Source organism: Lissotriton helveticus, chromosome 2_1, assembly GCF_964261635.1.
Source record: "Lissotriton helveticus chromosome 2_1, aLisHel1.1, whole genome shotgun sequence".
Lineage (NCBI taxonomy): Eukaryota > Metazoa > Chordata > Amphibia > Caudata > Salamandridae > Lissotriton > Lissotriton helveticus.
The window spans coordinates 1407886258-1407958346 of NC_136059.1; the positions used below are offsets into that span (position 1 = coordinate 1407886258).

At 49.6% G+C, this 72089-nt stretch overlaps 1 protein-coding gene across 1 annotated transcript; it reads right to left on the reverse strand.

Moving 5' to 3' along the window:
- Nucleotides 1-28169: 28169 nt before the first annotated feature.
- On the reverse strand, nt 28170-40468 carry LOC144820264 (uncharacterized). The gene is made up of 2 exons (XM_078677852.1): nt 39239-40468; nt 28170-28388 (listed from the first exon to the last, which is right to left on the reverse strand). The coding sequence occupies exons 1-2, from the start codon at nt 40466-40468 to the stop codon at nt 28170-28172; spliced, it is 1449 nt and encodes a 482-aa protein (XP_078533978.1).
- Between the last annotated feature and the right edge of the window lie 31621 nt (nt 40469-72089).

The window sequence follows — 72089 nt, forward strand, 5'->3', positions numbered from 1 at the left end:
TAAGAATCTTTTTTTTTTTTTAATTATTGCCCTGGAGGGCGGAGCGGGGCTGCAGCACACCAGGCTCTGGTTCTGGGGGACAGAAGCGGACTGTGAGGGGCCCATGCTTAAGGACTCAGGCCGCCCGTCACCACTGAGTCTGTATGTGGTCCCGCACAGGCAGCGCAGCGGGTTGTGTGCTGACTGCATGGTGTTCACCTCAACCTTGCTCCGAGGGGAGATGGGGTCTCGGCGTGCAGCTCGTGCGTGCCCCACTCCATTGTTCCTCTGGGTGGAGCAGTTATTCTGCCACTTGCTGTTACAAATACTGCCACTTGTCCTGCGTTACCAATGGCCCGACGAATGCCCTGCTCTGCTCGAGGTCACGGGTCTCCCCCTTTCCACCTGCCCCAGCGGGCCTGTCAGTTCACACGCTGTGAAGCTCATATTCACATTATAAGGATATGGCTCCATCAAGTGGCCAAATGGTGCACCAACAGTGCAACAGCTAACAACAACTATGAAAATCAGCGACACTCGGTTTAAACCGGGTCAGCTGATTTTCATCCAGTAGGGTAGTCTCGGGCAGACTCGGTTTAAACCGAAATCCGGACAGCCTATTTATACTCAAGCCTCTGGTGTTGCAAAACTGGCTGAATCGATCTAATACTTTTTGTAGGCCCATTGGGGTTTTGGAGATCAGAAGGGTATCGTCTGCGAAAAGCAGTGTGGGTGTTTTCTCTCCTGCCAGGGTTGGGTGTCCATGTGACATGATTTGCATTGGTCTAACCAGTGAAAGTCAGGATAAGTCAGCACAGAAGCTAGATTTGCCGTATGATTGAAACCGCCCCTTTAGTACAACATTATACAGAAAATTAGCACACAGCATCTTACCTGAGATGGCATTGATAGTAACACCGCTCCTGTCCCCAAGAGGTGGAGAAACATCACACACCTTCTAAAGACTTGAATGCAATTGGATTGATAAATGCAAATAAATAAAAAGGGGGCTTAACGCCAAGGGAGAATGGTGTAAATTCATTGCTCCTATGAATTGATCTTCTAACAATAAAGACAATCGCTGTGTCTCCAGCGCGTGTAGTTTCCTAATACATGTAATGTCACTGCCTATCTTGCTTTCCACTTGCCTTGCCTTTCTGCACCCCGTTAATGGCCCATCATTTTTGTCTCCACGGTGCCCGACACATGGATGTAGATGCTCCCTGCTGCCACGGCCCCAACATGCCCACCACTAAACCACACTCGAGGACGTTATGCAGCTGAGGCACCGTCATTATCTCTAGGAAGACACCACAGCGGTTCATGTATCTTCCCCATCAGATGCACGTTTCTCTGGGGAGCACTAACAACAGCATGGCTTTGGCTGTTTTATATGGGTGGTACAAAAGGGGTTGGTGATGGACGGAGCTGGGGTGGCAGAGTGGGCTAAAGAACGGTGATGGATTAAACCCAGATATTTTGACTGGGTGTGAGTCTTTGATTGATTCAGATGCTCCGTCCATCACCACCCCCTTTTGTACCGCTTTTGGCCGCCATAAGTGTGGCAGGGTATGCTCAGACGTGAGTCCCTTGCTCACTTTGCCACTGGATTCAAGCAGGCCGGGCTGAAGACGGCTGGAATGCCAGAAACCGGTCCTCGGAAGCTTGTTTCCGGTCCAGGGAAGACATGGCTTGGCAGTTCGGGCTGGACTGTTCCCATGCGGCACAGGGTCAGACTGATTTGCATATAGCCATGTCTGAACTGGGGTGGCAGAGTGGGCTAAAGAACGGCGATGGATTAAACCCAGATCTTTTGACTGGGTGTGAGTGTTTGATTGATTCAGATGCTCCATCCATCACCACCCCCTTTTTCACCACTCCCTTTTGTACCGTTTTATATGTGTGAGCATTGGTATTTCCCCCGCCCGATATGCTAGCCTCACTACTGAAGTGCTTAAACTTTCTAATTTTAGATGTTACATGCATTATATCTGGCACACTGGTGAAGCAGCCTCCCACACGCTTTACTGGAGCACTTTAGCTTTCTAATTTTAGAGTTTACAAGCATGATATATCAGGCACGCTGATGGAGCAGTCTCCCACACTCATCCTTGCACTATTCCCATGCAGCAGCACATCTTTCCTCATATAGGGTTTACTCCTACTCCAATTAATAGTGTGTCAATCACTTTTATCCACCTTAGCCTGGCCATCCGAGCAATTTTAACTCGCACACTAGCGTTTGACACACCTTCTAATGCAGCGGCCGTCTCACCACCCAGATAGCCTCAATAACGCTGACAATGTAAATACAGTTGTAGATAACTGGGTTAGACCCATATAGTCAAAGGGACCTGGGCGAGTAATCGTTATAAACATAGGGGTCACAGACTGTACGGAAAATTATTTGTAAATAATCTGCACTTATTTGAAATGTTGTTTTCTATCCGTTTGTCTAAATATTTGTAGATTTTATACAAATAATTTTCCATCCAGTCTGGGACCCCTATGTTTATAACGAATGTAAATACAGTAGCTAGAGCTCCGTTTTCAGTATTATGCCCCTTCTTATATACTTATTGAACAAGTTACTTACCTTCGGTAACGATATATCTGTAAGAAACAGTAGTTAGTATTAGATTCCTTACCTTAGAATATCCCCAGGCGTCAGTCTGGATCCGGAAACTTTTGCGTAGCAGTACCCCTGCGCGTCGGTAGGCGTCGTCTGCAGGCGTCCCCTGCGGCTCCGCGTCGTCGGCGTCGTGATGACGTCGCTGGAGTATATAGACGCCGCCTCCGCGCGCTGACGTCAGTTCTTTGCACACAGCTTTTCCGCGCCAGAACACGCAGAGCCATGTGAGAACTAACACTGGTGCCATTTGAAACTAGGGCCCTGAAAGGGATGTCCTTAACCCTAGGTATCAGTTCGCAGAACGGGGAGGATGGGTGGGGCGGTAAGGAATCTAATACTAACTACTGTTTCTTACAGATATATCGTTACCGAAGGTAAGTAACTTGTTCATCTGAAAGAAACAGGTTAGTATTGGATTCCTTACCTTAGAATAGATACCCCAGCAATACCAACCCCGGTGGTGGGTCTGCGAACCAATACAAACCTACACCAGAAAGTCCTGGAGGACCGAACGGCCAAAGAAGCCATCCCTCCGGACTTGACTGTCCAGGCAGTAGTGCCTCGCAAAGGTGTGCAGCGAGGCCCACGTGGCCGCCTGGCAAATGTCCTGCAAAGGGACTCCCCGGCCCAGGGCAGTAGTAGCCGCCGTGGCCCGAGTGGAATGGGCCCTCAGCCCAACAGGAGGCTCCCTCCGAGCCAAAGAGTAGCATGCTTTGATGCACAGGACGACCCACCGAGAGATGGTTCGTTTCTGCACCGCCCTTCCCTTCTTCTCACCCACGTAGCCAACAAACAGTTGGTCATCCACCCGGAACTGGCGTGTGCGATCCATGTAAAACGAAAGCGCACGTTTTGGGTCCAGACGATGGAGCCGCTCTTCATCCTTTGAAGGATGCAGAGGCGGGAAGAAGGAGGGCAAGGTGATGGACTGCCCAATGTGAAAAGCAGAGACTACCTTGGGCAGGAAAGAAGGTCTAGTCCGAAGGACCACCTTATCAGGATGAACAGACAAGAAAGGAGGTTTAACAGAAAGAGCCTGGAGCTCACTCACTCTCCTGGCAGAGGTGATGGCCACCAGGAAGGCCGTCTTTAAAGTGAGAAGACGGAGAGGACAGGAATGAAGGGGCTCAAAGGGAGCGCACATCAGGAAAGTCAAGACCAGGTTCAAGTCCCACTGAGGCATCACAAACGGAGTTGGAGGATACATGTGCGTGATGCCCTTCAAGAATCTTAACACAATAGGGGACTTGAATAAAGATGGCTGATCAGGTAGCCTCAAGAAGGCGGAAAGGGCAGAAAGATAGCCCTTGATAGTGCCCAGAGCAGAGCCCTGCTGGGCAAGGGAAAGGAGGAAGAGGAGAACCTCAGACAGAGGGGCAGAAAGGGGATCCACAGCCTTTGCTGTGCACCATGCCACAAATCTGTTCCACCGGCAGGCGTATACCGACTTCGTGGAGGGACGCCTGGCTGCCAGAATTACATCACAGACTTCAGGAGGCAAGTCAAATGGCCTCAACTGCCGCCGCTCAATCTCCAAGCATGGAGGTGGAGACTGGACAGGTTCGGGTGGAGGACCGTCCCCTGCTGCTGCGACAGAAGGTCCTCCTGAAGGGGCAGGCGGATCGAGGGACCGACTGTCATGCTGAGTAGCTCGGGATACCAGTATCTTCGAGCCCAGTCCGGAGCCACAAGGATAACTTGGGCCCGGTCGCGCCTGATCTTCTTCAGCACTCTGGGCAGAAGTGGTATAGGCGGAAAGGCGTACAACAGACCGCAACTCCACTCGCGCCGAAAGGCGTCGCCGAGCGAGTGCCGTCTTGGAAACTCCAACGCGCAGAACTGATGACATTGCGCGTTCTCTTCTGTGGCGAATAGATCTAACCAAGGCTCTCCCCATTGCTGAAAGAGGCCTCTCGCCACGTCCGAGTTTAGACGCCATTCGTGATCCACCGAGCACCGACGGCTGAGTTCGTCCGCCCTGGCGTTCAGAGAACCTGCCAGGTGTTGAACCGTCAGAGTCACGCCCTGACGTTCCAGCCATTGCCAGAGACGCAGAGCCTCCTGGCAAAGGGTCCACGACCCCACACCGCCCTGTTTGTTGCAGTACCACATGGCGGTGGTGTTGTCCGTGAACACCTGCACTACACTCCCGTTGACAAAGGGGAGGAATGCCTTCAGTGCTAGGCGAATCGCCCGCAGCTCCAACAGGTTGATATGGAGCCGGGACTCCGCCGGAGACCAGATGCCTCTGATCTCCGCCTCTCCCAAGTCGCCACCCCAGCCCTGGAGGGACGCGTCCGTCACAACCACGTGCTCCGGTTGGGGAAGGGAGAGGGATCTGCCTCTGACCCAATCGCGGTCCGTAAGCCACCACTGCAACTGTCTCGCAGTGCCCTCCGAGATCAGGACATGGTCGGATAGGTTGCCCTGATGCTGGGCCCACTGAAACTTCAGGTCCCACTGCAGAGCCCTCATCCGCCACCTGGCGTGATGCACCAGTAGGATGCAGGAGGCCATCAGCCCCAGAAGCCGCAGCGTCAACCTGACCGAAACCCGGGATAACGGCTGAAAGATGGGAATCAGAGCCTGAATATCCCGGACCCGCCGTTCCGGGGGATAAACCCGAAACTGCGCCGAGTCGAGAACCGCTCCGATGAAAAGGAGCTTTTGAGAGGGACACAGGTGTGATTTCGGCACATTGATGGAAAACCCCAGCTCGTGCAGGAGGTCTGCCGTCATCTGAAGGTGGTGGACGACTGTCTGGGGCGAGCCCGCCTTCAACAACCAGTCGTCGAGGTAGGGGAAGACTGAAACCCCTAACCGGCGCAGATGAGCTGCGACCACCGCCATCACTTTCGTGAACACCCGTGGGGCGCTGGTAAGGCCGAAGGGGAGCACGATAAACTGAAAGTGCTCGTGGCCTACCGTGAACCGCAGGTAACGCCGGTGGGCCGGCAGGACGGGGATGTGAAAATACGCATCCTGCAAGTCCAACGCTACCATCCAGTCTTGTGGGTCCAGAGCAGCCAAGACCTGAGCCAAAGTCAACATCTTGAACTTCTCCTTCCGGAGGAAGCCGTTGACGTTCCGTAGGTCCAAGATAGGACGCAGGCCTCCTTTGTCCTTCTTGGGCACCAGAAAGTAGTGGGAGTAGCAACCACACCCTACTTCTGGCCCAGGAACGCGCTCGATGGCCCCCTTGGCCAAGAGGGCCGTAACTTCCTCCTGCAGAAGTGTCAAGTGGTCCCCCGACACACGGTGGTTCTGCGGTGGCATGGCTGGAGGAGTGGACTCGAAGGGGAGGGCGTAGCCCCTTCGAACGAGCTGCAGCACCCACCTGTCCGATGTTATCGCGCGCCAGCGGGAGTGGTGATGGCGAACCCTGCCACCCACTGGCGTCACGTGAGCCCGAAAGCTCGGACTAGGAAGGCTTGGATGCAGCAGCGGGGGGAGGCGTGGACTGACCTCGCCGCTGGCCTCTACCGCCACCACGGCGGAAACCACGGCCGCCACCGCGCTGGGGAGCGTTCTGCGGCGCGTGGCTGGCAGCACGTGTGGGACCGCCCCTCCCTTGGCCACGAAAGGGGCGAAACGAACCAGTCTGCTGGCGCTGGGTCGAAAGACCCAAGGACTTGGCCGTGACCCTGGAGTCCTTGAAGCGCTCCAGCGCGTGGTCCGCTTTGTCACCAAACAGGCGACTGCCATCAAATGGCATGTCCATGAGTGTATTTTGGACGTCTGGCGAGAAGTTGGCAGATCTCAGCCAAGCATGGCGACGAATCGCCACCGTCGTGGACATAGCCCGTCCCAGCGAGTCGGTCGTGTCCAGACCACAACGGATCGAGTACCGCGCCGCATCCCGGCCTTCAACGAAGGCCCGGGTGAGCTTGTCCCGCACTTCCTGGGGGCATTGCGGCAAACACTCCTCGACCGTATCCCACAGGGAGTGGGTGTAGCGGCCCAAGAGGCACGCGGTATTACAAGACCGCAGTCCAGCGCTCAAAGAGGAAAAGACCTTTTTACCAAATTGGTCATACCGCTTTGATTCCCGATCGGGCGGAGCCGACGGGAACGCGGACTGCGAAGTGGAGGCCTGGATCACCAGACTCTCCGGGGAGGGATGGGTGGATAGGAAGGCAGGGTCGTCCGAGCACGGACGGTGACGCCTGGCAACGTTCCGGTCAACCGGTGCACCGGAAGCGGGCCTGGACCAGGTGCCCAAAAGGACATCCGTCAGGGCCTCATTAAACGGCAGCAGAGGCTCCTGGGGGCATGACTGCGGTTTAAACACTTCGGTCAGAATGTTCGGCTTGACCTTCGCGACAGGGAGCTCAAGGCTCAAGGCCTTGGCAGCCCTCATCAGGACCACCGAATAGGCAGCACCTGCCTCAGACGCCACAGGGGTCGGGGAGACAAACCCAGGGTTGGGCGACTCGTCCAGACCACTGGCATCACCCAGATCACCTACCCAGTCCACATCATACTGGCAGGCACGGGATAAAGGGTCCTCAGACCCCTCCCAACCCTCTCCATACTCGTCCTCATCGCCGTATTCTGGATCGACGATATAGACCTCGGGGTCAATGGGCCCCATCGGCGCCGGATCCGGCGTCGGACGACGCCGGTCCGACTCCGCGTCAGGAGTCAGAGGGGGAATGGGGGTGGCGCCGCGTGGCGTCGGCGCCGGGGACCCGACGCCGGCCGGAACCGACGGCGGAGTCGCCGCACCGCGCGGAGGCGGTACCACGGGTTGGCCCAAAGGAACCAACGCCGGAGAGGCCGGTAGACCAGCCGGCGACGAACCTGAGGGGCCCAGCGGCGCCGAGGCCGGAGCCACCGGCGGCGTCGAGGCAGGAGCACCCGAACCGCTCGGGCCCCCAGACGGGACCGACGGGCCCGCAGGCGCCGTAGGCCCCGCCGGAGGAGACCTCGCCCTCATAGCGATGAGGAAGGCCTCGATCTCCTCACGCGACGCGCCTTCCCCAGGGACCGACAGGTATGGGGCAGACGGCGTCGGCAACCCACGCGGGGCAGCGGGGGTGGGGCCACCCGAGCCCCCGGCCGCATCACGCGGGCGTCGGGGGGAGTCGGGGGTACGATGACGACGCCCCGACTTCTTACGCTTACCTGACGAACCGGAGGAATGGTGGCGACTCCCGGAGCGCTCATGGCGGCTCCGCGATCGTTCCTTCGACCGCTCCCTCGACCTCCGACCGGACCGGGACCGCTCTAGACGCGGGGCCGACACACGGAGCTCGAGAAGCTTGCGGGACCGCTCCCGCCTAGCTTTACCAGTCAAGGCCCGACAGTCGACGCAGGACTCCACGTCGTGGTCCGCGCCCAGACACCGGAGGCAGAGTCGATGGTGGTCGGTGACCGACATCAGGCGGTCGCACTCGTCGCAACCCTTGAAACCGGGCATCCTACCGGCACCGTAGAAGATTAAGTAGTTAACAATAAACTTGGTCAAAAGACCGGAGTACTGCTCTTCGGATCTGCGCTAACTGGCGCGGAAAAAAGAAGAACTGACGTCAGCGCGCGGAGGCGGCGTCTATATACTCCAGCGACGTCATCACGGCGCACGACGCCGACGACGCGGAGCCGCAGGGGACGCCTGCAGACGACGCCTACCGACGCGCAGGGGTACTGCTACGCAAAAGTTTCCGGATCCAGACTGACGCCTGGGGATATTCTAAGGTAAGGAATCTAATACTAACCTGTTTCTTTCAGATAGCTCTATTCAGAGTGATTACGCTATATTTTACTCCTTACCTTCCCTACTAAATTCAAATCAGATGGTCTTTTTATAGCCCGCTAAAAGTGTTTGAGTGGAGTAAAACAACTCAAGATTATACTTTCAATTAAGTCACGCTTTAAAAGGACCACAGACTCTGAATTTCAGTTTTGTCGATTTTTAAAGGACCACAGACTCCGAATTTTAGTTTTGTCAATTTATTATAAGGCCAAAAATAATCGAATAAAACACACCTCAATATCGGGGTATACAGATACATAAAAATCAATAGAGAGCCAAATCTACTAATATAATTCATTCGGCACAAAAGGCATAATATGATGAACTCCAAAATCAAAATGCAAAAAACAATAGAAGCTCAGTCCAATTCTCTTTTCATTAGAGAAGAAAAGAAAAGTATCTTTCCCTACACTGCTCTTCATGGAAATTCTACCTATTTCCCCTATATGCTATCCCAAAGGTGTCAGCATGTGTTGACTTCCCTAAGAAGTACTCACGTCAAGTGGGTTTGATAGCTTAAAGCTATGGAGTTTGTTCTAAGATGCTCCTTCTTCTCCCAAAAAGTAGAAGTCTCTCGAATCTGTCCCTGTGCATCATACAAAAATGTTTAACCCACAATAGGTCACAAGGTAAACTTTTCCATCTGTAACATCTTTCAGTGAGTTTCCACAGAAGCTTTAAATAAATTAATTTTTCTTTCAGTGGCCTTGGTTCCCGGATAGGCCAGACATGAAAGGTGTCCTCCCTTTTTTGCCATCCAGCCATCTTCAAAGACATTCCGGGTATCTCCTTAAATCTAAGAAGAACGAGGTCGAATTCCTGCACCTGCAGTAGGATGAGAACATACTGTCTTTGAACACAAAAAGGATTCATTTAATTATAATTCTTGAGCAACAAAGGAGAAACGAAACTCAAAACAACCTATAGTTTGGGCCTACAATTCAGGCAACTTAAACTGGACACAAATTACACTGCACAAGTAATATTTCATCCTGCAAATTATACATACAGGAATTATAGGTTCCTTTCATACATACAAAGTCCTACTTAAATGGGCACACTACATTTTGATGCTAATATAACTCGAGTGAATGCATCTTAATAATCGTGAAATTCTGCAAACAATAAAAATACATGTGAGTGCGTTTAAACCATGAGTATAGTGCACCCATACAATTTATCAAGAGCATACCTTTTTCTGTGAACCTTACGACTGTGGATATTCATGTTTTCCACTCGGAGGATTGCCCTTGCTCGCTCACAGCATCTACTACCTCACAATCCATAGGTAAGCGTTCCAGACACTCCTTGGTGTAGCATCCACAGTTTATCTAATAATGTCATAGTAACTGTTGGCCTTACATTGTGGGTCACATCCCAAGAGTACCACTGCACCCTTGCATCTCACTTTCAGTGAGCCTAGCTTGACCATCCTGCACAGGCCACATTATCTGGTGTCCTATGGACACATTCAATGCAGCCTCGTGGTTGGCCTAGCTCATTCAGCCTCAAGGCCCTTCACACTATTTAACCAGCAAGTATTTTTATTTCTTGTAATTTCAATTTTAATTTCCATTTCAATACGGATTACTAATGTCACGCATTCTTCACCTCCCAGGTCATGTCTAGTCCTGGTTAGATCCTTTTATTCGGCACAGGGTTGAAACTCCATCAACACCATCTAAAGACATACCTAAGATATCACAAACACACCAGATATCTCCCCTGGTGTTCTTATTTGTATGTAATGCCATTCACTGTCTGTGTTCTACTACGGTTTTTTGCACTTGGGTTCTGTTGAAAAAAGTCTCTCAGCACTCACTTGATTGTGTGTGACTCATTTGTTGTATATATTTCCAATTGCTTTCTGAAAATAAAGTAAATTCCGGCGAATTGATTAATATACTGGTTGACTCAGTGATTTCATGCTTTGATTTACTTGTAACAGAATGTTTTGTCAAGATTAAGTACTGTCCAATATTGATTAATTCAGCACAGGATTTTTCTGTTTCATCTTATTATTGATTTAAAGAAGTTCCGTGTGAATGCCTGATATAAGTTTGTTCTTAATACCAGTGTTCACATGGACATCAGGGTCACTCTTATTTTGTGCCATCATTTTTTATTTAAACAAAAGTAAACAAAATGAGTACAGTGCAGTATAGGAGGGAACAATTAGTACTGTGTGATACAGTGGGGGAGAGGTAACGGGGCTGGAGAAGGGGATAGAGGGGAGGGCACAAGAAAAAGGAGCACATACCACATGTAGAATCGGAAGGACTAGCCAGCCTGATGCTGAGAGACACCCCCGGATACTAGTGGATGTGAAGCCTACTGGCCATGTCTCCTCGCAGGGGGGTATGAGAGGCCAAGCAGTCCACTGCATGGGGAAATCAGGGTGGAGGTTGTCACCCAGTTGTGGGATGGAGTGTTCCGCGGACCCTGTTCTCCTTAGTTTGGTATTTAATGGGGGTGTCGGTGATGTGCGGGAGTTCTGTAGTGTCAGACTGGGGAGGGCCTTGAACCGCCGGAGGGGAGGGATTAGTGAGATCCCCAGGGGGGCTGTAAAGGGGGTCGCTGTGGCTACCCGTGCAAAGGGGAGGTGTCTGCATACCTGCATGCCTGGGGGCAGGCAGGGCAGAGGGTAAAGTGGGGAAAAGAAGGCTGTGGACTGGGTGGGGAGGGAGCATGATGAAAGAGAGCGGGAATGGAGAGCATGTAGGGAGGGTAAAGGAGGAGGTGGGGTAGAGGTAGAGAGAAAGGGGGCTGGGTGCGGGTGGAGAGAAGAGACATGGAGGGTGAGGGCCATTGGAGGTAGAGGTTGTGGCTGAGGGTAAGGTGCTGCAGCATGTGAGTGTTGTGACTGGAGCAGCTGGGCCTAAGGCCACTTATTAAAACATCAGTGGTCGTCTGCCCTCTGCCTGGCTCCCCAGTATGCCAGCCTTGGCATTCAGGATTAGTAGTGGGAGGGGGGCAACAGTGGCATCTTCTATTTCAAGGGGTGTCAGGTAGGAAGGGGGCCAATGTCTGTGTAAACACTTCTGCTTGATTCTGCATACCATAGATGAAATCCTCATTTGACGCTGTCTGGATCATTGCCACTGTCCAGTCCTCTTGCGAGGGGGGCACAGGTGACCTCCATTGGCAGAGAATACAAATCTTATCTGTGGCCAGGGCCCTGTGAAGGAGGCGACGTTGCAGGCAGGAGAGGTCCAGGGAGTCTCTAGAACAATGAGGAAGGATGGCGGGGAGTGAGGCGAAGTCATACTGGCATGAATGCTTCCAACATGTCTCCAACATGTGACCAAAAGAGCTGGACCAAAGACCCTTTCACAAAGGATGTGAGTGAGATCACAGGGGGTGTCCGAACATCTCCAGCAGTTCATGTGGGGGAGGAGGCCAGCACTGTTCAGTTTTGTCAGGGTCCAGTGCCACTCGTTGAGCATTTTAAAGAGGCAGCATTTCAACTAGGCTTCCCGGGTGCACCTATCCAAGGCTTCCAGGATGTCAAACGAATTTGGTGCCCAGGCTGCATGGTAGAGGATGGGAGAAAAGGTCTCTTATGAGCATGCTGTAGAGTCCCAACATACCACTCCTGTAGCAGCCCCCATTGACCAGGTGTTCCACCACTGGTAAGGATTATAGGGACCATGGGTGTGGGCTGAGACAGTGCCTCAGGCAGAGTGTAACTGCAGACAGCACCAGGCCTGCCGTGGATGCAGGCCAAACTCCTCCCTCAGGTGGTTGAAGGGTTTTAGGTCACTGTCGACCAGTATCTGATCCAGGGTATGCATGCCCGCCTCTATCCAGTGTGTTCAGCGGACGATTTGGCCATCAATGCGGACACTGTCATTACCCCACAGTGGTGCCCTGTCGTTCACTAGCTGATCCCCCTCAAGTAGAGAAGTAGTATGTTGCCAGGCTTTCTGCATGGCCTGCAGCACAATATACGGAGGCGCGATTGGGGGGTTTTGGTCTCCATTAAGGAGGCTAAGATTGTTGCGTGAGGCCACTGTGGAGGGTCCGGGGTGTCTGGGAGCAGGTATGCCAGTTGTGAAAGGTGGGGGGCTAGGGCATAGTGCTCCACAGATGGGAGATTCAGGCCTTCAGATGAGCGGCGTGCCATGATTTTGGACAAAGCCAGGTTGGGTAGCGTGGAGCTCCACATGAAGGTCCTAATCCGGAAGTTGATTAGGCGTAAGATGGATAGAGGCACCATGACAGATAGCATTCCCAATGCATAGGTGAAGAGCGGTAATTAGACCATCCTCACTGCCTGTAGCCTGTCCCACATAGAAATTCCCAGGAGGGACCACTTTCAAAGTCTTGTTTCATCAAAGCTATCAGGGGGTTCAGATTATCCAAGACCATCCCATCTAAACCTCTGTTGACCAACATCCCCTTATAGTTAAGTCAGGAGGGCTTCCAACGAAAAGGGTAACCATGGATTGTCGAATTTTTGGTACCAGTCAAGAGTGGGAGGGCCTCACTCTTAGCCCAGTTCACTTTATATCCGGATAGGGCCACAAAGTTGTCAATGGCTTTCAATAATGCTGGAAGGGAGTGGTGGAGATCCGTGAGGGTGAGCAGAACATAGAGGTATATTTTGGAGAGGCCGCCCAAGATGGGTACACCTATTATATGTGGCGAGTGATGGATGACAGAGGCCAGGGGTTCCATGATCAGGAGTAAAAGGAAGGGGCAGCCCTGATGGGTCCCCCTCCGGATCTGGAAGGGATCTAAAAAAACCCTGACAGGTGACTTAAGCTATCGGGCAATGATACAGCAGCCGCACCTTGGTGATGAATTGGCCTCCTAGATCGAACCTTTTCATGGTGGCGAAAAGGTCGTCCCACTCAACACGGTCGAATGCCTTTTCGGCATCTGGGGAGAGGGCCACCTCGTCAGCCTGGAGGTCCTTGTCAGTCCAGAGGGTGTGGGCCAGAGTGCGGAGATGGTTCCTGGAGGATCGGCCCGTAACAAAGTCAATCTGCGCGTGGTGACCAGGGAGGGGATAAACTTACCAAGTTGTGCCACCAGTATGCTGGCAAGGATTTTAATATTTCCTTTCAAGATGGATCTGTAACTGCTGCAAAGTAAAGGATCCCTCCCGGGTTTGGGTAGGACTACAGTCATCGCCTTGTTGGGGCCCCAAAGAGGCCATTCGCACTGCCTCTTGGAAGGGGGCATGTAAGGAGTTGAATACTTCCTCTCCTGACCATCTGTAAAATTCCACGGGAATCCATCCTCCCCCGCGGTTTGCGATAGCGCAATTTGTATATTGCCAATGCTATCTCCTCTTTGCTGATTTCTTTCATTAAGAGATCCCTGCCCTTGTCAAATAAGCGTGGGAGGGTACAATCTACAGGAATCTGGCCACCAGTTCTGCGCTGGCCGGTGCATCTAGGGTGTACAGTGTCTAACACAATGACACAAACTCATGGACAATGAGTTGTGGGCGGGTGAGGACCTCCCCGCTCGCCAAGTGTATGGCAGGAATAGCCATGGCAGCCTCCCGTTGCCTCAGTTGGGTTGCCAACAGGTGCCCTGCCTTCTCCCCCTGTTCAAAGTGTCTCCTCTTCAGGAGTTGGAGGGAATACTCAGCTTTGGAAGTAAATAGGCCATTGAGAGCCATGTGGGCCTGTTCTTAGTGGTGGTGGTTGGGCACAGTGGGATGGGCGGAGCAGAGGCAAAGAAGGGAGGCTATCTAACCTTCCAGGTCTGCCAGATGGAGAGACGTCTGCCTGTTGGATACAGCAATGTTACTAATGCGTTGGCCTCCTATGGTCACTTTTGCGGCCACCCCAAGTTTTTATTGTCCCACAAGTATGTGGAAACGTGAGCTTTCAGTTTAGACTGTCCCTGGGGCAGTGGTATCTTTGAAAATTCAGGCGTTATGGTTTGCGGCCTGGAGAAGTCAGACCCACGTTGAGGCATAGTAGGACCGGAGCATTGGAGAATGGTTGGATTAGGAGCTTCAAAGATGCGGAGATTTAGAAAAGTGTCGATTCTAATGCTGTCAGGTTTGACAGTGTAACCAATCGCACTCCTTTGGGGAGATGAATCCCTCCAATGTTATACCAATTTAAATGCAAGGTGTTCTTGAAGTATATACACAGTTGAGTGTTCATTTGTTCGTTTATTCAATGAAGTTCTCGAGGTAAGCTGTTACATCACAGCATTATGAGAGTTCAACAACATTCCAATGAAACATATCATCCATTAAGTCATTCCAATACCCAATGCATTTCGTGCTGTCTGCACTTCATCAGGGGAAATACATTTCTAAAGGGTAAAAATCAAATAAAGTATGATCAATGATAAGGAAGCAAATCGCAGTTTGTGCATAATGCATGAACAATGTGTTAAAAGGGTATGGTGTTAATCAATCTCTCAACATGCTAATCCATGCAAAAACCCTGAAGGGGTGTAAATGTGCAGCCCAAGTGAGTTTAAAAGGTTGTTTTTCGTGAGCGTGAATATAGGGAAGTTTAAGCTCGTCCCGTGAAAATTAACCTGAATATCACCGTGTAACTCGTGTTCAAAACCTATTCCACCAAAGTCGGGTGAATCAATCGCGGGTTCTGTTTACGTGATCGCCTTGATACAAAATATTGTTGCACTCATGTTACAATTGCGAGAGTGTCCCCGCGGGATTTATCTGCGTCTCTAATGCTAGTACGCTATGGGTGTACTCACCGGGTGAACGGCTTAGTGAGGCTCGTAGTTAGTCTCCGTAACTCATGTCCGACATCGGGTTAGGAAATGCGTGCGCATGCGCATTAGTGTGGTTAAAGAAAGTCCCACCGTAACCCGGAAGTGTGCCGAGAGATCTACCTAACGTCAAAAGTGAATTATTATAAACGAATCTAACGGCACCTAAGTCTACAAAATTAAGTGTCATGTTAAAGAGGGTGATGCTATCAAAAAGTAACCGCGTTTGAACTCGCTGAGAGAGCAACGAGGGTGTGTTTAAGTTGGCAGCCATATTGGTGCAGTCTATATCTAGTGAAAGATAGTGCACTTAAATGAAAGGAGAAAGCAAAGTGCATCAATTAAAGGATAATACACAAAATAAAATGAAATTCAAGGTTCACGGGGTGTAGTGGTGTGTTGGATATAAACAAACAGTTGAACCAAAACAAATAAATGGTGGTCAATGTGTCAACATGTTCATGGAAAAATAATGTCAAGAATAATTGATTCAAGATGCCTGTTATGAAGAATAATACATTATAGAAAGCAACTATATTCAAGTCGTTCATTTAACCCTGTTGGGTTGCAGGAATTAAATTTTTTAATCCAAAACATCTCCCGTTGGAGTAATCTTTTTTTGTTGTCACAGCCTTGCTTCACAGGAACACATTCCAAAACCATAAAACGAATCTGGCTGATGTTATGGCTGTTGGAAATGTAATGTGCGGCCACAGGGGCTTTGATGGTTCTGTTTCTTATTGTGCTCTTATGCTCAGTCATTCAAATTTTTATTTTCCTCTCTGTCTTTCCCACATAGGGGAGGCCACAGGGGCATTTTAACAGGTAAACCACGTTCTTGGAATCACATGTGGCATTGGTGAAAAGGTTGATGAGTTTCCCTGTGGTTGGATGGTTAATGCTGTTGCCACGGATAATGTTATTACAGTGCCCACAGTTTGCGCATGGGATTGTTCCTGTATATTTTTCTTTATTTTTGCGTGCATTTTTTTCAATCATATCCTTTATGTTTGTAGATCTTTGATAAGCGAACAAAGGTTTGCTGAAAAGTCCCTTGAAATCTGGTTCTTTTTCCACCATTTCCCAATTCTTTACTACAATTTTCTTTATCTGGTGACTTAGGCTTGAAAACTTAGATACAAACACTGGTCTGTTTTGATTCATGTCCTTGGTTTGTGTTTTAAGTAATTCTTCCCTTGGAATTGCTTGTGTTCTGGCTCTGGCTTCTTCTAGAATGCTGTCTGGGTATTTTCGTTCATGAAATTTCATCATCATTCGATTTGCATTTTTTTCATAGGTCTGATCACTTGACGATATTCTTTTCATTCTTAGCAACTGTGAATACGGTAAATGTCGTTTCAAAGACATTGAATGACAGCTGTCAAACATTAACATGTTGTTTCTGTCGGTATTCTTCGTGTATACATCTGTTTGGAAACAATTATCGTGCAGGGAGACTAGCACATCCAAATATGGGATAGATCCAGTGCTAATTGAATGGGTAAACTGAATGTGATCATCAATGTCATTGATGTTCTTGATAAAATCTTCTATTTCGGTTGAAGGACCTTTCCAAATGAGAAAAATATCATCTATAAATCTCCAACATTTATAGATTTTGTTCTGCCATCTAGGATTTTCAAGAATGTTCTCCAGTTCTAACCGGTGCATGAAGAGATTTGCGTAGCTGTGGGCCGCACAATTCCCCATGGAAGTACCGGCCAGCTGTTGAAAATATTGTTCGTTCCAGGAAAAATAACTGTGGTACAGCGTAAAATGTAGTAATTCCAGCAGAAATACTTTTAAATCTTGATTGATGTCATGGTTTATTAAAAATGACTCTATGGCTTCGATTCCTCTATTGTGGGGGCTGGACGTGTACAACGAGCATACGTCGATGGTACATAAAGTTAACTCCATGGTTTCATCTAGTTCAGTCTCATTGAGTTTGTTGAGGAAATCTGTTGTGTCGCGAAGATATGTTGACATTTTCTGAACTAGTGGCTGTAAATGACGGTCTAAGTATTTTCCTATGGGTTCATGAATTGAGCCCTTTGTTGATACAATTGGTCTGAAGGGTGGTTTCATCAGGTCCTTGTGTATCTTCGGTAACATATGGATACTTGGACATTTTGGGTGGTCTTGTGTTAGAAATCTTTTCTCTTTTTCAGTGATGGTTCCCATCTCTATCGCTTGTTGATAATGGTTTTTAAAGTCTCTTTAAATACATTGGTGGGATCATTGGGTAGTGTCATGTACAATTTATCATCAAACACATGATTGTTAACGCTCTCAAGGTAATAATCCATGTCCATTACGACGAGAGCACCTCCTTTATCAGCTTTGCAGCATTTAATTTTTTGGTTCTCAGTGATTTGCTTGATGGCTCGGGTTTCGTGGACAGATAGATTACAACGCTTGGTGGACGGTTTTTTGAACAACTCCTTTATTTCATTGGTTGTGATTGTTTCATATGAATCAAGGATTTTGTGACTCACCGGAGCCAGGAATGTACTTTTGCTTTTTAGTCCTAGCAATGTGTCTTCAGTCTGTGTTGAGGTCATGGGTTCAATAACAACGTTTGTAAAGAAATGCCTCAGGCGTAGGGTCCGCATGAACTTAAAAAAGCTCACCTCTGTCTCCAATTCATTAAGTTTGTAAGTGGGTACAAATGAAAGGCCTCGTTGTAAAACGGAGATTTGGTTCTTAGATAACCTCTCTTTCAAAATATTAATCACTAAGTTGTTTTGCTGCGTGTCAATTGGGCTATTGAAGAGCTTGGCTCTCTTTGTGTTCTTGCTCCTCCGGGTTCGACGTGTTGGCTTTGGCCTCTCCCTAAAAAAGGCCTCTCTGATGTTGTAGGTACAGAAGAGTTGATGGTATCAGCCCTATTCTCTGTTTGTTTTCCTCGTCTATCGGTTCTTCGTGCCTCTTTTTGCATAGAGTCAAAAGATGATGAACTGCCTTCATCTGAAGATGGATTTTGGAATGGTCTTTGCTGTCTTCGCTGGGCGTAAACCTCGGCCCAATTATATACCTCCCCAAGCTTGTAATCGATGGTATCTCGCTTATATTTGCGAATCTTTCTGTCATTTATTTCTCTTGTGTATTTATCAAGCTGTGTATTAATGTCTGTTAAGGCTTGGTCAAGATCTAAGAATTGAACCTGAACTAACACAGAGTGCCACACCACCCCCCTTTTCATTTGAGATTTAGAAAAGTGCCACCATTGACTGGGAATGAGGAATTAATCCAGCCTGGATTATGTGCTGTGGAGGTGTATTCTTATTGGTCAGGTGGCAGAGACACCAATGGTCATCAGACCGTGTTCCGAGGCCAAGTCACCCAGCAGGGCGAAGGGGTGTGAGTCCTCAGACCTCTGTCCAGGGATGGCACTCCCTGGCTGCTCTGCGTCGTCTAGAAGCAAGCCCCCTCCGTCCCAGGGTTCAGGTCTACCCTGTTTCTAGATTATCTATTTGGCGCATGGTGATTGTTTTTTGGGTGTAATTGTCGTTTAATGTTGTTACTGTTTTTTATTTGTTATTTCTCTTAGTTCATCTGTTTTCCCTTACAGCCCTTGCTGAGGCTTGTTGCTCCCCTTCGACGCCCCTCCGTTTTCTCGCCACCACTGACCTCTGACCCCTCCCCCTACCGCCCCGCTCCTGCCTCAAGGCTCCACATCCCTCCCCCCTCCCCTAGATTATGGCAACCACTGAAGGGGAGCGCGTGTGAGTCCTCAGACCTCGGTCCAAGGATTGAACTCTTCCTGGCAGCTCTGCGGTGCTCTGCTTCGCCTAGAAGCCAGCCCCCGCCGTCACAGGGTTCAAGACTACCCCGATTCTGGATTTCCTATTTGGCACATGGTGATTTTGTTTTGGGTGTAATTATTGTGTAATTTTGTTACTGTTGTTTATTTGTTATTTTTCTTGGTTCATCTGTTTTCCCTTACAGCCCTTGCTCTGGGCTCCCCTCCATCTCCCCTCTGTTTTCACACTGCTGCTGACCTCTGACCTCATCCCCTACTGCCCCGCTCCCACCTGCACATCCCTCCACCCTCCCCTACAATAGGCGACTGCTGAAGAGGAGCGCGTGTGAGTCCTCAGACCTCGGTCCAAGGATCGCACTCTCCACATCAGCTCTGCGGTGCTCTGCGTCGCCTAGAAGCCAGCCTCTTCCGTTGCAGGGTTAAAGACTACCCTGATTCCGGTTTTCCTATTTGGCGCATGGTGATTGTATTTTTGGTGTAATTGTCATGTAATTTTGTTACGGTTGTTTATTTGTTATTTCTCTGTGGTTCATCTGTTTTCCCTTACAGCCCTTGCTGTTGGCTATTACTCCCCTTCGTCTCCCCTCTGTTTTCCCGCCGCTGCTGACCTCCCACCACCCCGCTCCCACCTCCCAGCTGCACCTCCCTCCCCCTCCTCCACATTATGGCGACCGCTGCTCAGTTGCGCCGCTGGCACCCCAAAGACGTACCTAAGGCAAGCCCATCTGTGCCCCCATCCACGACCCGACCGCAACCAGCCCCCGGAACCCTGGTTCTCTGCAGCCCCACCGCTACGACTCAACCACCCTCCACGTACTCAACTCCGGGAGACACACTGCCTGCGCAAGATCCTTGCCAAACACCACCCACAGGCAGTTCTCGTGCAGAAACTGCCGCAGATCCTTCACCATCGACAAAGCTCTCAAAACCACTGAAGGCACGCCCAATGCACGCGCCACCAAAACCCTGACCTGCATCCTTCTCAACGCGTGCTCCCTGCACTGACACGCCGTAGAGATCTGGGTCCTGATCGACACCCTCTCGCCTGACGTCGCTTTCTTCACTGAAAACTGGACCAACGCCACCTCCGGCTCGACATCACCACTGCCATCCCTGACTGATACAAGATCCAGAGAAAAGACTGTCCGAACTGCCCAGGAAGAGGACTGGCCTTTGCACACAAGACCCCCCTCTGACTCTCTACATCCAGCACGAGTGACCCCCCACTCCAGCACAGAACACCTACATTTCCAGATTCAGATAAGTCCCAGGCCCACGCTACGTGGCACCCTCATCTACAGACCGCCATAATCTCGCACCCAGTCCACAACTACCATCGCCGAGCTTGCCGCACCCCACGCCATCACCTCTATGGACTACATTCTACTCGGAGACCTGAACTTCCACTTCGACAATAGCAATGACCCTGACTCCACCTTTCTCCTCGCCAACCTAGCACTGGAGCAGCTCGTCAACACGCACACCCACAGAGCGGGGAACACCCTTGACCCCATCTTCACGGGAGGAACTAACATCCGCATCAGCCACAACACTTGGACGCCGTGGACTGACAGCCACTGCGTCCACTTCACCTTCAACACCACCACAGCACTCAAACCCGCCCTGCGCCCACCACAACTGAACTGGAGCAAGGTCACAGAGGTGCCCCTCAACACCACCCTCCATCAAAACCCCCCTCCCCCCATCGCCACGACCGACACCAACGCCACCGCCAGAGAATTTCACAGCTGGGTCTCCTGCTGTGCAAACAAGCTTGCACCCCTATGCCCCCACCAAACAACGCCCAATGAAAGACACCAGGTTCAACACAGAACTTCAAGAAGCCAGGCGCTCCTGCAGATACCTAGAGAAAACCTGGCGAAACCTGAATACCACGTGTGGGACTTGGCCCTTTTCCAAGAAATTTTTTGCTTTTTATTCCCTTAGTTTAGGGTGACCCCTATTGTAACAAAAGGGTATAGGCCTTGGGTAGTGGAGATGCCCTGCATAATGTTAAACTAATTTTAAGGTGCAGGTGCCCGCTGCCCCTGACCCCTGCTACTGCAGCGTGGTCCTTTCAGGCGCATTCTAGTAACCCTTCAAACAATGTATCAATACTAGCCTGCCAGCCTGCCCATAGCCAGAATGGTAGAACCTCCTAGAACCTCCTGGAACCTTCTGGAACAGGTGAGGTGACACCAACTGCCACTGCCAACTGTCAACTGGCACTATATAAGGAAAGGGAGAGAAACTTCACTGTCAGATTGAGGGAGCACGGACCTGGGGGAGAACCTACGCAGGAGTTTTAGACAGTGGGGCCTTGGCACGGACCTATGACACTGGGAGTGACAGGGCTAAGGTGCTGCCTTCCAAGTATTGAGGGATCCTGGACTAGCCACTGATCTGGCCCGGCGGGAGGGGAACCAAGAGACCGGCTGAGGAAATTTGATTCCAGCCATCAACTCTACCCCCCCCCCCCCCCCTTTTGAAGGAATCAAGAGGCTGGTATTTACAAGGGCGCAAGAAACATAAAGCGCCAAGAAGAAACCAAATCACCACAGGACTATTGAAGAATCAACCAGGTACTGGTGCTGTGTCGCTCCTTGCGCTCCCCGACGCCACCTGGGTCCCCTTTTGCTGATTTGCCACTGTTGTGTGGCCTGTCCTGTTGTTCTGCTGATCTGCCTCCATCTTAAATAAACTGTCTGCTGGCTAAGCGCTCTCATTCCCTAGCGCTAGCACCCTGAACTACCTGTCCGGCTGGCACTGCCTGTTCTGTCTGATCTGCTCTAATTCAAATAATCTACCTGAAGAGTGCCTGCCCTGCCTACCCAGCGCTCCCCTACTGAGCCCCTGTGAGAAGCGCTGAGGTTCTGAAGACTAATATGCCCTAAGAAGCGCTGTGAGTCTGCTGTCTGCTCCCCAGCGCTGTATACTGTGAAGCGCTGGGGACTGTGATCTGTATAAGCTGCGGAAGTGCCCCTGAGGCGCTGTACTCCCCGAGCGCTACTGCCTGGACTGTTTCTGCGCCCCGTGTGGCGCTAGCTAAAGCTCTGACATTATTGCCTTAGAAGCGCCGCCTGTGAGGAGCGCTGGGATTCTAGAGACAAGTTCTGTCCGTGAAGCGCTTTGGCGGAAACTGCCCCCCCCCCCTGCAGCGCTTTGAAGTCCGAGTGTGAGCTGACAGGCCGACTCACCGCTGCAGCCCGGAGGGCTTCTTGGCCCCTGCTTCTGCCGTGTTCTTAACCCCCTCGGCGGCCCTCGGAGCCAGGGGAGGGCCGCCGCATCATGTCTGTCAGGCCGTGGTAGGCCTCGCTGGAGTGAAGCCAGCATTATCCTGCATCACGTGACGGGGGTGTGCCGTGTTTTCGGCCGTGCCCCGCCTTCTTTTCCCTCAGCTTCTGGTGTTTGTGTTTGGGGCCCGAGCCGGCCTGAGAGAGAGAGGCCTGGCCTACCCTGCTTCCGCTGCCGCCCGCGCTGTGCCCCTGACCGGTTCCATAGCAGCGCGGGGCATGACGGAGGGGCTCAGGAAAGAGTAGGAGCCTTTCCTTCCAGCCCGACAACCACCGCAAGGGGCCCGAGAAGGCCCGAAGATCGAAGGTAATCACCGGGGCGGCCGCAGAAGGCCCGAGTTCGCCCTTCCCCTGGGGGGGGAACACTGTTGTTGGGCCCGTTGGCTCCAATTAGCCATACAGAAACTGGTAACTGGGCCCTGTTGGCCCTAATTATTTACAGAATGTCCCTTCAGGCACTGGGACTGGGCCAGGGCCCCCGAAGGTCACCGTGGGTCCTCTATTAATGAAACATTTTACTTCTGCTAACGAAATGCTTCATGTATGCCTAAATAGGTGTTGGTTCCGCAGAAGGACATGTTGCTTATCTTTCGCCATAAGTGGTTTTACTCACTGGCAATGGAATGTTCCACCTTTGCTTGATGCCTCATTTATTAGGGCCTAATGGCATGTTGAGGACTGAGTAATGAACTGTTTGTTTTTGCACGATGAAATGTTGCCTGGTTTATTTTCTCACTAACGTGTTTAGGCCTGCAAAGGAAACTGTTGACTCAAGGCATCCAGTTATCCAAGGCACTGCCTATGACAGAAAAGGAAATGTTTAGTCCTGTTTTAGTTCTGCAAACCTTGAGGGCCTATAGGTAACTATTGAAAGGGGTGTCCCTATCTACTGAGAGGGTTTACCCTGGTTAATTAACTGTTCTACATTCAATGGAAGGTTATCCTTACCTGATGAGGTGGGGTAATTCTGGCCTAATGAAATATTTTACGTTGGCTTCATAGGAAGTTCGAAATCTGCTCAAGGAGAATGTTCTTTCTGGCTTATAGAAATGTATTATAACTAATGAAATACGTAGCCCTAATCTAGGAAATGCTTACTCCTACTGGGAGTGATTCTTAACATGATTATTCCTGATAAAGGAGATGGTGGTATCTGCACAAGGGGACGTGTATTCTCAATGACATGTTTTCACCCATTTAGTGACACATTTATTGGACGCCTACGGTTATTTATTTACATGTTTACTGCTGTGAAACGCTCACCCTTGCTTGGTGAGAAGTGGGTAAAATGCCTACAAAACTAATAAGATGCAATGTCATTTAGTTGCCTTTGTAATGTAATGTAATCCTTACCGGTGCTGACAAGGAGCAAGGCTGAGGTCAGGCCTGTGGTTATCTTTTACTTAATATTATCTAATATTTAATATTTATCTTATATTGAATATTTATTCATCTAGTATTCATTGCCAAGTGTTGAAACATATGAGTTTTGAAGAAAAACCAATAAGCTAATAATACTGTGAATTCTTGATTACCCTGATCCTGCTCTATATAAAAGTTACTTGCTTTTTATACAAGTTCACTGGAGTGGCGTCAGTCATTGCTTGCCCATTTTACTGTCTCAGTGGTTGTGTGTGCTGTATGGTCACTTTACACGTAAGCTTTCGGATGCCTTCCTGCTCATGCCATGCTACCCTCGGGGAGCTGGTGACCCCAGTTCCAACACCACTCCACAACCACAAGAGCGCCCTAAAGGAATAACACCAGCGCATAAGAGACACCAAACGGACCTTCATGAGAGAAAGTCCAGACCCACGTGACCAACGGCAAGGAACTGTTCAACGCCATTCAGCATTTCACAAAACCCACCTGTGAAGCCACGAACATCACACCTTCCCAGGAACTATGCGACAAACTCCGCTCCTACTTCCATCTGAAGATCAAGGCGCTCTACGACAACTTCAGCGAGCCAGCGACAAACACCACCCCCCCAACCACCGCCGCCGATGAACCGACCATCACGGCCTGGGATCCCGCTATTATCAAACTCATCACCACGAACATGAAGAAAATTCACTCAGGAGCCCCAGCGGACCCCTGCTCACCGCACATATTCCACAGGGCCGCCACCGTCATCGCACCCGAACTAGGACGCACCATCAGCGACTCCCTCAGATCAGGCATATGCCTAGATGACTGGAAACAGGCAGAGGTAAAACCCCTCCTCAAGAAGCCAACGGCCGATCCTGTGGACATGAAAAACTACCGCCCATCTCTCTCCTTCCCTTTGGGCCAAAGTCACCGAGAGACTCATAAATGCCTAGCTGACTGCCTTCATTGAAGAGCACTCCATCCTGGGCGCCTCCCAGTCTGGATTCCGCAGCAACCACAGCACCGAGACCACACTTCTCGCCGCCACCGACGACATCCACATGCTACTGGACCTGTCTGCTGCCTTCGACACCGTCTCACAGAGCATGCTCGCAACCAGACTTCACGACGCAGGAATACGAGGAGCCGCCCTCGACTGGATCCAATCCTTCCACGCCGGCAGAAACCAGAAGATTTGACTCCCTCCCTTCCTCTACAAACCCACGGAAATGAACTGCTGAGTACCCCAGGGATCATCACTCAGCCCCACGCTCTTCAACATCTACATGGCCGCTCTCGCCACCATCGTCAGACAGCAGGGACTCAGCATTGTATCCTACACCGACGACGCCCAGCTCATCCTCTCACTCACGAAGAACCCTGAAGGCACCAGACTCTGCTTCCAGGAAGGAATGAAGAACGTGGCAGCTTGGATGAGTGACAGCTGCCTGAAGCTCAACTCAGAAAAGACAGAGGTCCTCATCCTCAGAACCTGCACCTCCTCCTGGGACAACACCTGGTGACTTGCTGCCCTCGGGACCCCATCAACCCTTGCGGACCACGCCCGGAACATCGGCATCATCCTTGACTCCTCCCTCGCCATGAACCACCAGAACAACTCCGTCGCCTCCACCAGTTTGAACTGCTTTTGCATCCTCCGCAAAACCTTCAAATGGATCCCCTCAGACTGCAGGAGGACCGTCACCCACAAACTCATAACCAGCAGACTGGACTACGGTAATGCTCTCTAAGCTGGAATCAACAAAACTCTTCTACACAAACTCCAAATCATCCACAACTCCACAGCCAGACTCGTCCTCGGGACACTGAGTCGAGAAGAGGGTCACCTTCAAACTCCTCACCCACACCTATAAATCCCTCAATGACATCGGACCCAAATACCTCAATGAGAGAGTATCCTTCCACGTACCTAAGAGGAACCTCCGCTCAGCCGACCTTTTCCTGGCAGAGGTTCGCCGCATCCGCAGAAACAGAACCGGCGGGAGATCTCTCTCCTACATCGCAGCCAAAACCTGGAATGAGCTCCTGGTGAACATCAGACGCTCCCCAACCCTGCACACGCTCAGGAAGGACCCCAAGACCTGGCTCATTGACTGATCCAGAGCCGCCGCCCTAGCACCTTGAGACCCTCACAGGTGAGTAGAATGCTCGCTATATAAACATCTGATTGATTGATTATTTGAGGGCCCTCTCTGCCTTATTTCCTTTGTCTATTGGGCCAGTCCTGTCCAACACTGCGTCCCAGGGAAGGTTCTAATCCCCCCAATGATGAACTGAGATGCTTCGATCTCTACAAGCAGGCGGTTCAGTTAAAGAAAGAAAGGGTGTTAAGCCCCCGTTGGTGCATACACTGAGCCCATGCATAGGGATCTGTCCCCAAGGAGCAATTAACCGCGGACGGAGATGGTGGAGTGCAATTACGCGGAAGTCCACGGAGTTGGGGAAAACTCAGTGGAACTCTGCCACCACCACCCTAATAAAATAATACTTACAACCTAATTAAAAAAAAAAAGTCACTTACCTGTATTGCAGCGTCCCTGGGCTGCCCTCCTCCTCCTCGCTGTACATCTTGCATGAACTGCGCAAGCACTCGTGCATTTCTCATAAGATGTCTTGTACAAAATGCGCATCCGGGTGCAAGCGCAGTTCGTGCAAGATGTACGGCAAAAAGAAGGAGGGCAGCCCGGGGACGGCGCAATACAGGTAAGTGACTTTATTTCTTATAAATCAGGATGTAAGAATTATTTTATTAGGGGGGTGGAGTTGGGGAGCAAATTTAGCGGGGGCTAGCTAACTCATCTCTGCTGCAGAGTTAGAGTTTTGCCCTACTCCGCATTCTCAGAAGAGCGTGGAGTAGGGAAATCTCCACACACTCCGCTGGCGGAGCGAAGTTCTCCGCCCACCCTTAGCAGCAATTTGGTGAATACGTATCTGCCATCCTGGTCTGACCATGTTTTTACAACTGGGAGGGGCACTGATGTTTGGAGTACTATTGCCACTCCAGACTTTCGGGGCATTCCTCCCTCAGCGTGCATTGGTACTGAGATACTACAATGTATCACCCTGCCCACCCAATTGCAACGCAGCTTGTCAGATTGTAGTCCATCCAGGTGTGTCCCCTGCAGGAGAGTCACATCTGCCCTTTTTTGCCTGGAGGTAGGAGAGCACTTTTTTCTGTTTGATTTAGTGTGTGAGGCCATTGGAGAGGGAGAGGACAGGATCAGACAAAAGAGTAAGGGTGGGTTGGAGAGGGATCGGGTGCAGTGGGAGTGAGAGGAGGAGGAGAACAGGGGAGGAGGATGTAAGATATCTATGGGGGGGTGGAGAGGAGGGGGTGGGGACAGGGGAAAGGGGGGCTAGGTGAATGAGAACCCCGCATACAGGTATGGCGCCTCCTGATGAACACCAGCTGGTGTGGGAAACGGGCTATCCAGGGGCACCAAGAGACATATCGAGGGGGAAAAAGGTAGAGGGGATGGTGGAAGGAGTCTGGGTAGGCTGCATGGGAGAAGCGCAGTGTGGGGAGCACTGTACTGTGCGCTGCAGCTCTAGACTTGTGGAGATAGTGCACTGAGAGGACCCCTTCAGGGAGGCAGGGCAGTCTGAGTTGTGCAGGGGCTAAGAGCAGTCATCGGGGACTGTTGGGGCGAGTAGAACAGCTTGGTGTGGGGTGAGGGCCTATCACACCCGCCAGGAGGTCATGGCATCCAAATCAATGTAGTAGTCAGGGGTTATAAAGGATCAGTGTGTGTGGGGTGATCAGCCCCCGGTAGCATGACAAAGGGCAGTCTCTGTCAGAGCGGCGGCAGGCCCCCTGGAGAGGGCGGTATGGTGAGCATGAAGGGGGGCAGCCCCACTCGATAGGGGAGAAGGGGGAGGCCAATGATACCAACATGCCATGCAGTCATGGGGACAATGAACAGCGGGTATGAACAGGCAATCCAGCACATCCTGGTGAACTAAGCAACAATGCGACTCAGGGTTCCAACAGCATCAAAGCAACTAAACTAATGGGGGAGTGGAAAATAAAGAGACAAACTGTGTCGCAAAACCGTCCCAAGCCTTGGGACCAACTCGACGGCACGTGTGGAGGTCAGACAGTGAGTCCACTGGGAAATTGGGGAAGGGTAGCTCGTATTGCACATAGCACACAATAGTCACAAACATAGCAAACAAGCAATGAAATAAACAGGCAATGAAATAGGAATGGCAATACTCAGCCATCCATCTTCTGCAGGCCCCAGCGATCCTGTTACAGCACATCCACTGTGCCATGTTCGACATTGGTTGGCAGTCCTCAGGTGCTCACTCTGCGGTGAAGGTAGGTTTCATGGGAGAGCCCGAATTGTCCCTGGCCTGGCCCGCGTGAGTGCAGCCACTGCCTGAAAGGTTTGGGTTCTGTCCTGGGAGTATGCCTTCCTGTCGAGGTCCCTGCCCGATGTCGGAAGCTGCCATTATTCCACCAATTACTGCTGGAGGAGGCAGGTAGGGAGATCGGTGACGGGTGGTGGTCCTCCGCAGCCATAGAGGAGGTTTCCATGTCATGCGAGGAGAGTCAATCCAGGAAGTGGCGCAGGTCCTCCGGGTTGAAGAATTCTCTTGAGGACACATCCTTGGTGAACCACAGGTGGGCGTGTTTTAAGAAACCAGCTGATGGAGATGGGGCTGGAGACAGAGAAAGGCTTTGCAGCAGTTGTTGCTCTCCCTGTAGAAGTCTGCAGCCAACCGGAACTCGTGTCCTTCATATGTGTATGGACCATGACAGCAGTTGCCAGGCTTGTATATGCTGTAGGAAGCAGACAACGAGGTGCCGGAGGGATCCTGTCGTGGTGAGCCAATGTGATGAGTCTGCTGCATCTCCAATGGAGGGTCAAAGACAAGATCAGTGAGCTTTGAGAGGGAGTCCCTATGGTGTAGCGGGAATTCCGTTCTCCTACAGAACTGTGCATAGAGATTTGGAACCTCAGTACCCAAAATCCCCTTACCGAGCTAGCTACAGTGTCTCATTGGTCATAACAAACTCCCAATGTTTAGACAAACCAAAACATGAACTTAGAATACCTCAGGTAACGTGGAACACATGAACACTCTTTCGCTATACAATCATTTCAAACCAGAACGTGGAGTAAAAGAGGACACGTGCATATTTGAAATATTTATTTACTAATGCAGGGTTCTCAAACGCAGTATCTTATATAATACAAGCAAACATATTGTAAGAAACAAAGTTATCAGCATAGTTACTAGTCCATAGAATGCGAAAGGTGCCAGCATGCTAAAAGTCTGAAATGAATAGGAGTTAACAACACCTAATTCTCACCCTCCCTAACTGGCATAGGATATTATATCTATGAAGGTCTCTTTTGGTTTTAGCAGGGCAGGCCCATACCTCAAGATCTCAGTGGCAGAGGATCACATCATCTTCCACCAGCTCTCTGCATGCGAAGCACCATCAAGTGTGTATCGTGTGCTCTAAGCAAAGCAATATAAAACGCGCGTAAAGCCAGATTTTGGCAGCAGCTGCATTCATGTTATGTCTAGGAAGGTGCGAAGATCAGACCTCACAACAACACTGTGTCGAGTTATCCTTGGAGGCTTCAGCACTCACTGTACAGACATATTTTACCAAGCAAAGCTGATATCAGAGCAATAACATATTATTCTCATGTAAATCATAACGCTCTTCTAGGTTGAAAGCTAAAATAACAATTATGTGTCGTGTGCAAAAGCAGCAAAAGGAAAAATGGCGTTTAAACATTTAATAAGCTCATGCTAACTTAACACGGTATATAGGTAAGCAGTAACTATATGACACCCCCCAATGATCCGAGCACGGACAAAATAAGGTAAGATAAGACCAGAATAGGGGCACATCATGAAAGCAGAGTTCAATAATAATGAGCTAGGGTAATTTCCAAAATCTGGTGAAAAGGCCTTACAGAGGTCAATTAAAAAGTTCCCAACTTGCCAATCTATGGCTCACTTTCACTCAAGTCAATAGGTCTGAGTTTGTAAAAAAATTTGTAATCAGGAACGTGCTATTAGCAAAAGTTTCAAAGGCTTTTAGGACAGGACTGAATATGCAAAATATGCAGCAACTGCCTCCAGCATGAAATCACTCATCATCCGAAAACAGTTCAGCCATCCAATTCATTAGTGGGAAAGAACATACGTGCTCCTCCAGCACCGGAGCCTCTAGCATCATCAGAGGACAACTCGTCGGGTTCTCAATATAGCTCTGTGCCAAGAAATCTTGTGCTGCTGCGAGTATGTTCCAATGACCCATTAGTCCATGCATCGCTGCCAAGGCCATAATCCTTTCTCCAGAACAAACCAACTCGTGAGTAACTACGGGACTCATCAGGTGATTAAAATCGACGTCAGGAGACACCGTCTTGCAGAGACACAAATCAAGGGCCCAGTCAAAATCGCAGCTCAGGCAATGAAACACAGGCTGGACACATGTGAAATAGGAAAATCGAAACGATAATCCAAATGCCGTGCTTAAAGTCGCAAGCAGCAGTGTGCCATAGTATTCAAGCATCCGGTTGCGAAACAGTCAATCAATCAATCAATCAAGAAATTTGTATAGCGCGCTACTCACCCAGAGGGTCTCAAAGTGCTTGGGGGAGAGGGGTCCGCTACTGCTCGAACAGCCAGGTCTTGAGTTGTTTCCTGAAGGAGAGGTGGTCTTGGGTGCGGCGGAGGTGGATGGGAAGGGAGTTCCAAGTCTTGTCTGCCAGGTAGGAGAAGGATCTTCCTCCCATGGTGGCTCTTCGAATGCGTGGAACCGTGGCGAGGGCTTAGTTGGTCGAACGCAGTTGGCGGGTGGGAGTGTAGAAGGTCAGGCGGTTGTTCAGGTACCTGGGTCCCAGGTCGTTGAGGGCCTTGTGTGCATGGGTGAGGAGACGGAACGTGATTCTCTTGCTGACGGGGAGCCAGTGCAGGTCTCTCAGGTGTCCGGAGATGTGGCTGTGTCGGGGGATGTCTAGGATGAGTCGTGCGGAGGCGTTCTGGATGCGTTGGAGTCTTTTCTGCAGCTTGGCTGTGGTTCCGGTGTAGAGGGTGTTTCCGTAGTCCAGTCGGCTGGTGACGAGTGCTTGGGTGACAGTCTTCCTGGTTTCGGTGGGGATCCATCGGAAGATCTTCCGGAGCATTCGTAGGATGTTGAAACACGATGATGAGACTGCGTTGACTTGTCTGGTCATTGAGAGGGAGGAGTCCAGGATGAAGCCCAGGTTGCGTGCATGGTCCGTAGGATTGGGTGCATTGCCTAGGGCCGGGGCCACCAGGAGTCGTCCCAGGCGGAGGGTGATGATCCCAGGATGAGGACTTCCGTCTGGTCTGAGTTCAGTTTCAGGCGGCTGTTCTTCATCCACTCGGCTACTTCTTTCATCCCTTCGTGTAGGTTGGTTCTGGCGGTGGCAGGGTCGTTGGTGAGGGAGAGGATCAGCTGGGTGTCGTCGGCGTAGGAGATGATGTTGAGGTTGTGTTGGCGTGCGATGGCTACGAGGGGGCTCATGTAGACGTTGAAGAGGGTGGGGCTGAGTGATGATCCTTACGGTACGCCGCAGATGATTTCGGTGGCCTCGGATCTGAACGGGGGGAGGCGGACTCTCTGGGTTCTTCCGGCGAGGAACGAGATGATCCACTCCAGTGCCTTCTCTTGGATACCGACGTTGCTGAGGCGTTGTACTAGGGTGCTGTGGCAGACAGTATTGAACGCTGCAGAGAGGTCCAGGAGGATGAGGGCCGCTGTTTCCCCATTGTCGAGCAGGGTTCGAATGTCGTCCGTGGCAGCGATGAGGGCGGTCTCGGTGCTGTGGTTGGCTCAGAAGCCGGACTGTGAGTGGTCGAGGGATGCGTTCGTCTCGAGGAAGGTAGCAAGCTGTCTGTTGACGGTCTTCTGGATGACTTTGGCGGGAAACGGGAGGAGCGAGATGGGGCGGTAGTTCTTGAGGTCGGTGGGGTTTGCTGATTGTTTCTTCAGGAGGGCGCTGAGTTCGGCATGCACCAGCTCTCCGGGAAGGTGGCGGTGTTGAAGGAGCAGTTGATGATGTCCCGGAGGTGGGGTGCGATGGCGGAGTCGGCCTTGTTGAAGATGTGGTGGGGGCATGGGTCGGTTGGTGATCCGGAGTGGATGGTGTTCATCGTGTGGATGGTGTCTTCGGTGCTGACCGGGGTCCAGGCGCAGAGGGTGGTGGTGGGGGCGTTGGTTCTGGGGTTGGGTGCGTGGACTGTTTGCCGAAGCTGTTGTGTATTTCTGCGATCTTGCTGTGGAAGTACGAGGCGAGTGAGTCACAGAGGTCTTGTGAGGGGGTGATGTCGTCGTTTCCGGCGCTGGGGTTGGAGAGCTCCTTGACGATGCTGAAGAGTTCCTTGCTGTTGTGTGCGTTGTTGTCTAGTCGATCCTTGTATGCTGACTTCTTGGTGGTATGTATCAGCTGGTGGTGTTTGCGGGTGGCGTTCTTGAGGGCGGTCATGTTGTCTGTGGTCGGGGTTTTTCACCAGGCTTTCTCGAGGGTGCGGCAGTTTTTCTTGGAGTTCTTGAGGCCATCGTTGAACCAGGAGGCTCTCTTGCTTCCGGGCTTGCTGGGATGGTTTTTCTGGGGTGCGAGGTCATCAGCGCAGTTGGTGATCCACTGTGTGAGGTGTTGGCTGCTTGGTTGGGGTCCGTAGATCTGGTGGGAGGGTTCTGGTTCAGTGATGTGGTGAGCTGGTCCGTGGTGATCTTGTTCCAGCTCCTGCGGGGAACCTGTTGTGGGAGGTGGTGAGTTGTGGTCTTTCTGAAGCTGAAGTGGACGCAGCTGTGGTCTGTCCAGTGGAGTCCGATGGAGTGGCTGAAGGAGATGTACTTGCTGGAGGAGAAGATTGGGTCGAGCATGTGTCCGGCGTAGTGGGTGGGGGTGTTTACCAGTTGCTTGAGTCCGAGGTTGGCGAGGTTGTCCAGCAGGGTGGTGGTGTTGTTGTCGTTGTTGTTCTCCAGGTGGAAGTTGAGGTCCCCTAGGAGAATGTAGTCAGCGGAGGGGAGGGCGTGTGGGCTGATGAAGTCTGCGATGTCTTCGCTGAATTGTGTGCGGGGTCCTGGGGGTCTGTAGATGAGGGTTCCTCTGAGAGTGGTCTTGGGGTCGGTGTGTATCTGGAAGTGAAGATGTTCGGCGGCTGTGAGGGTGTCGTCGGAGTTGGTCGTGATGCGGATGGTGTTCTTGTGGACGATGGCGATGCCTCCTCCTGTCTGGTTGACGCGGTCCCTCCGGGTGATCTTGTATCCGTCCGGGATGGCGATGGCGATGTCGGGCGCTGAGGAGGTGTTCATCCAAGTTTCCGTGAGGAAGGCGACGTCTGGAGATGTGGTGTCGAGCAGGTTCCATAGTTCCACGGCGTGTCTGTGGACGGAGCGGGTGTTGAGCAGGATGCACCTCAGGTGGTTGTTGTTGGTGCTCGGCTTGGCGGGTGCGGTGAAGGTCCGGATGCAGGAGAACTTGCAGGGTTGACAGGTGAAGGGTCCGTGGGTGCGTCCTGGGGTGGCTCAGTGGCAGCCGGGGGTCCGGCTGGTGATGAGTGCGTTGAGGGTGGCGGCGCTGTATGTCCGGCGGGTGGGGTGACTTCTGCGGGGGCCAGGAGGTCTGGCACTGGGCACGGGCCAGGCGTGGATGGGCGTAGACGGGCTTGCCTTTGGCGTGCCTTCGGCGCACCATCGGCGCGCCCGCTGCGCGTGAACGCTGCGCGGACTCTGCCATAAGTGGAGAGTTGTGGGGCGGAGCGAGGGAGGAGCAGATGGGAGGCGGGAGCGGGGTGGGGAGGGGAGCGGTGATGCTGGAGGGAGCGGGGGTGGGGCCGCGGGGGAGCAGCGTCAGGGAGCGGGGTGGGTCGGCGGTGGAGGCACAGGAGCGATCAGGGGCACAGCAGAGGACGATGCAAAAACAATACAGGCACAATACGATCAGGGGCACAGAGGACGATGCTAAGAAGCAAATACAGGCACAATACGATCAGGGGCACAGAGGACGATGCTAAAAACAATTACAGGCACAATACGATCAGGGGCACAGAGGACGATGCTAAAAAACAATTACAGGCACAATACTATAGAGGACGATGCAAAAACGAATACTGGCACAATACAGATATGAGGGGGCAGATACAAACTGGCAGCGGCAGCGGCGGCGGATACCGGGCACCCTCGGGGTGGGCCACGCGGCGGGAGGAGCGACCGGCTCTGACCAGGTCAGGTCACAGCTCCCCGCCTCGCGGACACCACCTTTTGAGTTCAATGGGAGGGAGGAGCAGCTGGGAGGCGGGAGCGGGGTGGCGAGTGGGGAGGGGAGCGGTGATGCTGGAGGGAGCAGGGGTGGGCCCACGGGGGAGCAGCGGCAGGGAGCGGGGTGGGATGGCGGTGGAGGCACAGGAGCGATCATGGGCACAGCAGAGGATGATGCAAAAACAATACAGGCACAATACGATCAGGGGCACAGAGGACAATGCTAAAAAACAATTACAGGCACAATACGATCAGGGGCACAGAGGACGATGCTAAAAAACAATTACAGGCACAATACTATCAGAGGACGATGCAAAAACGAATACTGGCACAATACAGATATAAGGGGCAGATACAAACTGGCAGCGGCGGCGGATACCGGGCACCCTCGGGTTGGGCAACGCGGCGGGAGGAGCGATCGGCTCTGACCAGGTCAGGTCAGGTCACCAGTGCCAGGTGGGGCTGTGCGGCGCATAACATAAGATGGGCATCCATTTTTAATAAAACAAAATATCACCAGAACGCCTGCAACCAGCGCCAGCAAAACAGGAAAACCACCAAATAGGCTCGAAAACATAGAATGAAAGAAAGCAGTGATTACTCCAAATATCTTCTCAAAGGAAGTCACAAGACCACTGCTAACTATTTTAAAAAAGTGTGAGAGGCCAGAAGTGGAGGAGGCATTAAAGATTTGATGAATCAGCTCGCTGAAATGCAATGGCAAATCAGTATTCAATAGCGCCTGCACTTCTGTGCGCGTGTTAGCTATGTGAAGGACAAATGTTTCACGAGCCGAACTCAGGGCCACCTCCCTTTGAGACAAAAGGGCTCTTATTCTACTCATACCATTGAACTCTGCCGTCAAGGTTGGGATTCGCGGCCAGATGGAAACATCTGAATTCCCATGTGTAGGAGGATACAGAACGTTTTTGCAACACACAACACGTTCCGATACTGTTACCACAAAAGCGATATCTCTAATTAACCCACAACAGTCTTCGTTATTCAAAAGTAAATAACTGCTGTTTGCCAGTAATGTGAAAGTAGGAACGATTGCGGGAACAGGAGTACCTTTCAAAACACAGGCTAAATTTGGCCGGTCCTGGTTACAAGAACCGTGCAATTGAATGTGTCTACATATCAATGAGTGATCTGGTGTTTCTGTGCACTCCTCCCCTTTAAGATAAACTTCCTTTTCATCTTTCAGGCTTCGATAAGTGAATGGAAGCGACCACGCCTCATGGAGAAACGAACTACCTAGCGGTTCATATCTGCCTATCGCGATATATCGCATACAATTTGTAAATTTGTACAAAGCAAACGGTAATGTAATTAACCCATGGATAAGCCTCGTTGCAGCAGTGGCTTCTGCCACAGAGAACGGTAAAAACTCTAACCTTTCAATGTGTAACATGGAAAAAGATGCATCCCGCATCGAAAGCATGCGCTGCTTGTCAGTCAAATTAAACGGGGCAAAGAGAGAGGACACGTTCATGTATATCCAAGGCACCTTTCCAGACTTAAGCATCTGCAGGGTCCACGCAAATTGCATAATGGAACGCAATTGATTCTGACCATGGTATAACACAGACAAGTTACGCGACCCCCAGCAAAAAATCTTGGGGTTTGGCTAGATTCAACACTTAGCTTTACCTGCCACACCAAGAGGGTGGCGGCCTCTTGCTATGGCATCATTAGAGGTCTTAGGCCCATATTGAAATTTTTTGATGCCCCCACCAGACAGCTGGTGGTTCAGGCATCAGTACTGTCCCGGGTGGACTATGCCAGCTAGCTCCTGGCCGGGCTTAAATCAGTCGGAACTTACCCGGCTGCAGCGAGTGCAAAACGCCGCAGCCAGAGTAGTGGTAGGTCTGCCTAGGCGGTGCTCGGTAGCAAAAACGCTGCACTCGCTCCATTGGCTCCCTGTTAAGCAGAGGATTGAATTTAAAGTGCTCTGCCCGGCATTTAAAATTCTCAAAGGCATGTCTCCCCAAATTCTGGCTAATCTTTTAACTCCTTATGTCCCCCTGCGAGCATTGAGAGCGTTAGGCCAGAATTTAGCAGTGGTTCCCCGCTTCAGGTTGAGCAGAACTGGCGGCCGCTCCTTTCGAGTGTTATATGCGAAGTGGTGGAATCTTCTTCCCTGTGAGATCCGGGCTATAGACGACCTTCTCCAGTTCAGGCGCGCCATCAAAACGCTTCTGTTTGTTTAAAGGCTTGGATTTTTCTTTACCCTTCTCTCTTTGATGTTGTGTTGTGTCTGTCTCCTCATAGCGCCAGGACGCCCCTTGGCTGGGGCAGCTGTGCGCTGTATAAATAAAAATAACATAACATAACATAACATATCAACAACAGAAGACACAATATTATTTAACGTGTAAATGCGGGAAGAAAGCATGTTAATACTATTATCTACAACTGCAAGCACCTTTTCTAAATTAGCTTGATCAATAGCTCTAAGACGTGTAGCAGCCTCAATTTGTGACGTCTTCCAGATTTCATTGTAAATCGCATATATCCATCTTTTAGATCTACCACTAGCCGGGCCTTTTACGAAATCGTTTAAATCTACATCATCAGTGAGCTTAGATTATGAGACACAAAGATATGTATGTATGGATCCTTCAGGTAGTGCAGATTTGATTGAGTACATAGGATTATGGCCCACATCAGCAGCAGTTGAGGGGGGAGGGATAAGGGGAGGGTTACTAGGGGTCCGATACAGATAGTGGAAGGATGTAAGCAGAAACTAGACTCAGATATAGGTGAATGAAGGGGCGCCCATGGAACAGATCTTCAACAAACGTGTAGATTGGTTAACTGTTGGGAGCTGGGGAGATCTCGAACAGGGGAGTTCCGACGTATGAGTGGATGGAGCGAGCTGCATTGGAACTGACATTATTCACTATTTTTGGAACACTGTATTCGGATGATTGTATTAGGAAGGGGGTTAGGAGTTATAGAAAAGCAGATACTAAATTGTGTTGTTGACCGGATACCTCTGTGAGGTGGTTTCCTTGATATCTCTAACGGATTGGGCACGAACGCCGCCCGGCCTCCGGGATGTGGACTGAATGGCTGTGTGCAGTTTTGTTACTGAACTGTGCCTTATAATGATCAAGGATGGGAAGGTCGAATTATTTCACTGTTTGTTTGTGAATCTGCAATAAAAACATATTTATAAATAAAAAAATCAGTGAGCTTAGATAGATGCAGTTTAACCGCAGCCAAGGTAGATGTTTCAGCCAATTCTGATATAATTTGCCAACTGAATGAGTGGTGACAGAATGGTCAGTATCAAAACGGGGATCAGGCCTGACTTGTGTAAACCCGTCAGCTAAACCCAGAAAACGACGATGGCATGAATCAGAACTTCTGTGCCTAATCAGCCAACCCTTTGGATCCAAATTGGAAATGTTAAAGGACGCATTTTGCAATAGAGCTTGCAATTCCCTAATGGAAAACTGTGTAATATTATTCCAACCAGAATATTCTTCTAAATCAGGGACAGTAGGTGTATTTCATTTTTTAGAAGTAGCCAATCCAAAGCATGTTGTTTGAGAAATGGTAGAATTTAAAAACAACATATGATTTGGGCTGAGACATGCATGGTGCAAAGCCTCAGTGCCTTGTACCTGCCAATTTTTAGAACCCCAAACAGATTTAAGGTCAATGGTTTCCTTCCATAGCTCGTAGCCCTCTACAGCTAACTTGTCTAGAAAGGACTTCGAATACAATCATTTATTATCGGTAAGTCTAACCTTGGACATGGACTTCTGTGTCATTTTAAAATAAAAAGACTCAGGTTTGGACTGATTAAAGTCGGTAAAATAAGTGTACTTTTTCAAGAAAGTACTCGAACTGCCTTGTAAAGGAGCTGGGCAATGTTCCCACTGTGTGTAATTTACAATACCCCTTCTGGAACTTGTTTTATGCAGATAATGGTTGCCAAAATGTTGGAAGCAAAATAATTCACCATAATTAGCAGAATCTAAGTATAAATCTTCAGCATCAAAGGCAGCATAATATTTCAAATCAGAGAATAATGCTTCTACGGCCTGAACATCCCAATCATCAGAACGTATGTTTTGTTTCACCACATCTCCCATGTTTACCCTGAGCACATTAGGGACATTAACAACTTCAGTAGGGCCATGGATTTGAAATTTAACCGCATCCTACACAATCCCATCAAGAACAGGCCAAGCAGTGATGTTAACAAAATTCAAGTCTCTCTTCAGTCTGTGTGCTGAATGTGACGAGGAAAGGGGGGCCAAAGTTCTATTAAGATGCCGAATGCATGTTCCTTCCTCGACATATTGTCCATCGACAAGACCAAAAAAAAATAAAACACAAAACCAATTGACATAAAAAGTTAAATTGAAAAATGTACCAGCCAAATATATGTCCAAGGGGGGATCAAATTTTTTTTTTAAACAAAGTGGCATAAATTGCAAAGCGAGAGGGCTTTTTTGAATTATGTGAAACAGTGTCAAAAGAGAATCTGGATTCTGTGGCCAAACGTGTTTGCAAATCAGGCATCGATAAGTCAGTTGGGTAAGTGTAATCAAGGTTATCAACGTTATCACCAGGTAAAGTACTTAATAAAGGACTGGAAACAGCAGGCATCTCAAGGGCCACTTCAGGTTCAGCATTAGAAGTAGTGGCCAAAACAAAATTTCTCACAATCGAAGGATATGAGACCGCCGGAGTCATACTAAGAAGAATCGGCCACTCTGTGTATCTTGACATTGTCAATAGAGATAAACCTGTTTTCCTTACGACCTGGAAGTGGAGGTAAAATGACTGTTCTTGTGCCCTTCACGCCAAGCACAGGAACCGGAGCTCGATATGAAGGACCAAATTCTTTCTGGTTATCGATCTTCTCTCGAACCAGTTCTCCAACTTGGGGTAGCCAGCCTACTACCGGGATCTGCAATGCATCATCCGATGTGGAGGGAAAATTTTCCTTTGAAAGACTGTCTCTGGTCTTTTGTAGATCCTGTAAAACATTGAAATGTTCATCTACGTCAAAGGTTGTGGCTTGGGCCACGTCATCTAGACCGTCAAGGTCCGGGACAAACATCTTGATACCAAAGAGCATTTCGTATGGGGTCCGTCTACCCAGAGACCTTCTAGGGAGATTATTAAGAGCACGCTGCACGCCATTGAGGTGGGCCAGCCAGTTTCTGCCAGTGCCTATAACTCGAGCTGTCAATGATTGCTTTAAGTCACGGTTCATTCGTTCCACTACACTGTTACCCTCAGGTCTGTAGGGAGACGAAAACTTGACTTGGACCCCCATCGAAGTCATGGCATTCTTATACGCCTTAGAGGCGAAAGCCGGACCCTGATCTGAATGGAAGGTACCACAGGCAAAAATCCCTACAAAGACACGCAAATCTCTTATGACAGTCCGTGAATCAGCGCTGCGATGGGGCCATACCCACACAAAGCATGTGCATGAATCAACTGCTACTAAGATGTACTTATACGAAGTATCAGAAGAAAAAGGACTGCAGTGATTTAAATAAACGCAACCTAGTGGTTTATTAGATATGTACAACTGTGTCTGTGGCGGACGCGCAGCAGTCGAAGGTTTAATCTGCTGGCAAATGTCACATCGAAGGACATAGTCGCGCGTCTGTTTGTACAGTCCCCGCCACCAGAAACGTTGTTGTAATTGAGCTACAGTGGCTGAGACGCCCGCATGCGCAGACGCCACACCTTCATGCGCCGCTGTAATCAAGGTAGCCCTGCGATCTGAGTTGGGAATCAACCGTTCTCCAACTTCAGGAATTTTCACATAAGGAACCTTATCAGGACTTAAGTGGTATGTGTACTTCGAAGGGAACCCCGTAGGATGTTTACCTCCCTTCTCAGTGGCAGCAACTGCCGCCAAGATGTCATCATCAATCTTACTTTTGGACCGTGTAACTGCTGCAACTAAATATGTAGATACCGCTGATTTTGCTGCCTCATCAGCAAGCGAGTTACCCACAGCGTGGACTCCAACACGCTGATGGCCGAGAGTATGAATCACAAACACGAGTGGCAACTGCTCTTTGAGCTCAGCCACTCGAACCCAGATCATTTTATGTTTTATTGTGCTACCCTTGGAATCACGAAAGTCATTTTGAATCCAAAAGAACAAGTTTTCATTGTAAGACTGGACACAGTAATAGGAATCACTCACAATAAGAGTCCTCACACTAGGATCTGCGTACTCTAACGCGAGTAACAGAGCACGAAGCTCCGCCAATTGTGCGGTGCAGTCCCCTAGAGTCTGCGTGTGCACAACTCTGGACTTGAACTCATCGTTCACCATGGCACCGACCACAATGGCGCATGCGGAAACGTGGGCATGTTTAGAGCCATGCACAACCTGCGCCGAACCATCAGTGTAAATGATGCAATGGAAATCCTCCAAAGGTCGCATCGCTAAAGGAGCCGGATGAACAAATTCATACTGTAAGTACTCCTGCGACCTTAGGGAGGCGTCAAACACAAATGTGACATCCGAGGATGTCAGTGAAGCCGCCCATTGAATCCACCGAGGGTGCAAAGCTTTGGAATTCGGTACACTGGCTTTCGTAACTGCTTCTAAAGCAGGACACGGGATAACAACCAACATGCGTTTTCCCTGTGACAGGGCACGTTCTTTAAGAATTGCCATCTGCACAGCCGTTAAAACTTTTTCCACAGTGGAAAATCGCATTTCAGCCAAAGTGTACAAGTGTGACTTGTAAGCAATAGGTACGGTGTCTCCTTCATTAAAAGTAAGGTACGTGAAACCCACCGTCCCAGGGAAGATTCTTATCACCAGGTTGATGTGGTTATCATGAGTCAGTAAGAATTTAGAAGCGAGCAGATCAGCCTGCAAAGATTGCAAAATAGCCGAGTGCTCAGGCAGCCAGCATGATTTGGAAAAATTTGGTTGTATCAAAGCATACAAAGGCTTGATACGTTGGGCATATTCCGGAATGTATGTTCTTCCGAAATTTAGGAAACCCAGTAAAGACTGTAATTTTTTCAGCGTTGTCGGAGCGCGCAGTTGTGCGCATTTCTCTAGGAAGTGAGGAGCCAAACCTCTACCTTCATTGTTGAGCTCGTAGCCCAAGAACAACACTGTGTACTCTGCAATGTGCGATTTTACAAAGTTGAATTTGTAACCCATGTCTGCAAAGTTACAAATTAAGCTGTTTACTCGACACAGATGCTCCCAAAGTTCGTCGTCTGTGAGATAAATGTCATCCACATACGAGCATGCATCCGGGTCGATTCTCTCCCAAAGAGAGACTATGCGGGCAGTAAAAATCCCAGGACTATTCTTATAGCCCATAGGCAAACGCCGAAATTGTTTTTAAACACCGCCGCAAGTAAAGGAGGTCCATTGGGAACTTAGATCATCCAATCGATGGGCATAAAAACCGTTGGAAATGTCAAGCGTGGTCTTAGAAACGCTTACGCACAAGACTATCCACTAAGGCAGCGCCGTGAGTATTCTGTACTGCACAGGTACGGCAATGCGAGTTTAAATGCCGGTAATCCAATACCAAACGATATGAACCGTCGGGCTTGGTCACAGTAAAAAGAGGGTTATTCATTGGTGACACACATGTTTCAATCACTCCCTAATATTCCAATTGCTCAAGTATTGCCGCGACGGAAGCCTTGGCTTCACGCCGAATGGGATATTGAGGTTGAGGCTGTGGCTGAGACCGTAAAGGAATCTCGTGGTTTGGAGATAATTTATCCCAATCACAATGTGTACGGTACAGAGCCGGTGCTAGAGCCTTAGCCCACTCTTCTGCAAAATTCAGTGCATGCTCCTTCGAGACTGTGTGCGCGAAACTGGGGAGGATCACCTCCTCCCCTCGCGGAGCTGCGAGAACAAAAGGTGGGGGCCAGTCAGCCTGCGAAAGCAAAATGTCATACGTAGACTAAAGATTTTCCCAAAATACCCCTTTGATGGTACGTTGTATGTCACCTTCGATTAACAGGACAATTTCATAAAGTCTATCAGGGGGAGCAACTCTTGTATCAGCTGTTTCTATCACAACATAAATATCAGTCGCTGTCACCTTCAGTAGTGGACGCAGGGCCTCTCTCACAATGGTAATCTCCGCCGCGCTGTCCAGCAAGGTCAGAGCCCATGTCAGATTCCGAAGCCGCGTTCTCACTATCTGTGGCATATCGATGCGCTGTTAATGACGTGACTTTCTTCTTGGCAAACTGCGGTCTCTTCGGCGTTGAGCCGTCCTGCTTTCCTGCACCGTCTTTCGGGCGGGGCTGGTCATGTCCTTGCTGACCTCCCCGTCCCCTTCCGCCTCCTCCACCACCGGTCGTCGAGGCCGATGAGTACTGAAAGGAACGAGGAGAGCGTTGATCAGAAACCTGAAATCGGTCAGGTGATTTAATCTTCGCGCGATCGCGCAAGTCATAAACACGTTCTGTTTGCGCAGGTAACGGAGACGCAGGACGAGATTCCTGTGTCTTTTGTTGTTGCTGTTGCTTTCCCTGTTTTTGTTTTTTAGGCCAATTTTGTTTTTTGGACTTGGGCTGAACTTCTGTTTCCGAATTCTGCCCTTGGGGTTGCTTTTTCTCTTTAACAGAAAAAGGTTTGAGACCCCTACTATTGCGACCCACGGTTTTATAGGCCGCCACAATAATCCTCGCTAACTGTCGGGGTTTCTCGGCATCGGGAATCGCCGCCAAAGCATTAGCCACCTGAAAGTTCACTGCATCCCCCTTGACATTAGCAAGAATGAGATCGCAAACCACATCAAAGGTGCCACACAGGAGCATACCCAATTCAACCACAGCCTCCGGTCCGTGATCATCTTGAACACGCTTAAGGCCTGTAGGCAGGACAGCCATAGACTGAGTGCCGTAACACCTCGCATAGACCGCCGCAAATGTCTTACCCCAGGTCTCACAGTCACCGAGTTCAGGCCCCAAATCTTTTGGCAAACTAAGTGTCAGAATCCTGTGTTTTTCACCAGGAGTCGTATTAGGAAATACAGCTTCCAGCTGGTCAAATTTATCGGCAAGCCAGAAAGGAAAATCATCCTTTTCCTGGGGACGCCTGCCCATTACAGCATTGACCATCACGGGACTGAGCTTCAAACCGCCCTGTCCGGCCAGAAGCGCCGCACCCCCTGGGGGTCCACCCGGAAGATTACGGGCTATGTATTGCACTAAAGCTCGAATCACGGCAATAGAGACTACATGTAGTCTACGAATTTCAGCAAGGGTACAATTGCCGTGTAGAGAATGAGGAGTAAATCCAGCCAAAACAGGCCAATTTGCACCTGGAATGGACAAAGGACCTAACCTCGGAGCGGTCAAAGAATGGGGTAGGACGCCACCAAACCAAACGCGATGCTGCCAAGTATCAATAGGTACTTCCTGTGCCCTGTAAGTAGTATATTCATTCGGTACAGGAGAGGGAGTGTAAGTGTGGAACACACCAGAATTAGCGTCCACAGCCGGAAAAGTCACCCACGAATAAAAGAGTTCGTATGGGTAAGCCACTTCCGCACTCATCACCATTATCACAGCCAAGCCTTCCACGGGTACATTGTAAATCAGCAAATGATTGCGTACCACAATGCGACAATGCTGCGGAATGTCCACAGGATTGGCCATGACAGCACAGGAATGTAGAAAAACAAAGTAAACTTTGTAGCACAACTGGGTAGTAATTCAAGGAAACCGTTTTAGAAAGAATCAAGCTTGAATAGACCTATTTAAAAAATAGGTAGGTTTTTTCCGACACCACCGTTTTCCGGAAACAACAGTGAAGGGGTTAAGGATTGAATGATATACTACTCGAGTGTCATGATAGAAGACCACCAACGTTGGGCGCCATGTAGCTGGAATTCCGTTCTCCTACAGAACTGTGCATAGAGATTTGGAACCTCAGTGAATTAGGATGGCCCAAAACTCACCTCAGTAACCAAAATCCCCTTACCGAGCTAGCTACAGTGTCTCATTGGTCATAACAAACTCCCAATGTTTAGACAAACCAGAACATGAACTTAGAATACCTCAGGTATCGTGGAACACATGAACACTCTTTCGCTATACAATCATTTCAAACCAGAACTTGGAGTAAAAGAGGACACGTGCATATTTGAAATATTTATTTACTAATGCAGGGTTCTCAAACGCAGTATCTTATATAATACAAGCAAACATATTATAAGAAACAAAGTTATCAGCATAGTTACTAGTCCATAGAATGCGAAAGGTGACAGCATGCTAAAATGCTGAAATGAATAGGAGTTAACAACACCTAATTCTCACCCTCCCTAACTAGCATAGGATATTATATCTATGAAGGTCTCTTTTGGTTTTAGCAGGGCGGGCCCATACCTCAAGATCTCAGTGGCAGAGGATCACATCATCTTCCACCAGCTCTCTGCATGCGAAGCACCATCAAGTGTGTATCGTGTGCTCTAAGCAAAGCAATATAAAACGCGCGTAAAGCCAGATTTTGGCAGCAGCTGCGTTAATGTTATGTCTAGGAAGGTGCGAAGATCAGACCTCACAACAACACTGTGTCGAGTTATCCTTGGAGGCTTCAGCACTCACTGTACAGACATATTTTACCAAGCAAAGCTGATATGAGAGCAATAACATATTATTCTCATGTAAATCACAACGCTCTTCTAGGTTGAAAGCTAAAATAACAATTATGTGTCGTGTGCAAAAGCAGCAAAAGGAAAAATGGCGTTTAAACATTTAATAAGCTCATGCTAACTTAACACGGTATATAGGTAAGCAGTAACTATATGACAATAGAAGGACTGGGCGTCAGCCCCCTCCACATTCTTTGGGAAGACAAAAAAGCAGACATTGGCCTGCCGACTAAGGTCCTACAAATCAATAACCTTGCTGCACAAAAATTAAAGTTCCTGGTCCCACTCCGGCATGGTGTTGAGGCGTTCCTCCAGCACAGTGACTCGCTGGTCCAGGCCGTCAATGCAGGCCCATAAACCTCCAATGTCCAAGCGAATAGTATGGAGATAGTCGTGTCCATGCCCTCCAGCCGATGACAGTGATTTACTGGAGTATACGGCCCATGGTGGCATCCTGAGTGCCGCCTGTGGTGGGTTGGGGCTGGCTGGTCTCTGAAGGGGTAATCCCCTTTGAGTTGGATATGGAGCGAGTTTGGTTGAGGGCTTTAATGAAGAGAAGTTGCCATTCAGGTTTACATGTGGTCTCGTCAGGAGACACCTCCAGCCACTGCTCCGTGCCCTCATGCAGGAGAGGAAGGCTGACCGCCTGCAGCGTGTGATGGCCACTCAGTGGGATGCCACGTAACGGTGAGGTAGGAGGCCTCAGGAAGGCTGTGGTCAGAGGGGCGCTGTTGAGCGTGGTTAGAGGGCTATTTGTGTAGCCCAACGGCAGCTAAGTGAAACCTAGTGAAGATGTGGATGAAGGGAGGAAGGCAAGGGTCCTTCGGCCGGGCTGAACAACACCCAGGATGGACGTCCATGCACCTCCATGGTCAAGTCATCACACAGGCAGTCCTGAGCATGCAGAAGTCTGGGCGATTTCAGCTGGCCCCTAGTAGCTGAGCCGCCTTTTCAGAAGTGTCCCACCCCAGCAGGGCTGTTGTAATGCAGAGATGGTGGGGACACAAGCTTCCGTGCCACGGCTAGACCCCAGTCATGGTGCTGGTGTTGGAGAGTGCTGAAGTCCGCCATGTGAGAAGAGGGGTCCATTTGTGCCATGCTAGGTGGGGCCAAAGCATCGTCTGTGGCCCCAGGCTTAAGATCCTCCCATCTCAGCCTGGCCAGTGGGAATCAACGTAGCTGTAAAGGTGCGTGCTGCAGACAGATTCAGTGAGTCGGGGTGCAGTCCACCATGTAGATGGACTGGCTCTGTTCAGTACGTTGAGTAGCCTGGCCTGGACTCCATTGAGGTGCCAGTTGAGATGGAGGCCCTGAGCGCAGGTGGCGTTCCCCAGGCTTGCCACCTGGGCATTGACTACAAGTTTCCTGTGGGCCTCTGGTCTGGTGAGCCCCCTATAATACGGATCTGGGCTGGAGAAACTGTTGCAGCAGAAGGGTTGCCGATGGCGGCCCGGGAGCAGGGGTTGTGTGTCCTGCACAGTGGGAATGGCGAGCAGGTCACAAAGCCTGCAGTCACCACTGCCATGATCCGCCGGGTTGAGGGTCCCTGCCGCACGCTGACCCAGCCAGGCATGTCCCTACGCTATAGGCAGCACCTTTCTCTCAGGCCTCAGGCTCGGCCTGTCCCCAACGATGCGGGTCCGGTTGAGAGGGGTTGGCGTCACCACATAGTCATTGGAGGGTGCTGGAAAGCCAGGGTCAGGTGCCTCATGCATCGAATGGAGTGGGGAGGGTGGTTATAGAGCCCCGCCATGTCAAGATTGCTGCTGTCGCCATCTAGGGCCAGCCTCTGCCTCGAGCTCCGATGTCAAGCGGCTATCTTCATTTGTGGCCAGACCTCGCCCCTTAGGGTCGCTCTTGTTCCTTTAAATTATTGCTTACCATCTCTTTGTACTGTCTGACACCTGGTTCATCTTTGTCTCGCAGTGCTTCTGATCACAGCATTGTCTTGCAATTTCTGCTCTTTCAAAATCTGGTTGTGTCCGTGTAAGGAGTTTAATGTTGGGGAAGACCAAAAGCATGATGAAACAGAGAAGACATTACATCCGACAGTAAGAGCGGTCAGCAGTCTAGCGGTTCTGGAGAGGAGGGTGGAGAGGAGGGCGAAGGCGGTCCTGACGTCACACACAGGAAACAAACAAAGGGAAGGAGACGAGGAGAGAGAGATGGCCGATGATGAGAGGAACAGAACGAAGGAGTCTAGGATGGAGACAGTGGTGCGGAAAGAAGTAAGCGGAGCGACGGAGGAGTGTGAGGAAACAGGAGAGAGCAGAGACGAGAGAGGAAGAGCCGCTGATACTGCGAACCAACCCAGTGGAGAGGGAGGACGCCCCGGGTCCCTATGCCACGGCCCGGAGCAAGGGTCGTGGATTCAGCGAGTACCCTTGGGAGGGGCACTCTGGTGGGGGTGGTGGGGAGGTGCAGGGTCCCAAAGTACACTCAGCGGTGAAGATGAAAATCGGACTCCTCCCTGATTCTTCCCCCCCCACAACAGTTGGTGATGGTAGCACATAACAGAGGCAAAAAGGGAGGGAAAAACAAACACTATACGTGTTTTAGTGGAGTATCCTCATCTCATTTGAGTGCCTGAATGCCCTAGAAGACGGAGCGGCTCAACCGATACCTAGGACCGGAAAAGCCAGAGAGGACAGCCAAGAGAAACTGTAGCACAGCCCCTTGTTTCATTTACATGGTTATATCCTTGATATAAAGGATCGTCTCTTGTGTTTTGTTTTCCTGACTTAAGGGAACATAACTTTTCTTTCATTTGCTTGAGTTTATGGGACTGAGATATCAAAAAGCATAGAAGCCTGTATCACGGAAAAGAATAAAATCAATATATATACATACAAGTGTTCTATCCTTCAACTACCCGTGTCCCCACCCCATCTACAAAGTGGTGTCAGAAGTGAGATCTTCCCACCTATACCTGTGTGTCGCACCATGACACAACCCACGCCTGTTGAGGATGTCGTGGCTCAACTAGCTGAAGGACAGCGACACCTCCAATTAATCCTGGAACAACAAATCCAGACAGCACGAATGGACAGAGAAGCTCTACAAGGTGCTCTTAGAAACCAGGCTGACCTGATAGCTACTAATCAACAGGTACAAGACACAGCAATCTTACGCCTTGCAGATGCCATTGTTAGTACCCTGGTTTGCCCTAATGTCCCCAGTACGGTCCTTCTAAAATTCCAAGAAGGAGACGATCCGGATTATTTCTTTTTAAACTTCGAGAGGGTGGCTACTACAGCAGCCTGGCCTCAAGAAAGGTGAAGCCAGTATATTGCTCCGCTCCTTTCTGGCGAGTTACAAGCCGTTTGTCAAGCGGCATATCCTGTGGGTAACCACACCCTATGAAGGCGTGAAAAAGGCCATCCTCGAATTTTTGGAGGCCCTACCCCCAAGTACCCGGTCATGGGTAAAGCAACACCCCAATCTTTCCTCTGCATCGGCAGTGAAAATTGCCTGTGCCTACCACAGCTCGCCTGATTTTAAGGCTGGAATAGCACGGCCCGAGTACCACCCAAACTCAAAAAGTGGTCCTAAATCAGAGTATAAGCCCCAGTCACCTTCCCAGTTGCCATCCCGCCCAGTCCCCTGGCCTGTATGCACACCCCCTATTACCAGTGGACATGGGTCACAGTGTTACCATTGCGCAGAATGGGGACATATAGCCCGACAGTGTCCTCACCGGACCCCTACAACTGACCCGATGAAGGAGGGGTCAAAGTCGTATATATGTAACAGGGAAGAGCCCTCATCAATTCAGGAAGGAAGTCTTACTTAATGGGAAAAGACAACAAGCCCTGCTAGACACGGGAAGTCACGTAACGGTAGTAGACAGTTTTGGTTTCCTCATCCCAAATAAAAGACACAGAACAGGTGAGGGTCACATGTGTACACGGAGATACCAAAACCTACCCAGTGGCCGAGGTGCTGTTAGAAGTAGATCACGATCCCCAGCTACGAAGAGTAGGGGGGATTCCTACCCTACCCAAAGCCGTTAATATTGGGACAGATCATCCTAAATTCCAGGAATACCTAGACAACACAAAGGAGGACCCTAGGACTGGCTTACAGGAGGCCCCTTTTTGAGCTATGAGAATGCAGATGAGTTCTCTGTCACACCTACTCTTCCCTGTGTTTGTGAATTCCCTCTAGACAGCCACAAAGTATACCGGTCACCCACCACAGATGTGTACTGGAGTCAGGCCTTAGGTATACAGAGCAGTAAGAGCAGATAAATGTCCACTTTCTAAAAGTGTGGAAGATTGGCCGTGCACTGCTCAAAGTTTGCCAGTATTTGTGCGTTGATCGTGCTCCTCTGGGTACTCCCTGCTAGGAGTATGTAAATCAAATAGTTGCACTGGCACCAGAAGGTACGAGTGTCTCCTAGGGCACTGATAATTGTGTGCTGAATTTCTCAGCTATGTTATGAACAATAAAGTTTTCAACAAAGTTTGTTTTTTGAAATTTTCTGAAGTATTTTATTCATACTTGTAAGTTTTTCCATGAATAATCATGAATTTCTCCATATTGTATTTAAACATTCCCCATGTGTATTTTTCATCCAGTTATATTTTAATACACAAGAATTATATTCCAAGAATTATATTCCAATGCATTTCGGCCAAAAAAAGGCCTTCGTCAGGGAACCTGTGGAACAACAAAAATTGTGTCTATCACGATATGTTTACTTATAAAAAGAATAATCAAACCAGTGCATTACTAACGTGCCTAACAACATCCTGTCTCAGTCTGCAAACATTAAAGAACGCATGGTTAAAGTATAACGATATTCTTAACAGTCCTTTACGTTCTCATTTACAGATATACACTCTGTTCTTATTGTTTATGTGACCCATGGTGTTATTCTGACTTTAAACTAATGTATTATCCTGTTCTGTTCATGTGCATAACATTCGTATTTTAATTGGACTTCAGCGCGATATATTTCTTCCGGGGGTACTGCGAGCCGCTTACTATCAAGGTGACTGTGCGCGCTAGCGTTTCTTAGTTAAAACTAACAGTTCAGAGTGAAAGTTAACATAAGCGTGCACTATGATAATTGTTTGTAGCGTATTTAAAATTGGGCTGCTGTCAAATCTACCGCGGATGGGAGTAAACTGTAACGCGCTCAATGCAATACTCTTACCGGGATACAATGTGATCAGGATTCGAACCAGCCCTTCGAGTTAGCTCTCGTTGCTGGAAAGTTGGCGTGTGACGTCTATGGGCTAGGCTGATTTAAAAGGTTTCGCGCGTTATAGTTAAAGGGCCAGGGTTGCACATAATGTGCAGGGCTCAGGGTGCATGTGTGATTCTCAAAGGACGGTTTAGGGAACGTAAGCAAATCAAAGTAACAACTTAAAAGCATGCACAGCACCGCAATAATGCTTTCAATTTAGTTAAACCACAATTTAAAGATAGCAACCAAATTCTGTCCTTTCATTAATCCCATGCGGGCGCAGAGTCTGTAGATGGTATATCCAATAGTTTTCTCGATTTAGCAGAACCTTTCTGTTATCAGTCTCCTCATTTTTTTGCACCACTTCCAAAATGCAAGCTTTAATCTGATTGATTTGGTGGTTATGTTCAATGAAGTGGGTAGCAAGTGCTGATTTTACCACTCTGGTTCTGATGTTACTCTTATGTTCTGTTAACCGTATTTTGAGTTTCCGTTCCGTCTGGCCAACATAGGCGTGACCGCATGGACATTTTATCATGCAGATAATGTTTTTTGTATCACATGTGCCATTGACCTGCAACTTAATTTTATTTCCTCTCATTGGGTGGGTAATACTATTACCTTCCATAATGTTATTACAGTTGCTGCAATTTTTACACGGAATTGTACCCTTGAATGTAGTTATAGGTTTGGTCGCTGTTGTTTGTTTGATGATTTCTCCTAAGTTTTTGGCTCTGGTGAACGCAAACAATGGTTCTTCAAGGAAAATGTTATTAAAATCAGGTTCCATTTGTAACATCCGCCAGTGTCTTTTGATGATTTTTTTGAACTGAGGGCTTGCTGTGGAATATTTGCTGACACATGTGGTTCTGTCTGCTTTTCTGTGTCAAAAGTAAACTTTTCCGGTCTTTAGACTGTGCTCTTTCTAAGGCGCCCTGTAATACCTCCTGTGGATATTCCTCTTTTCTTGAATTTGTCTAGCATAATCTGGGACTCTGCCGGAGACCAGAGGCCTCTGATATCCGCCTCTCCCATGTGGCCCCCCCAAGCCCTGGATGGACGCGTCCATCACAACTACGTGCTCTGGTTGGGGTAAGGAGAGGGATCTGCCGCTAATCCAATCATGGTCGTAAGCCACCACTGCAACTGTCTTGCAGTGCCCTCCGAGATCAAGACATGGTCGGACAAGTTGCCCTGATGCTGGACCCACAAACTTCAGGTCCCACTGCAGAGCCCGCATCCGCCACCTGGCGTGATGCACCAGAAGGATGCAGGAGGCAATCAGCCCCAGAAGCCGCAGCGTCAACCTGACCGAGACTCGGGATAACGGCTGAAAGATCGGAATCAGAGCCTGAATATCCCGAACCCGCTGTTCGGGGGGATAAACCCAAAACTGGGCCGAGTCTAGAACCGCTCCGATGAAGAGGAGCTTCTGAGAGGGACACAGGTGTGACTTCGGCACATTGAGGGAGAACCCCAGCAGGTGCAGGAGGTCGGCCGTAGTCTGGAGGTGGCTGACGACTGTCTGGGGCGAGCCCGCCTTCAACAACCAGTCGTCGAGGTAGCAGAAGACTGAAACCCCTAACCTGCGCAGATGAGCTGCGACCACTGCCATCACTTTCGTGAACACCCGTGGGGCGCTGGTAAGGCCGAAGGGAAGCACGGTAAACTGAAAGTGCTCGTGGCCTACCGTGAACCGCAGGTAGCGCCGGTGGGCCAGCAGGACGGGGATGTGGAAATAAGCATCCTGCAAGTCCAACGCTACCATCCAGTCTCCCGGGTCCAGGGCAGCTAAGACCTGAGCCAGTGTCAGCATCTTGAGCCTCTCCTTCCGGAGGAAGCCGTTGACGTTCCGCAGGTCCAAGATAGGGCGTTGGCCCCCTTTGCCCTTCTTGGGAACCAGAAAGTAGTGGGACTAACAACCACACCCTACTTTTGGCCAAGGGGGGGCATCGAGCGTGTTCCTGGGCCAGAAGGGCCGTAACTTCCTCTCGCAGAAGATTCAAGTGATCCCCCGGTGGTAGTGCGGTGGCATGGCCGGAGGGGTCGCCTCGAAGGGAAGGGAGAAGCCCATTCGGACAATTTGCAGTACCCACCTGTTCGATGTGATGTCGTGCCAGTGGAGGAGGTGATGGCGAACCCTTCCCCCCACTGGCATCATGTGGGCCTGAAAGCTCGGACTAGGAGGGCTTTGAGGCGGATGCTGCGGGGGTGGATGTGGACTGGCCTCGCCGTTGTCCCCGGGCATCGCCACGGTGGTTACCACGTCCGCCACCGCACTGGATGTTAGTCTGCGGCACGTGGCTGGCAGGACGTGTGGGGGCGCCCCTTCCTTGGCCCCAAAAGGGGCGAAAGGCAGCAGTTTGCTGGCGCGGGGCCGACAGGCCCAAGGACTTGGCCACAGCCCTGGAGTCCTTAAAGCGCTCAAGCGCACTATCTGCCTTGTGGCCAAAAAGGTGACGGCCATCAAACGGCATGTCCATAAGGGTGTTTTGGACATCAGCCGAAAAGTTGGCGGACGTCAGCCAGGAGTGGCGACGAATCGCCACCGTCGTAGCCATCGCTCTGCCCAGTGAGTCCGTTGTATCCAGCCCACATCGGATGGAATACCGTGCCACATCTCGACCCTCCGCAAGGGCTTGGGCGAGTTTGGTCCGCGGCTCCTCCGGACATTGTGGCAGCACGTCTGCGACCGTGTCCCACAGAGAGTGTAACGGCCCAAGAGGCACGCGGTGTTAACTGACCGCAACCCCAAACTCAGTGAGGAGAACATCTTCTTACCATACTGTTCGTACCTCTTGGATTCCCGATCGGGGGGAGCCGTCGGGAATGCGGTCTGGGAGTTAGAGTCCTGTATGACCAGGCTCTCGGGAGTGGGTGGACAGGAAGCAAGGGTCGCCCGGAGCCGGGCGGTGGGGTCTGGTCACGTTCCTATCTACAGGGGGACCGGTAGCGGGTCTGGACCAGGTGCCCAGAAGAACGTCAGACAAGGCCTCATTAAACGGCAACAGAGGCTCCGAAGAGCTTGCTTGCGGTTTAAGGACCTCAGTGAGGAGGTTAGTCCTCACGGCTGCGACGGGGAGTTCAAGGGATAAGGCCTTGGCCGCCCGCGTCAACACCACACTATAGGCAGCCCCCTCCTCCGAAGCCACGGTAGGAGGGGAGACAAAACCAGTGTCTGGCGAAGTGTCCAAACCACTGGCATCCCCTAGTTCAACTGCCCAGTCCTGATAAGACTGGCACTCACGTGCCAGAGGGTCCTCAGACCCATCCCAATCCACCTCGCCACCCATCTCCTGGTACTCAGTGTAGGAGAGTAGGGTCTGCTATCCTATGGTCACCCCGATTTTTGCTTTTTGCTTCACTGGTTTTTGACTTAATGTGGCTGTGGGCCTGCCAATCAGACCCACAGCCTGCTGTTCTCTCTCTAAATGTATGCCAATGCACTTTAGGTGCATTACCAATTGGAACATGGATCACCTTGTGAGCCCCTGTACAGTGTACCCTAGGTACCCAGGGCATAGGTGCATCCAAGGCCTACCAGGGGCTGCAGCACGTATTTTGCCACCCCATGCCTGGCCTTACTATTTGACACAACTGGCTGATCACTCAGCTGGGGCAAGGTGGTGTACTCACCCTTTGCTTTAGATATAGTATTCCTATATCTAACCTATATATGGACACCCAGTAACCTATAAGTCACTCCTATGGCAGGCCTTAACAATCCTGGAGGCAGAGTGCTTGGTTATGTGTGAGATGGTGCTCTAGCATGAGCTGAGCCTGCCTGTAGCTTTCGGAACCATGTCCTTTAGCTGTTCCATGATAGCGTCATACCATATACTCTTAAGTGCATTATGAACCTCGCGGTTAAATGCTAACTCTGGTTTGACATTATCCAAACATGTCGAGTAAGGTGTCATACGATTTGGAATACTACCCCCTCGCCAATTCTGGTGACGGGGGTAGCATTCCACCCTTCTAGAGGGGCACGACATGTACAGAACCTGAACCCCGGTTAAGGTTAAACGGAGCCTCAGCATCACAAAATGGATGCTGCCACCACAGACACAAGTCTGACCTCCTGCTGCTGGGAGTCTTTCCAGCGAGGGAGACTTGGACAAATGGTTTCCTGCCTTGGGAGGTGCTAGCACCACCCTAGACAGGATTTTGTGTATCTGGTTAGGTAGGGCTGAATAGAATCAGACATGCCCGGGGCACACAAGGTGTCACCGTGCATAGGCCAGTTCAAACCGGCACTCCAGCCCCAGCTCTGGCGCGAAACTGGACCAAGGAAAGGGGGTGTAACCACCCCCCTTCCTGGTCCCACCCATAGGAGGGACCTAGTAGGTAGTCCAGCCCCTAGAATTGGTTTTAAAGTAGGAGCTGAGTCCCTAGACTTCAGATTACCCTGAAATTCGAATACATAAGAAGAAACTCTGGACCTTCGACGCTCTGCTGCTCAGAAGACTGAAGAATCGCCCTTGTGGCCAAGGAGTGGCCACCCTGTGAATACAGGCACCATCCAGCGATCAACGACTGCTTTGCCTCCGCCTCCCGCCGGAGCCCGAGCCCAGAGCCTGACAAGAACCAGACACCCAGACATCTAACAGCCTGATCCACAGTCCCTGCAAAGCTGAGACGAGTGGAGGCGACCTGAGACGTGGGACCGGACCTCTTGAAACGTCCACGAGAAGCTGACTGCGCAGCACCGGAGACCCCCTCAATGCTGTGCTTGGGGTCTTGAGAAGCCCCACCACCGAGCTACATTTGCACCAAGGACCAGCCCCCAACTCTCACGAGAGCTGCGTGGGGCCCTTCTGCTTTGTTCCACTCGACGCGCCTATCCGGTTACTAGTCTGTTGGCTAGTGGCCATCTTGGCGACCAAATGACAACTTTTCACCACTGGTCTGATTGCTCCAGACTGGCCCTTACTGCTCCCAAAAGCAGCAACCCCTCTGACCTTTCTGGTTAGAGTGAGAAGCCTTCTTTGTTTCTCACATGGCTTGCATTAGCCAATGCCTGTTTGCTCCGATCAAGAAGCAGACTCCGCCATCAACTAGAGCCTACGTGGGGCAGCTCGTGAGTGACTCCTTGTCATCGTCATCATCGCCTAGTCCACGCTGCTGAAGAGACAAGCTTCACGACATCGACTGTTGGCACCCGACAACGCCTGGTTCCTTCCTGGTTCCACGCCGGTCACTGGCTAGTGACTGTGAACATTGTCCCCTCTGCTTTCAGTTCTTCACCACTTCAGATCCACCCTTGGATCCACCAGAACTCTTCACATCAGTTTGCCTGCAGCATCAACACTCCAAGGCTCCATCTGAACTCCTGCAGAATCCCGACACACTTTGGCACCACTGCACCAGTTTCCTGTGGGTGAGGTAACGCTGGCACTCCGGTGCCCCCGAGTAGTTTAACACTCCTAGTGTCCAGATTCCAAAGGGTTAAGTTCTAGAATGACCGGAAGACTTCCTACCTTCACCTTTTTAACTTTTACGCATCCATTGACTTCAATATAAATTGCTCCTAACTTTGCGCACTGCAAACCAGATCCCGTGGGCCTCCTAGTTCCTAACTTGCGTTAGTACAGCATAGCCCCAGCGATTCCCAAGGCCCTAGGCCTTACTTCCTTTCGACTCGTGGTACTTATACCACTTCTTTAGTGTATGGTTTTAGGGGCCAGCAGGGCCTATCCATATTTGTGCAACTTTTGTATACTTATCAATTGAATTGTTTTAACGTGTTTGCTCTTGTGCTCATAAAGAGTTCAGGGGACTATTTGTAGTAATAGGATATATATTCAAAATATATATGTATTTGTGTGGTGTCCTTTCACTTGGTGTTCAAGGGGTTACATATGGTAATACAGCCGGCTTCACATGCCAAAAGAGTTTAGCCTAAGACTGCTTTGTCCACGCTACCATTAGGGTAGCTGGTCTATAAGGTTGACTTACAACCAATCACCATAAGGGTTGCTTGGACTGATACAAGGTGGTCACTAGAACTAGTGAACATCATATATCAGGCCAACTTCTCACACTCAGGGTAAACTGATGGGGCCAGATCATAGAAGAAAAATTCTTCTCTCGACGTCGAATGCGGCATCGAGCGACACCGCTGCGGCGTCGGAAACGGGCCGAGGGGGGACTGGGGACCACATCGTCCGTGGACGGCGCCGGAGGCGACGCCCTAGGGGCTGGTGCCGGCGAGGTTGCAAGGTCGACCGGCGACGACCCGGAACAGATCCAGTGGGGCCCTGCGGCGCCGGGACCGAAGTTGCCGATGGCACCGGGGCCAAAGCACCCGACCCGCTTGGGCTCCCAGTCAGGGCCGCTTGGGACGAAGGCGCCGCGGAACCCGACGGAGGAGTGAGCGACCTAATGGCTGTGAGGAAGGCGTAAATCTCCTCCGGCAACGCGTTCGGCCCAGGGATCGGCGGGCTCCGGCAGAGCCGCGTGGGCGGTGTCACCCGAAACCCCCGGCTGCGTCGCACGAGCGTCGGGGGGAGTCGGAAGAGCGATGTCGCTTCTTTGACTTCTTGTGCCTCTTACCTGAGGACTTGGAGCTCGAGGAGTGGTGTCGACTCTCCGAGCTGTGATGACTCCGGCCCCGTGACCGGTCCCTCGACCTCCTCTCGGACCGGGACCTCGAACGGCGCAGGGCTGACTGCTGGAGCTCGAGGCACTTGCGGGACCGCTCCCGTCTAGCCTTCGTTGTCAAGGCCCAGCAGTCGGGGCACGACTTGTCATCGTGGTCGGGCCCCAGGCAATAAAGACACCGGCAATGGGGGTCGATAACCGACATGAGTCGGTTGCAGTCGACGCAGGGCTTGAACCCGGGCATCCCTACCGGCACCGTCGGAGTCGTTCGACTTCGAAGAAAAGATCAAAAATGATCGAAAAAGTTGTGTCAAAAATTGACTAAGGGTACCACTTTTTTCCGGTTCAGCGCTTGCTGGCGCGGAAAAAATAGGAACGGACGTCAGCGCGTGAGGGCGGCGTCTAAGTACTCCGGCGACGTCATCCCGGCGCCAACCACGCCGACGACGGATGCGGAGCCGCAGACGACGCCTACCGACGCGCAAGGGTACTGCTACGCAAAAGTTTCCAGATCCAGTCTGACGCCTGGGGATATTCTAAGGTATGGAATCTAATACTAACCTGTTTCTTTCAGATTATGATTACAGCTTAAAAGTGTATCAACCCCTTCGCTGCTAGGCCTTTTCCCCTCCTGTGCTTTGGCGATTTGGGGTAGTGCGCGCTTAGGCCCCTGTAACTTTTAGGCCACATAAGGTATCCACGCCAAATTTACGTCCTTTTCTTCCAACATCATGTGGATTCTAAAGGTGCCCAGGGTTTGTGGATTCCCTTGGAGGGGTCCCAGAAATTAAGCAAAATACAGTGACATTTTAGTTTTTTTCAGAAAAATGGGAAAAACGGGCTGCAAATGAAAGCCTCTGGGTTTTTCCCTGCAAATGTTATCAAAAAAAGGTTTGTGGGGCTGAGTTCTCCATTGTCTCAGCTTTTAGGGAATGACAGTCTTTTGTCAGAGAACCAACATTTTTCACACAGTTTTGGCATTTTTCTGGGACATAGCCTATTTTTACTTTTTTTTAGAGCTTTCAACCTCCTTCCAGTTAATGGTAGAAATGAGTTTGAAAGCAATAATGGTTCCTGGAATGCTATATATTTTCAAAAAGTAGGCACAAGTCTGAATTATAAAAGGGGTCATTTGTCTAAATCCATGAAGGTTTCTTTATAGAAACTAACAGTTAAATATTGGAATATTTGAAAGTTTAGCGAAAAAAACAGCCTTTTGTCTCAACTTTTTCACCTATAACTTCTTGTAATTTTGACAGCCCTTTGAAAGCAATATACCGTTACATCCGTTTGACCTTCCTGGTTGTGGGGATATATAGGACTTTTAGTTTCACCAAGACCACGACGAACCCAGAGCAAAAAACTGAGCAGCAACTTTCAATGGTATTTTATTATTTACTGGGTATAGAGCACTTAATCTTGGAAAATGTATACATGGAAAAATCGGTATGAAAGACACCTATGTATTTCTGAATTGGGTAAACATTATAGAGTTCAGAAACAGTATATATTTGTACATTTTCAAATTTGGGAATACTCATACTAGCATGAGAATTATTGGTCATTTTTCAAAAAGATTTTTTTTTACACAAAGTCTTTCATTGGGAAGGGAGAAATGCATGAAAGCTCAATTGGTAATAACAGTTGATTTACAAATCTGAATTACCCTAAGTCTCCCGATAAAAATGGTACCTCACTTGTGTGGGTCGGCCTTGTGCCTGCGACAGGAAACGGCGCAAAATGCAACGTGGTCACACCTCAATTTTGCAGTTCAAAATTGACCCTTTTATGGCAAAGTGCCTAGCTGTAGTTTTTGCACCCTAGCTCTGTCGGCAGCTAGGGAAACCTAGCACACCTATACATTATTGAAAACCAGACACCCTGGGGAATTCAGGATGGGGTGACTCAACTGCCTCCCACCAGGTTCTGTTACCCAGAATCCCTTGCAAACTTAAAACATTTACAAAAAAAACGCATTTTCCTCACATTTCAGTGGTGGAAAGTTCTAGAATCTGCGTGGATCAACAAATTTTCAGCCACCCCGCATTTCCCCAGGTCTCCCCAAAAAAATGGTACCTCACTTGCCTGGGTCTGCCTAGTGCCTGCGACAGGAAACAGCGCAAAACGCAACCTGTTCGCACCGCAATTTCGCAGTGAAAACGGGCCCTTTTTTGGCAAATTGCCTACCTTTCGTTTTTGAACCCTAGCTCTGCCGGCACCTAGGGAAACCTAGCAAACCTATACATTTTTGAAAACTAGACACCCAGGGGAATTCGGGATGGGGTGACTCAACTGCCTCCCACCAGGTTCTGTTACCCAGAATCCCTTGCAAAGTAAAAAAAAAATTGACAAAAAAAACGCATTTTCCTCACATTTCGGTGGTGGAAAGTTCTGGAATCTGCGTGGATCAACAAATTTCCACGCACCCAGCGTTCCCCCAGGTCTCCCGAAAAAAATGGTACCTCACTTGCGTGGGTAGGCATAGTGGCTGCAACAGGAAAAGGCCCAAATCGTACGGTGGAGACTTTAAAATAACCTATAGCAAAACTACCTTCTTTTTTGGGGGGGGGGCTCCTGAGTTTTTGGCCCGGGGCTCGGCGGCAAACTTGTGAAACTACCAAACCCAAACAGTTCTGAAAACTAGACATCCGGGGGAGTCCAGGGAGGTATGGCATGTGTGGGTCCCCCAATGTTTTGCTACCCAGAATTCCTTGCAAACCTTAAAATTGGGTAAACAAATCACTTTTCCAAACTTTTTTGCGTGGGTTCTCCGTGCCGGCACAAATGTCCTACTATCCAAATGTCCTACTTGTTCTCCCGAGTAAAATGATACCTCACTTATGTGGGTGGGCCAAAGCAGAACAGGCCAAATATTTATTTTTAAGAAATTGTAGCATTCAGGATTGACAAATTAAGCACAGAGAATTCCACTGTTTTGGGGTTATCCTAGTCACAGGCCTTTGGCCCACCCACACAAGTGAGGTATCATTTTACTTGGGAGATCAAGGGGAACGCTGGGTGGTAGGACATTTGTGGCGGCACGGAGATCCCACGCAAAAAAGTTTGGAAAAGTGATTTATTTTTGTGAGGCGGGCGATGGGAATAGACTCACGGAGACAGGTACTGAGGGTAAAGCAGGTTTTATTTTCAGTATACGCCTCCTTAGGATCTGTTTGCGGTAGTAGGGAAGTGGTAGTTCTGTTGCCGCCTCTGTGGCGGAACGCCGTTCTCTGCACCTTTCTGGTCCGGTTCCCCTTCTCTCCCTCGGGCTTCTGGGACATGTAGTCCGGTCCTCATCTCCGATGCCTTCCAGCTCGGAAAACAGAGAGAAAGGGCAGAGTCAGTCCTCGTGCAATGTTTATACAGTGAAAAGGGAGGGTAGTGAGGGTCACACATGCAGAAACAATTCACCCACGTCCCAAGTGTCGGTATAGTGCAGCTCGGGTAGGGGGATTAGTGCTAGGGATGCCGTGTGTTTCTCTCAGGGCGGCTTGCTCCACCTTTGACCAACCCAGCCTGAAAAGCGAGATCGTACCTGTGCAAGCCACACTTACCTTGAAGTGTGGCTGGGCGAAGCGCCTTCCCGTTGGCCTCCTGGCTTGGTGTTGTAGCGGTCGTCTCTCGCACCGTACTCGCTTCCCGCCGCCTCTACTTCCAAAGTCGGGGCCCCTCCGATGTCTCCGCTCTCCGTGTCAGATGCGCCTCCGGTTTTCCTCTCGTCCTCGGTTCCCGTGGGGCTCGTCAATCCGCCTTTCGATTCCGCGTCCTTCCAGCCGCCTCCTACTCCGGGTGATGCACACACCTGTGTCTGGTCACGGCAGGGTTTTACGATGAGCTCGTGGGCGGGGCTTGGATCAAGTTCCGCCCAGTTAAAGAAACAAGGTTCCTCGGACGTGTCAGTCTCGGGTGGAAAGGTGGGCACGGCTGCCGTCCAATGTTCTGGGTGCTGCGAGGAAAAAGGCGAGAGTAACAAGGTTCGAGTCACATTAAGGGGGTGCATGTCTCTGAGTCCCGGGTCCCCCTCGTCACAATTTTTTTAACCTAAATTTAAGGTTTGCAGGGAATTCTGGGTAGGAAAAAATTGGGGGACCCATGCATGCCATACCTCCCTGGACTCCCCGGGGTGTCTAGTTTTCAGAACTGTTTGGGTTTGGTAGTTTCCAAAGATGCCCGCCGAGCCCCGGGCCAAAAGCTCAGGTGACCCCCCCCAAAAAATAAGGTAGTTTTTTTAAAGGTAATTTTTAAGTCTACACCGTACGATTTGGGCCTTTTCCTGTTGCCGTCACTATGCCTACCCACGCAAGTGAGGTACCATTTTCATCGGGAGACCTGGGGGAACGCTGGGTGGGAGGATATTTGTGTGAGCCCAGTGATGCCACACGTTCCCACACAAAAATGTGTGAAAAAACAGAATTTTTCAGCTTAAATTTAGGTTTGCAAGGGATTCTGGGTAAAGGGACGTTGGGGGATCCACGCAAGCCATACCTCCTTGGAAGCCCCCGGGTGTCTACTTTTCAGAAATGTGTGTGTTTGGTAGGTTTACCTAGATGGCCGTCTAGGACGGGGCCAAAAACCCAGGTAACACCCCTTTGCAAAAGCTGGATGGTTTTGACATAGGCAATTTGCCTATAAGAAAACCACCAGCTTTTGCAAGGGGGGTTACCTGGGTTTGTGGCCCCGTGCAAGACCTGTAATCGTTGCTTTGAAATGAGATTCAGTTTCCTGTATTTCGACCTGGAGGGTTTCTGAAAGTCTTAAGGCTGTTTTAATAATTAAAACGAGCCAGTCGCGGGTACAATGCCACGCGATCATGGCCCATTCTTTTCTGAAAGTAGCGTCATTGAGGAAAATACGTGGTGCGTTTGTAACCAGTAGTCCTCAAAGGACTGGACCTTGAAACTTGTCAAGACCCTACAATTTTCAACAACTTCAGCAGTGCAGAATACCATGCACTGCAGGCACTACAAAATGACCAAAGCATTACAATTAAGCCAGCTGACAAAGGCGGAGGTCTGGTAATACAAAATACAGCTGACTATGAAAAAGCCTGCCAAATCCTTCTGGATGACAGAAAAAACTACCTCCCTCTGCTAAGAGACCCTACAGAGGACCTTCAGACACGGATCTGTAACCTAGTTAGACAAGCAGAAGAAGATGGAGAAATCTCTAAGAATGAGGCAGATTTTCTGAGCACAAAGGGAAGCATAGTCCCTTACTTCTACACATTGCCCAAAACACACAAAAACCGAATGCCTCCCCCGGGCCGACCAATTGTATCAGGCATAGGCTCTCTACTTGAGCCTCTATCACGCTTCTGTGACTATTACCTAAAACCAATCATCCAGAGCACCCCAACCTATCTCAAGGACACCAAGAACCTCCTCCAGGTACTTCAAGACCTCGATCTTACAGGACATACAATAACACTGGCCACGCTGGATATAGAGAGCCTGTATACCAGTATCCCGCAGGACGATACCATCAAAGTCCTGGGCACCGCTCTCGACTCAGTCACCTGGGATTTTCAAGCATCGAAGGATTTTATCTTGAAGTGCGCCACATTAGCATTAAAAGAGAATTTCTTCTCGTACAAAGGTAACCTCTTCCTACAATGCACTGGCACATCAATGGGCAGCACCTTTGCCCCCAGTGTAGCGGGCCTCTATGTTGCTGATTTTGAGGCTAAAAACGTCCTACACCCAAACTGTCCATTTGCCGAGTCCATAATGGTCTGGAGACGCTACATTGATGACGTCCTGGTAATATGGACTGGCAATGATGAACAACTACAGGCTTTTTTGACCTGGATCAATACCCTTGATCCAAATTTGAAATTCACGTTTGCTACCAGCAAAACAGAGGCAACATTTCTGGATGTGACAATCAATGTAACTGGAACTAGACTGACCACAAAAACCTTTCACAAACCCACTGCTCGGAATAACCTTCTAGAATTTACGAGCTTCCATCCTCGCCCATTAAAAGAAAACCTGCCCTACGGCCAATATCTACGACTGAGACGCAATTGCTCAGAACTACAAGACTTCAAGACCCAGTCTGCCGACTTGACAGACAAACTAAAATCTCGAGGCTACCCAGCGGCAACATTGAATAAGGGCTACAAAAGAGCACGGAATCAGCCACGGGAAGCTCTATTAGAGGATAAGATCAACATCTTAAAGGACATACCATTAACATGTGTGACCACATACAGTACCCTCTCCAACTACATGAAGAAGTCAATAAATAAAAATTGGAGAATCCGGTCTAGTACAAACAAAACGTGGGAAAAACCACTCTTTTCTTTTAAGAAAGGACGCAGCCTCAAAGATGCACTGGTCCATACATGACCAAAAGCCACTGCCCCAAACACAGTGAGATCCATCACAGACACCTGGAATTTACCAAGAGTTGTTGGCCATTTTCCCTGTGCCAACTGCAGTGTCTGTCATCTCACCGCACATTCTAAGACACTTGATCTCGAACCCGGGAAAACATGGACACAGAGAGATAACACAAATTGCAATACGCAAAATGTGATATACCTGATTACATGTCCGTGTGACCTAGGTTACGTAGGTATGACAAGCCAGAAGGTCAAGCAGCGTATCTGTGAGCATCGCTCAAACATCAGATGCAAGAAACTGACAACCAAAATGAGCAGACACTATCTTGACAAAAACCATACAACCAATGATTTACAGTGGACCATAATTGAACATGTTTCCAGCGGCACCAATATAAATAGTCGCCTCTTTGAAAAAGAACAGAGGTGGGTCTATAGGCTTGGGACCCACCTTACAGGTCTGAATGACGAAATACCGTGGAATGCTGTGATCAAATAAATCTCTTTGTGAGTCCTACAGCTGATGACGCCATCCTGGTATGCTTTGTTTGCGATTCTACACATGAACCGCCACTTTCAGCCGCTTCGTGCATCCCCCATAACTGAACCAAATTAAATAAACTAAGTCGAGTTTTCTAATCGCCAACCACTAGCAACCCAAAATTAATATAATAGCTCCTGTTGTGCATAATGCCAGTATGTCTGTAAACTACCATGCCTGAGCCTCTTCTTGAGCGGCTTTAAGCCGCCACTCTTGGCTTAAACCATGTAGCGTCCGCGGTTGTGCAAAACTACCTCTCTTGCGCCTCCGCTCTCAATCCGCTAACCTTGGCTCATTTGTTTACTAAGGCCGGCATTGCTAATATCGCACCAGGACGCTCATGGTTGCTTAGCAACTAATAACCAACCATGCGACTCCAACGTCACCGTAGGAACTCTGACTCAGCTCTGGGCGTCACCCAAGCCCCTCCCTTGACCACGCCCATCCCGGAAACGACTCGCTCCTCGCCACCGTCTTCATATATACGGTGTCCGGGCCCCGCATCTACATCTTCGGGGTCCGGTAGAGGGAGATGCAGGTACACTGAGGGTGCCGGGCGTGAGTAGTTCCAATGATTCCACGATCGGCTGTTCTCTAGGCTAAGTACCGATTCTCTAAACTAATGACTGATTGTATGCTTCTCTCTTCTCTCTGACAAACACGCAGGGTGTGCCAATTACGTTCCCACCCCCCTCCTGTGACCCATGGTGTTCTTCCCTAACACCAACTAAGTGAGACATTTTAATTTACTAAATTCACGCGATCGATCTGTACCATTATTTTGATCGCTAATCGGATGTGAAAACGTCCGTTTTTATGCAACCTACAACATAGCTCGTATCACGAATAGCACATAGCACTTCCCTCCGGACAGTGTCTAAACCCAGGGACTAAGGCGGTGATAACTGTATGACTACAATTCACCACTACTGTCTCTGAACCACTTTTGGAGCACTTTATAATCACGGAAACCAATGGAACTATACTAAATGTATGTCATGTTCTATATGTTTGTCCACGTCTTTTTTCATTTTCAGGTGCAGAAACCGAAAAGGCGAAGCCTCCTAAACCAGGAGTATTTAGGGAGATAAACCTTTCTTCCTAATTTTTGCACTTTTTTCACTATTTTCATTATTTTTCACTCTCACGTCCCTAGGTAAGGGTGGGCCTTAGCGTGCTCACACCGCCAGGGTTTAATACACATCAATAGTCCTGAAGAATTGCCAGGTAAAGTTACACCGTTTCAAGGCAAGAAACATGTCGACTGATATCTAGGAAACTGCCACTCAACTAATTGTGGACTGCTTCCATACACATACATTTTAAATCAAAGTCTTTAGTGGTCATAGAATAAAATTTCTTTTTGATACACTACAGACCCTTTTAATACCCTCAACACTCACTAGTTTAGTTTGCACCAACACGTCCTTAATCTCACTAACCTGCTCCGCAGTAAGATCTGGCGTTGAAGCACACCAAGGAGACACTCGGTCTCCTTGGTGGAGCCCGATGATGAAGCATGTCATCACCAGGTGGTGAGTGAGGGCTTTTTTCAAACGTCCCAAGTGTGGCCGTTCTTTCTCTTTGTTGCTCCCGAATGTGGTTCAAATACAACCATAAGACACTCTTTATTTGTTTATTGGAAATTTGTTGATCCACGCAGATTCCAGAACTTTTCACCACAGAGATGTGAGGAAAATGCGTTTTTTGTCTATTTTTAAGGTTTGCAAGGGATTCTGGGTAACATAACCTGGTGGGAGGCAGTCAAGTCACCCCATCCTGAATACCCCTGGGTGTCTAGTTTACAAAAATTTATAGGTTTGCTAGGTTTCCCTAGGTGCCGACAGAGCTTGGGTTAAAAAACGAAAGGTAGGCACTTTGCCAAAAAAGGGCCCATTTTCACTGCGAAATTGTGGTGCGAACACCTTGCGTTTTGCGCTGTTTCCTGTCGCAGGCACTAGGCAGACCCAGGCAAGTGAGGTACCATTTTTTTCGGGAACCTGGGGGAACGCGGGGTGGGTGGAAATTTGTGTGAGCCCAGTGATGCCACACTTTTAAACACAAAAATGTTTGAAAAACATTTTTTTTCAGCAACATTTAAAGTTTGCTAGGGATTCTGAGAAAAGGAACGTTGGAGGATCCATGCAAGCCATACCCCCATGAAAGCCAACGGATGTCTACTTTCCAAAAAAGTGTGGGTATGGTAGGTTACCCTAGCTGGCAACCGAGGAAGGATTGAAAAACCCATGTGACCCCCCTAGCAAATCCAATTAGTTTTGACAAAATTAGTTGTTTACTTGTGCAGCGTGACAATTTGGGCGCAATATTGAAAGGAAATTACGACGAACATTGTGAGTTTTGCAGGATATTGTGGATACAATTAATTGTTAAATTTCACCAGAGAGACATCACTATGAAGTCCCATGGGTTTTCAACAATATCTACAATTGGCAGGTTATTCATAAGCGGAATGTACACCTTGGCACAGATACTTAGAAAAACAAGATCCCTACACAGCCATCTATTTCTCAAACACACACACATACTGGTTGGATTTGGCATGAGGGTGAGTGATGGTTCAATATATATAATTTTATTAACAAGAGATTTCACAAAAATGAAATGCACTGTCAATTACATGGACAAAAAAACTGAACCAATGACTCGCAGCTCGTGAGCTGTAAAGCCACTTCAAGGCACCAACCGCTTTACAGGCCATTCACACACCTTTCATACCTGACACACAGAAGACCATTCACACCACCAGGCACAAAAGCAACACATCACAACATTTACAAAAAAAGTGACAAGGTGCGTCCTGCTTAAAAAAAAACAACAAAAAAAAACCTACACAGACATCAAGTTTTCAAACACACACACATGCTGGTTGGATTTGGCACGAGAGTGAGTGATGGCTCAGTATATACCATTTTATTAGCAAGTGATTTCACAAAAAATGAAATACACTGTTAATAATGGTAAGGACAAGAAACTGGTGCCTTGTCGAGGCTTTACAGCTCACGAGCTGTGAGTCAATGGTTCAACCGCTTTATAGGCCATTCATACACCTTTCATACATGTGACACATACATACAAAACATTCACACCGCCAGCCGCGAACCCATCACATTACTACACTTCCACCAGCAGACAACACCAATCAAGGGTCCATCACTTTCACACGCCCACATTCCTGACACAGCAACTACACAAACTCATGGATTAGATGGAGTGGCGCTCAACTAGCACTGTGTGTAGTGACCAGCATTAAGTCACTTCCGACACACCGCCAGCCAAGCACCAGTCCACACACACCACCAGTCAAACACCGGCCCACACACACCGCCAGTCAAGCACCAGACCACGCACACCGCCAGCCAAGTACCAGTCCACACACACACCGCCAGGAAAGCACCAGTCCACAGACACCGCCAGCTAAGCACCAGTCCAAACACACCACCAGGCAAGCGCAAGACCACACACACTGCCAACCAAACACTAGACCACGCACACCGCCAGCCAAGCACCAGTTCACAGACACCGCCAACTAAGCTCCAGTCCACAGACACCGCCAGCCAAGCGCCAAACCATGCACACCGTCAGACAATGGACACTACACACAAACCATCATCATACTTTAGTTTTTTTTCAATACAAATGAAAAACAAAAAGAAATTGCAAATTGATACAATTCACTAACACAACAACTAAATCTAAATACACTACATAAATGCCAACTTTGAAACTGAACAATAAGTTTTAAAGAATAGAGACCAGCCTGTTCACTTTACCACTCATGGATGCTCCCAAAAATTCTTTTGTGTGTGGTACATTCTAAAACAAGCAGGTACAAACAGCCCAGGGTTAGAAGGACAGTCGGGGCAGTACATACGAACCTCCTTACGGAAACCTCTTCGCCAACAGACTCTACATCTCCGACTGGGAAAGTCTTTTGAGGTTGTAGGAGGAATTTGATCAGGAAAGTGGCGATCTTTCAATCTGGCAACATCCTCCACCACTCCAACTCTAGGAACACTTGCCTGTTCCACTAAAACAAGGCTGCCTATTACAGACTCCTGAAACTTTACAAAAGTCATCTTTGACTGAGGACAAGATTGCTGGAACACAACAAAAGCATTAAAGGTTGCCAAGTGGAAAAGATGGATAGCCAACTTCTTGTACCAAATGTAAGACTTACGAAGAGCAGCATACGGTTCCAACCTCTGATCTACTCTGTCAACACCCCCCATGTGCCTATTATAGTCCATAATGAACACAGGTTTGCGCGCTTCTGCAATCTGACCCCAAACAGTCACCGCTTCAGTGCTTTCATCATGTATGGAAGTCAACATGTAGACATCTCTCCTGTCTGAAAACTTCACAGCTAAAAGCTCCTCACAACGCAATACACTGCACTGTCCCCGAACAAGCTTTTGACAAACAAGTTCTTTTGGGAAACCTTTACGGTTAGAGCCTAAGCTCCCTTTGCATGTGATTGTCTAGAGGAAATGCACAAAGCCAGCTGTCCCCCACCCCAGACACGTATTCAGAGACAGGTAGAAGGCACCAACTGGTTATAGTACGAAAATGCACACTTTTTAAAAGTAGCATTTTCAGAAATGCAATTTAAAATCCAACTTCACCATTAGTTGTGTTTTTAAATTGTGATTCCAGAGACACCAAATTTGGGAGTCCCTGTTAAAAATTGGGTCTCTTGTTGTCAGAGGTTTGTACCCTGTCCAAGTAAGAACCACAATTCTAGTCAAGGTAAGCTAGATACACACTAAATGATAACTGTGCTCACCCTTTGGTAGCTTGCCACAGAGCAGTAAGGCTCATCTAAAGAGGCAATATGAAAAGTATTTGTGCAACATACAAACACACACACCCACACACACACAGTAACACAATGAAAAAAATACTCCACACTTTTTTTTTTAGAGAAAAATAGAATAATTTTATGAATGAAACAAGATCAACACAACAAAAATCCAATAAGTAGAACTGGAGTTATAAATGTTTAAAGAATAAATCTAAAAGTAATGCTTAGTGTCAAACAATGCTTAGGGAGTACTTGAAGTCATGCTGGACCAGGGTAAATCCAAAGTTTGGGACAACCGCGATGTAGGGCAGGCCAGCTGCAGGACCCATGCAGGGCCTGCTGGAAAAGTGTCTTGGATGATGCAAGCGTCGGGTCGAAGGCTCGATGTGTTGGTTCTGATTCACGTAATCTGGTTGATGTGATGTTGTGAAACCTCACAGTCGGGTCCTGTGTCTGCGTCAAACCACCTAAAATGCAAGCATTATGTTGTAATCAAGCCTCGCAGTTGGGTCCCATATCATCGTCGAGTCATACAGGGATGTCCTAGGATCGGTACAGCATTGGCGTCGAAGGACAGTGCGTGGGTTCCAATCGACCCAAAGTCATCACTGCATCAATTCCAATGGTTCTGGACAGCAGAAATCACCTTTCAAGGGCCCTTGACTAGATGCACAAGTTACTTACCTTTGGTAACGACATATCTGTAAGAAACAGTAGTTAGTATTAGATTCCTTACCTTATAATATCCCCGGGCGTCAGTCTGGATCCGGAAATGTTTGCGTAGCAGTACCCCTGCATGTCGGTAGGCGTCATCTGTGGCTCCGCGTCCGTCGTCGATGTCATTGGCGCCGGGATGATGTCACCCTGAGTACTTAGACGCCGCCCTCGCGCCCTGACGTCAGTTCTTATACACAGCTTTCCAGAGCCATGATAAAAACCAATACTGGTGCCATGAAACTAGGGCCCTGAAAAGGGATGACCTTAACCCTAGATATCGGTTCGCAGAACGGGGAGGATGGGTGGGGTGGTAAGGAATCTAATACTAACTACTGTTTCTTACAGATATATCATTACCGAATGTAAGTAACTTGTGCATCTGAAAGAAACAGGTTAGTATTAGATTCCTTACCTTAGAATAGATACCCCAGCAATACCAACCCCGGTGGTGGGTCTGCGAACCAATATTCACACCAGAAAATCCTGGAGAACAGAACGGCCGAAAAAGCCATCTCTCCGGACTTGACTGTCCAGGCAGTAGTGTCTTGCGAACATGTGCAGCGAGGCCCACGTAGCTGCCTGACAGATGTCCTGCAAGGGAACTCCCCGACCCAGGGCAGTAGTAGCCACCGTGGCCCGAGTGGAATGGGCACGCAGCCCCACAGGAGGCTCCTTTTTAGCCAGTGAATAACAAGCCTTGATGCACAAAATGACCCATTGAGAAATGGTCCGTTTGTGCACCGCCCGACCCTTCTTAACGCCTACGTAACCAACAAAGGGTTGGTCATCCACCCGGAACTGGCGTGTGCGATCCAGATAGTATGAGAGCGCACGTTTTGGGTCCAGGCGGTGGAGCCTCTCTTCCTCTTTCGAGGGATGCGGAGGCGGAAAGAAGGTGGGCAAGGTGATGGACTGCCCGATGTGGAAGGCTGTGACTACTTTGGGCAGGAAAGAGGGTCGCGTCCGCAACACAACTTTGTCCGGATGGACAGAAAGGAAAGGAGGTTGTGAAGAAAGAGCCTGGTGCTCACTCACTCTCCTGGCAGAGGTGATGGCAACCAGGAATGCAGTCTTAAGAGTGAGGAGACGAAGAGGACAGTTATGAAGTGGCTCAAAGGGAGCGCACATCAGATAAGCCAGAACAAGATTCAAGTCCCACTGAGGCATCACGAAAAGGAACAGGGGGAAACATATGAGTGATGCCCTTCAAGAACCTATGTACAACTGGGGACTTGAAAAGAGATGGCTGATCAGGGAGCCTTAAGAAGGCGGAAATGGCAGAGAGGTAGCCCTTAAGAGTGCCTAGAGCAGAGCACTGCTGGGCAAGAGAAAGAAGAAAGAGGAGAACCTCAGAAAGGGGGGCAGAGAGTGGATCCACAGCCTTTGCTGTGCACCATGCAACAAATTTATTCCACCTGCAGACCTATACCGATTTCGTGGAGGGATGCCTGGCTGCAAGAATCACATCGCAGACTTCAGGAGGCAAGTAAAATGGCCTCAACTGTCGCCGCACAATCTCCACGCATGGAGGTGGAGGCTGGACAGGTTCGGGTGGAGGACCGTCCCCTGCTGTTGCGACAGAAGGTCCTCCTGAAGAGGCAGATGAATCGGGGGATCGACTGACATGCTGAGTAGCTCGGGATAGCAGTATCTTCGTGCCCAGTCCGGAGCCACAAGGATGACTTGGGCCCGGTCGCGCATGATCTTCTTCAGCACTCTGGGCAGAAGTGGTATAGGCGGAAAGGCGTACAACAGACCGCAGCTCCACTCACGACGAAAAGCGTTTCCGAGCGAGTGCCGCCTTGGAAATTCCAACACGCAGAACTGATGACATTGCGCGTTCTCTTCTGTGGCGAATAGATCTAACCAAGACTCTCCGCACTGCTGAAAGAGACCTTGCGGTACAAAAGGGGGTGGTAATAGACGGAGCATCTGAACCAATCAAACACTCACACCCAGTCAAAAGATCTGGGTTTAATCCATCACCGTTCTTTAGCCCACTCTGTCACCCCAGTTCAGACATGGCTATATGCAAATCAGTCTGACCCTGTGCCTCATGGGAACAGTCCAGCCCGAACTGCCAAGCCATGCCTTCCCTGGACCGGAAACAAGCTTCCGAGGACTGGTTTCTGGCATTACAGCCTTCTTCAGCCCGGCTCGCTTGAATCCAGTGGCAAAGTGAGGACATTTCTCCATCCCCGGGCGAGATCTAAACCGCGGCAGCCATCTTAGGTCGGGGAAAGCGTCAGACGCTTCCCAGTGGACAGCATAAAAGAGGCACCCGAGTTAGGCATTCCTCACTGTGAGGTCGAATCCCTCCTGAGGCGGAAGCCGGGAGGTCGCTGTGCTACTGTGTACAATATTTTCTGTATCTTGTATTTTAAAAACTGCTTTGCATATTTAGCTTGACCAGCTTGATTTACTAAGCGTCATTTTTTAACATTGTTTTAGCAATCAGCTTGAGACAAATATCTTTGTATTTTAATTGCTGTGTGTAAACGATCGGCTTGACTTACTAAGCCGTGTAAACTTGCACTTCACACTTGGTGATCCCCCCGCTCTGCTTGGGCCTCTCAGCACCTCCCCACCCTCTTATTCTCACTCTTACCGGGTCCGTCCCAGCCGACTCAGGCGCAGAGGACATTTCTCCATCCCCGGGCGAGATCTAAACCGCGGCGGCCATCTTAGGTCGGGGAAAGCGTCAGACGCTTCCCAGTGGACAGCATAAAAGAGGAAGGGCATGCCTCCGTGCAGCGGACGCGAGCAGCGGTCGCGCCGGGTCCGCGCCGGAGTCGTGCCAGAGTCCTGCCAGTCTGCGCCCGTCCGTGTCAGGGAGGCACCAGGGGCCAGGCACACCACCCCCCAAAATAGAGATCCAGGTATTTCCAGACAATCCATACTTTCTCTCAATACTCACTCTATACATTGCCACAATGTTTTGAACCCTGACACATGGGTAGGCCCAGTCGGCTGCCAGCACTGTAAAGCTACATTTGCCCCAGAGCCAACAGCCAATGAAAAATCGCGCCCTATTGTCTTGCAAGGGGGGCTTATAAACGCTAGGTCTCTTTGCAAGAACGCTCTACATATCCATGACTTGATCATGGAGGGGGATTTAGATTGGCTCCTTATCACAGAAACCTGGCTAAAGGCCTGGTGCTACCCGGATATAGCAGTAGCCCTCCCGCAAGGCTTCTTAATTCAACATCTGGATAGGCAGAAGAAACGGGGAGGAGTGCTGGCCATCATCTACCGTGACACCATGAAATGTACCACGTATGAGCTACCAGATATCAAGGGTGCAGAGGCCATGGCCTTCTGTTTAAATATCCATGATACTGTTAAAGTAAAGAAAAATATTTTCCCTGTGGGAGATCCAAAAGACTCTGGTTCAGACTGAATTCAGAGATCTATCACACTTCTATCTG

What these genes read in the sequence shown, in the direction of transcription:
- LOC144820264 (XM_078677852.1), bottom strand. Translation starts at nt 40,468, where the DNA reads ATGGCAATTCTTAAAGAACGTGCCCTGTCACAGGGAAAACGCATGTTG. An exon ending in CATGCACATGCTTTGTGTGG is followed by an intron (nt 28,389 to 39,238) that starts GTATGGCCCCAT and finishes CCTCCATTGGAG; the next exon opens with ATGCAGCAGACTCATCACAT.